This window comes from Lissotriton helveticus, chromosome 4_1, assembly GCF_964261635.1.
Source record: "Lissotriton helveticus chromosome 4_1, aLisHel1.1, whole genome shotgun sequence".
In the NCBI taxonomy this organism is placed as follows: Eukaryota; Metazoa; Chordata; class Amphibia; order Caudata; family Salamandridae; genus Lissotriton; species Lissotriton helveticus.
Window position 1 is genome coordinate 2097249395 of NC_136063.1, and position 72089 is coordinate 2097321483.

The 72089-nt window shown below is 43.3% G+C and overlaps 1 pseudogene; it reads right to left on the reverse strand.

Annotated features, from left to right (window-relative positions):
- Nucleotides 1-37409: 37409 nt before the first annotated feature.
- LOC144828256 (uncharacterized) lies at nucleotides 37410-52837 on the reverse strand (annotated as a pseudogene).
- Between the last annotated feature and the right edge of the window lie 19252 nt (nucleotides 52838-72089).

Below are 72089 nucleotides of genomic sequence, written 5' to 3' on the forward strand. Positions count from 1 at the left end.
ACAGAAATTCAGCAGTTATAGTTACCTACGCAAACTATTACTTATGTCCCTGCAATACACTGCTTATGACCTCACATATTACATCAACCATGACATGGTCAGTGACATCGCTGATGACCTCATCAAGTGAGTGTGCAGGCCCTGCTTCCAACTTCCCACAGGCAGTCACCTGGAGGCAGCCAACCCAATGCATGTATGGCCTTTGGTCGTGCATGTCATGGGGTTAGCCTCAGGGTACCTGTCTTGCAGCCAGGCCCTGCTTCCAACTCCTTGCTGACAGACAACACCATGCTGCACACAGCCTTTGGCCGTGTGCAATGAGGTGTTGGCCATAGGGTTTCATCTGCCACTAGGCCATGTGGACAAACCCTCAGGAAGGCTGCTAAACCCACACAGTGCACAGCCTTTGGTATCCACAGCTTAGGGTTCCCCTTTTGGCCCCATCTCCCCTATCCCCTAAGCAAAACACATATATTAAGGGGGGGGAGTGTAGCCCCCTTCCCCGAACCTTAATTGGCACATAAACCCTATCCCCAGTGCTAGTTCCAATAGAAAGAGGAGGGGACCATGTGGCCTCCCTCCCCAAGCCTTAAAAGGTCCCAAGGACCTTATTTCCTGAGGCCAAATACGATTATACAAAGGAGGAGGGGCAAAATATAAGGGGATGAAGGCATGCAGGCCTGTTCCCTAAACCCTAACAGTCCCTGCGAACACTAGCACCAAATATAATAAAAAAGGGGAGGGGGACCACACACCCTTCCCTGAACCTCATTTGTCCCCCTCGTCCCTATCATCTGGGACTATCCATTTTGGGGGGCCATGATACACACTGCCTGTAGCCTTGCCCATCTGACTTTTACCTTCTCAGAACTTTTCTTCAAAATTTCTTCTAAACCTGAAAGTAAGCGTTGACCGGCCCAATCCACATCTTGTATTCGACCCATTGCTCCATCACAGTCAGCCACATCTTTTTACTTCGGCCCTGTATTCCATGATCGGATGTTCGCAGTTGGGGCTTTGGTTGTTTACGTGCTAGTTTTTATTAAAAACTTTAAACATTCATGACTCTGAGTCTACTGATTGGACCTTTCTTGTTTTGGTGTCAAATAATTCATTAAAATGTACTCTATTTTTCTAAATTGGTGTCTGGTTTTCCTTGTGTTGTGTTTTCACTTTATTATTACTTTTGTGCTGCTTACAAATTCTTTACACATTGTCTCTAAGCTAAGCCTGCTTTTTGTGACTAGCTACCAAGGGCTAAGCAATGTTTAATTTAGAGACTTTGGTGGTACACCCCAACAGGGATTATGGCTGTTGCTTGACTAGTAATGGTCAGTGGTCTATGCACACCTATTTAGAACTAATCTGACCTTATTATTCTAGCCTATTTGATCAGTGTGCTGTGTCCGAAAGTGTGTGCCTAATCACACCTGCTATAAACTCTAATTGGTGGCCAGCTGGCAATATTATCACCCAGTCCCAGGCACGCACTTCTATAAATGATTTAAAAACAGTAATACAATATTTAAACCGACAATTCGAAAACAATGCTTTTCAAACAATTCTTTGCAAGATTTAATGAAAATGTTTTCTTTTTTCACAAAAAACAATACGTTTTCAACAAGAGCACCGTTCAACAAAAAAACAATACAACAACTTTGTCTTAGACGAATTCCTAATAAATTAACATAAATCAATATTTCATGTTGACTTTGATGATTTGGTGGTTAAACAATGTCGATGTTAGTAGCCCAATGCATTTCGGGACTTTTAGTGTCCCTTCATCAGGGGAAACACTGTAAATAAAAATAAATAAATAAATGACAATCAGTAATTATTATACTGTGGCATCTATAAGTACCAATTTGTTATCTGTAATATCACATGACTATTATAAGGAATAGGTGATTAACCATATGTCACAAACATAATAGTGCTTAATTTGTGAATGTGAACACAGTAGAAAAAGCCATCACCAAAAAGTGACAAAACACTCTCCTTACTCCTTTGTTGAGCCACTCCGCTCGTCCTAAGCAGTAAGTCGTATCGTCAACCACTTTCTGTTAAAGCGACAAGCGCTCTATGGAATAAGATGATGTGTGCTTAAACTCTTACACACAAAAGAACTGTGCATGGAACATTTCAGGGTGATCCATCAAGCAGGGGCTCAGAAAAAAATAGGGGTCCCAAACAGAAAATCCCCATGCATTTTCTGTAGCTTTCTTTAGGCAGCGCTACCGCAAAAAATGCCAAACGAAATGACACCCCATTTAGCAGGAAGCTAGATCTTCATCCATAGATTGTACTTTTGTGATTACCTGTGAAATTTTTCTGTAGTTTTTGAAAAATTAAGGTTAAAATATATTTGCATATCGATAGGGTTGGGTTCAAGGAGTTTCTTAAATAGTCCATTGAACCCAATTTTAAAAAGTAGAGTAGTCTGATTGGCCATGGGAGCATTTTTACCTTAAGCCAATCTGCTTCCGCCAGAGCAAGGCTCCTGCTTTAGCGAGGCTCTGATTGGCTCCCAGCAACATGAGAAAAATTTTGTTGGCAGCCATTGTAGGGTCAAAATAAAAATCATATATCATAAGGGCAGGGTATCCTTAGGCCCTATGAATGAACACAGAGGGACCCTGGAGTCCCTTTGAAAGAGGGACCCCTGGGACCCTTCCTCCTCGAGCCTTTGTAGATCCCTGGGACCCAATCCCATGAGAATTATTTGTTTTTAAGAAAGAGACTGCCGCACAGTCCCCACTTGAGCCTATTATGTTATGAGCCCCAATGTACCCCAATATAGGCCTAGGTAGTTGCACGACCTTTTACCTATATTTGTCCTACCTTGCTTTACATAAAGGTTCTGGCGCTGACCTTTTACTTACTTATGTGCTGAATAAATGCTGTGTGCTTTTTTTCAGAAACTAGCCTCATTTATTATGCATGACGATTCTTAGTATCACACAGCAGGATTACCATTTTCTATATAATAACTATATACAAAAGTCACTGATATCGTCATCCTTGAACGACAGGCCCACTGTCCCCTTCTAGGTAGACCCCTGAGGGTACCTTTGGGGTATATAAGCACCACATCTTCACTGGGCAAACCATAGGAGAACCTTCCATGCTAACACAGATGCTGGAGTCCCTAAACGAAAAAACTCCAGCAAGCAGTAGTCTGACATCCCTTGCAGGGTGTCCAACTCGAAACCAAGACAAGGGGGTATATTACCAACAACTAGCGATAATTTTTGTCTCTAACTTGTTTAGAGACAAAAATTATCGCCGCACATCGGCGATTTTTATCGCAGATAAACCTTGCTATTAGCAAGGTTTATCGCAAATGCGATAAAAAACGGCCGCAATGCATGAATATCGCTGAAAAGTCAGCGATATTCATGCATTATCGAGCAAATGCTCTTAGCCATGTTATCCACCTCCCATTGGATAACATGGTGAAGAACTGCTCAGGGCAGGTATTAGCTTTTGGAGATATTCGCGCTTAGCGCGAATATCTCCAAAAGTTGGTAATAGGAGATAGCGATGTTAGCGACTGTTTCCAGTCGCTAACATCTTGGCACGCCCACTTTGCATGTCATTAGTGATAAATATCACTGACATGCAAAGCGGGGCCCAAGATGGTCGCTATCTCCTATTAGCTGTCACTAACTGGTGTTAGTGACAGCTTGGTAATAGGGAGATAATTTTATCTCCGCTTTCTTGGCTTTTAAAGCCAAAAAAGCGGAGATAAACCCCTTGATAATATACCCCAAGGTCCTTCATTCTTTCCCATCAGGTAATGGGTTTGGCTCTTTCCTATGGGGATTCTTGGCTTCACACCTACCTACCTGCTAGGTACACTTAGATACACTTAGCTATGGTTCGCATCTTAGGAGTAAGCTTGATTATTGCTATGTATCCATATGCCTGCATACATTCACTGTTTTAACCCCATGGTAGGATTCCACCTTTTATTTACTCTGTGGGTGCCTATAATAGTATATATCTGTTTCTGTTTAATGGTTGTCGCAGCACACATATTCTATACTAGAATGATGCTGGTTCAATAAAATGCTTATTGAAAACGCCCCATTGTTTATTCTGTTTATCTCTCTGAGAAGAAGTGAGCATGAGTGACTGAGGGAAAAGTACTGTACTGTTTTCCTCAATCCCTGAAGGATCAAGGGTTGTCATGTTTGATAGTTGCCGGAAACTATTCACTCCTTGGTAAGGTTAGGGGGGCTTGTAGTGGCACTGTGCGCTAGCTGTTTTAAAGGCTTACATATCCTTTGGGTGTGTCCGGAATCAGTCTGGAGACCAATCCCTCAATTTGTATTATCCAGAACTATATGACATGGCGCCGCCAACGTTGGTTTGGCTCTTATTTAACGGTCAAATCTGAGTAGTTCAGTTATGCTTTCTCAGGGACCCTTAGTCACATTAAACAAGAGAAGTATGGATTGGGAAGGGAAAATCTGCTGCAGCTGAGTAGGTATATCCTATGTATTAGCTGTAGGTTTATTCAAGCTTGAAGGACTATAGTTCCCTACTTTGTGCATAAACCTTATCTCTTTTTCATAAAATACTTCCTCTCATAATGTCTCAGACTGGAGATGCTGGTACAGATGGTACTAGTGGTAATAGTGCAGAGGAAGCTGAGTTTGAAGGAGCTCTTAACATTTCATAATATTGCAGAAATGCACTTTCTATAAAATTAGCAGAATATGGGGTCTCATCACTGAGTGGGGCCATAACCTTCATGATTGAGGCACACATGGCATACAGGACAGAGGTGTTCTATTTTGGGGCTAAATTCCCTCCTGCAGATGCACACACACATACGTTTCATTCTTATACTTTGGATGAAATACCAGATGAATACTCCCCAAATGCGGAAATAGAAGTCCTGTTAACTTACCAAGAGCATATAAATTGGTTTAAAGGTACCCTCCTCCATACCACTGATAGAGTGAGACGCTGTCTGCCCAACAGAGATGGAGCGACTTGGCCGGTCTTAACTGTTTACACTTCGCATCCAGATATTGATACATTACTAGCATCAGACTTCCGTCCACTTCACAAGGATAATAATAAAACTATACATAAATCTTACAACATTTGTGATGCGAACATTCACACTACAACATACAAGGGTCAATAATGCAGGTCAAATACTAGGGACCACAACAGAAATCACCCCACAAACGCTAAACACGATTATGGGAAGAATGTCACTAAATGTGAGCAAATGCCATTCTGGCTAGCACAGAAAATAGCACAGCTTGAGACGATTTTACTACACACTGGCCTGCAAAAAAATCACAGAATACCTACAATTTGCTTGGCAATGGGGATAGCACCCCCGATAGAGGACAGTACCACCTGGGGTACAGTTTTTGCTGCTGTTTATACCAGAACGCATAGTACCCCCTCAATAGTAGTGATATTTGAAGTATTACTTCAAATTCAGAATGAGTACGGGGCAGAGCCTGCCATGGATTTAGGAATGAAAATGATAGGCAATTATTCCCAGGTATCAACAATTATGTTGGCTTACATAAAAGGGGAGGCAGCAGCGGTGGCTATACCCCAACGCCTGAGGGAATGCTCTCCTGCACAACAGGAGTGAGAATTACCCCAAATTATCGAATATGCCTATGCGTCATTGGGTAGGTATAATTTGGGAGCTAGACCAGTCAAACCTCAATTGATGAGTAATCCTGAAAGGGAAAACTCAAAGCAGGTACCCGATTCTTTTTAAAAGAAATGGGACAATAAACAAACAAAAAGCAAGCAAAATGTAACACAATCATGGGGTGGGTCTTCTCAACAGGAGCCTTCTGACAGGAAATATAACCTTAGAAACCGTGACAAATTTATGAAACCTGACAGGTATCAGGATACTGATACACATTCCTCTATGTCCCTTCAGGATTTATAAAAAAAACTCAGAGAGGGAAGGCCGGTCAGAACACAGATCAGAAGAGCGAGCAAAGCCAAGAGACACACATCGCACTTCAGACTACTTTATCAAAAAAGAAGTTAAACCAAAAAGTAAACATCAATTTAAAAAGAAGGCAGTAGCTGGCCTTAAAATAAGAAAAGAACAGGCTACTGAGGACTGAACTATTGAACAGGGTGTGGGCTCCAACGATGCTAGACAGTACAGCAGAAGTAACAATATCTCACTAGAACCTGATGGAATTTCTGGTGACAGCAGCGTTGAATAAACATATCACGGTGGAAACACCAGATACAAGGGTAAGTGTCCCACATCAGTTACATGACAAAACACTCTAAATGGAGGGGGACATACTTAGAAAAGTGAAAGGTCTCTTTCGGAAGAACCTGACTTTTGGTTACGATATCCTTTTGGCTGAAAGAGATTGGCCACCTGAATTCATCATGGATTGCCCAATAGGGGAAGAGGTAATATTACGAGTTTTCTCAGACCTCATTCCATGAAATCCCAGTGAAAACTACTCCTACACTTCAGTGACAGTACCCAATAAAACAAGATGCAAAGAAACAAGTCAGGGAGATCTTAGATCAATTTGAATAACAAGGTGGTATTGAGAATTGCAACTCCCCTATAAATAATCCTTTTTTCCCATAATAAAACCAGCCAATTCATACGTCTAGTTTTAGACTATAGGCATTTGAACACATACACAAAAACATTTGCAGTGCATTAATGAATAACATTGTGCAGAAGAAATACAAAACATTGGATATCTCAAATGGATGCTTTTACCAAAATGTGGCACCTGAAAGCCGATATTTTAAAGCCTTTTCAGCGCTCAGCTTTCAGCGCAAATTCTGTAGACTGACCCAAGGATGTAATAACAGCGCTGGGTTGTTATCAGCAAGAGTAACAGAGCTACTGACAAAATATAATGATGAAGCATTGTCCTATTTAGATGATATTTATCTGACGGACGATGAATTATTCGATCACTTGCACAATATAATTTGGGGTTTGCCTCTGAAGGCCACAAATTAAACTTTCAAAAATCAAACATTTCCCTCCTCAAACTCCTATTTTTAGGATATGAGCTCTCGAGTGAAGGATAAAGCCTAGCAGCTAATTATTTTAGTAAAATGCATGCTGCTCCTACTTTGAAAGACTCTGAAAAACTTACAATCCATTTTAGGATTTCCAAATGTTGGTACAACATACATTTTGGAATATCCAGAAAAAGTAAAACCTTTCTATGACTTAATCAGACCTGATTTTTCAGTTTGACATAGGACACAGAAAAACACAGAAATGCTACATTCTTTACAAGCTAACATGATAGCTTCCGAACACTCACATACATACAAATGTGGTGATCCGTGCAGTTGCAGGTACACCTAACTCACCTTCAATGAAGGCTAAACTGTACTAATTGCATACAAATCTCATTTGTACACAAACGCTGAAATGCATTTTGCATCCACAGAAAAAAGACTGACAGCAGTACAGACTGCTGTAGTCTGAGAAAGAGCACTTTCCAAAACTATGGTCATCATTTCCTGCAGAAAGCAAATATCCCACATAATATTTTCTCTTACCATGAATGGGAAAATTTTATGACACCACCTAAAGGTAGTTCACAAAAGTTTGCACAAAAGTTTGCTTATTTTTCTGGGTTTAACACTTCATATCTGAGATCTTATTATTATACACCTGCACCTGCAAAAAAGAATATGCTAACTAACACAAAACAGATATATTCTGCTTCCTTTATTTCAAGACCTGGCTCTTCGATCAGTAGCAGGCCCCCGCTTCCACCCCCCAGCGCCTTGAGACCCTACGGGTATGTAGCACGCTTTACAAATGAATTGATTGATTGATTTCTCAACTGTCTTTACAGGGTTTCAACTATTGGAGGGACACCATAGAGACAAAATCTGTCTGGGAGACTAAAGATTGGCAAGTTCAGGGAACTAAGACCTTATTTAGAGCATGCCTCATTGCACAACAAATTATCTTCCTGAACAACACAGTGCAACATACTTTCTGCCTTAGACTAGCCAAGAGGAAGGACCTGAACACACGTCAGATTCCCTCACTCACACACTTCGAGGCGTGGTGAAATTATGCCAAACATAGTGAGGTTACGCTAGATGACATTATACATGATGGTTCATACAATTCATCAAACCCCAATTCTTTTATAGCGAACTAGACCCAAGACATCGGGTATCAGAGCACCCTTTCATGAGCACTAGTTTCATTACAGATGGACACATTAATTTTTGTTAGGCACAGGGAAATTAGGTGATTTGCCCACAGGAAGTTAAGTGTCATTGCTGAGACTTGAACCCGGTCCCCCTGCTTCGAGGTTGACTGCTCTAGCCGTAAGGCTACATCCTCTCCCCAATTGGAAGAGATGGCTGCTTTGGCTTAAAGACACAAATAGGTGTCAGTCCAGAGTCCCACCGAAGGGTTTAGAATCCATACACCTGATCTACGCTATGTACAAATGGAACACTCAGGTGGTGACATCTTACAGTATTGGGAAGTTAAGCCTAGAGTGGATAGAAACATCAACACTGTCCCAGGTGAAACAACACTTGTACTTACTCTCCAATGACATTGATCTTAGGAATGTTTTGCTAGGTCCCCAGAAGCCACATCAGAAGCACTTCCTTTATGCTTTTTACAATGAGATTTGGAAAAATATCCCAGCAGAAGGCTGCTCAGAGACTACGTGAACTTGATAGGGTTAAACTAAAAAAAACTTTGGCAGTGGTCCACAATGGTATGACCACTCTGACATCCAGGATTTATTCCCTGGGCAACATCGTGTCTTCTGCATTAGATATAATAGAACAGGATTTGTCTATTCTTCAAAATGGACAATCACAATTGTGACCCATTCTACAATTGAGCTGGAAGCTGCAATCACTGCATTCTGGTCATGTGCCTTGGCAGTATATAAGCAGTACGTCTCTGTGTTTCTGTTAGATTGTATGCCCAAAACAGACAACAATGGCACAGAGGGATGCAAAACATGCTATGCTGCACATTAAAAAATTGGACGATTTTTACAGTGGCTGAGTCACCCCCCACAGAATGGTTAATACATGGCCAAATTACATTGTCAGTCACGACATTCCAGTTTCAGTACTGTCTACAGTATCACCAGGTAGGAAGGTATGAAGCGTTGGGGGATAGGTAAACACATATATCTTGGGAATTACTGTGCAGATTTAGATGCAAGATGAGGACATTGAAGTTTTTCTCAGTGGTTCAGACTGTGAGAGTTCTTTAACCCCTCCCATGCTCATGACAAGCTCAGTTCGTCATGAGCCACGGTGGTTGTGTGCTCATGACAAGCTCAGCTCGTCATAACGTTGAGAACGCTCGCACGCGGGGCTAATTCCCCCGCTGTGCTGAACGTTCTGAAGAAACGGGTGTGGCCGTGACGAGCTCAGCTCGTCATGAGCACACGGCCACCGTGGCTTATGATGAACTGAGCTCGTCATGAGCACCGGGGTGCTGTGCGTGCCCCCCGCCCCCCAGCACAGCGGGGGGAATTAGCCCCGCAGGCCATGGGTTAAGTGGGTCTCTAATTTGTCAGGATATTATGTTTCACAGAGCATGTAATGCTTCAGTTGCAAATCTATCAAGTCACTTAAAAGGGTCCTTAGCTGCCATTATTCGTCCAATGTTCAAACTGCTCTCAATTGGGAGGTTTTTTTATGTTCATTGATCAAGGTTGTTGTGGGATGCTGCCAGGCATCGCATATTTGTTCACAGTAAGTTCCAGGGTTACTTGTTGTATGCAAGTATTATTTCCACCAACCCACACACTCAGGGAGGCACCACTATGGTCTTCATTGAATGTTTCCCCTATACAGTTTGATTCTCTGAGCAGACTGAAAGCCATGCTTTTTCCGAAGGATGTGGAGACTTTTTATCTCCAGGTTACAAGGTCATCAGCTGAGATGCAGGCATTAGTCTGAACAAACTTCCCGCTATATTTCAGAGAAATGGTACATCGTATCTTTAACACGTCTGATACGAGTGAGATAGTGCACCTATTTGACAGCATAGGTTCTGGACTATTGAGCACCTTTCGGACGATTTTTAGAGTAATTCCATCATTTATACATTCCGCATTGGGAAGCGATTTTGGAGGGCTTCCGCTAGTCCTACTACTGGTAGTAGATATCCTGGTTTTAATTTTCCTGCTGCACAATGGATGCAGTGGTGGCTCCTCCACTAAGGCGTAGGAGCGTTGCCTCACTGCTTTCTTGCAGTGCGAGAAGCAGAAACATAAAATGGTAATAACTGTCCGGTATTAACATTTTATGTTTAGTTGCAGGTGGGCAGGTGGGTGGGTGGGCGGGGCTGCTCTGCGAGCTGGGGTGGAGTGGTGTGCTCACTTCTGAGGGCGCAATGACTGTTCGGTCGGCCCTCTGGGGCTTTCCAAAGCAGTCTTTCGCACTCTGCACTTTCCTCCATGCAGGCTGAAATGCAGCTGCAGTCTGCATGGAGAACATGGCCTCCCCGTAAGCCTCTGGCTGGGTGTCGTCCCCACCAATCACAACGCTGCCAATGCAAAGTTGTGATTGGCTTAGGGTAGGAGAGAGAGGCTGCCTGCTTCCTGTTCCTGCACGAGACAGGAGAGCAAGAACTGCAGCCGAGAAGTCGCAGGACACGGCCGGCGGACAGGTTATTGATATATTTATTATTAAATTAAATTAAATATTATTATTAAAACCCTCCCCACGCGAACGCCCACCCCCGCGATTACTGACAGCTGTGACTAAATGGATGTCCAACTTTCCAAAAAGATGGAAAAAGCCCTCCTGGTGCAACAATGCCGTGAACGCATGGTACTCCATCTGGGCACCCCTTGGCTTTGAGAGAAAAGCGAGCATTGGTTCCTATAGTTCAGATCAGTTGTGGTTGAATGCATCTTGCCTGTGCTCCGCTGCCTATTCTGTGGATATGAACGCATGTTGGACATATGTCTAACACTTCCAGCAGTTGCGCCTCCGGACGTAGACGTACTACTGGACCCCTTAAATGCCCACGTATTAGTGTCCTCAGTGTATTCCCATGTTAATGTCGCCATTCTTAGAGCCACCACAGGATGCTTCAGCTCCTGTCGAAATGGACACCGGCTCTGCAACAGACTCACAGATGTCGAGTGCTTCCTCAGTGGCTAATGCAGGAACTGAAGAAGATCACCTTTGCTCCATTGACCTGATCCAAGAGGTGTTACAGGGACAGTCGTCTGCTAAGGCAAGCAACAATGATGTTGTGTCTCCCACACAGGACACATAAACATTTGGCTCTCTGTGTGGTAGAAACAATTCGACATTTTTTTCAAAACAAGCAAAATTGGAATGGAAAACATCATTTTGGTTTATTTCTTTTTCTTGCTCTCATTGGGCACCATGGCTTTCGATTTGCTCAGTTGGTCTAAACAGTATATTGACTTTCTAGAGGACTTCTAGAACTTTTTTAACATTTTTTTCTCATCATTTTACATATACCATGTTTTTAGATGTTTTTTACATTTATTTTTTTATGCTTCTTAGACAGGCTTCTTTTATCATTAATTTATCTTATCGTCTTTCGGATGAGGAGTGGGTGTTACGAGCCGCAATGTACACCAATATAGGCCTAGGTAGATGTACAACCTTTTACCTACATTTGACCTACTGTGCTCTACATAACGGTTCTGTTGCTGACCTTTTATCTAGTTAAGTGCTGAATAAATGTTGTGTGGTTTTCTTAGAAACTAGCATTGTTTATTATGCATGATGATTCTTACTATCACACAGCAGGATTACCATCTTCTGTATAATAACTCTGTACAAAAGTCACCGCTATTGTCATTCTTGAAAGACAGGCTCACGGTAAGATTCTAGGTAGTTACCCTTAAGGGTACCTTTTGGGTATATATGCACCACATCTTCGCTGGGCAAACCAGAGGAGAAACTTCCATGCTAACACGAGACACTGGGGGCCCTACACGCAGAACCTCCAGCATGCAGAGGTCTAACTAGTGTGTCCTCATGTAACGTAACTGGTGCTATGTAAAGCGCTCTGATAACTGATTCGGTTAGGTTCTAGTTCGCGCTATATAAAACTCTGCAAAAAAAAAAAAATAACATCCCTTGCGAGGTGTCCAACTCGAGACCAAGAGGGGCCCATCATTCTTTCCCACCAGGTAGTGGGAATGGCTCTTTCCTAGGGGGATTTTTTGCTTCTCACCTGCATACATGCTAGGTTCACTTAGGCACACTTAGCTAGGGTTCGCATCTTAGTTGTACTCTTGAGTAGTAAACCTGGGTGCAGTATGCGTAGTAGCGCTACGCGTAGCTACGCGAAATGCACTTCGCACTACGCAAGCTACGTGAACTGCAATAGGGAAAATTCTGTTTGCACTAATTGCACAGTGCTGGATGCTTGTCCGCACTGTGCAATTTTTGTAAACCACACCTTGCACAGTGCAAGCAGTCATTTTCTGCCGCTCGAGTAGATTTGTACTCAAGCGGCAACTTTCTCAACGCATACTGGTAGTTTCTCATCGTGAGCGGTCACGAGCATACGCGACCACTCGCAATGAGAAACCTGACCTCCCTGCAATGAGAATCTCGCTGGGAGGTTTATTTTCCACGCTCGCGATCGGCAACTTGATGTTGCTGATCGCGAACGAGGAAAATGTCTCGCCGGGAATAATATTTTGCTCACTCATGGTCGCCAACTTGACGTTGAGGACCGTGAGCAAGCAAAAAATGGACTCTACGCCTTTTTTGCACTGTGCTTCGTGCAATTTGCATAGCGCGTAGTTGCGCAAAGTCTGCATGCTCCGCGAGCGTAGCGTAGTCCTACGCCCAGGGTTACTGAGTATTGCTATGCATCCATATGCCTGCATATATTCACTGTTTTAGCACCATAGTAGAATTCTACCTTTTATTTACTCTTTCGATGCTTATAATCGTATATATCTGTTTCTGCCTAATGGTTGTCGCAGCACACACATTTTATACTAGAATGACACTGGTTCAATAAAATGCTTATTGAAAACGTCTCCATAGTTTATTCTGTATATCTCTCGGAGAATAAGTATGCATGAGTGACTGAGAAAAAAGTACTGTGCTGTTTCCACAATCCCTTAAGGATCAAGGGTTGTCATGTTCTATAGTTGCCAAAAACTATTCACTCCTTGTTAAGGTTAGGGGGGCTTATAGTGGCACTGTGAGCTAGATGGTTTAAAGGCTAACATATCCTTTGGGGGTGTATGGACTCTGTATGGACACTAATCCCTTAGTTTGTTATATAAATGTGCAGATCCTATATATTAGGGTTGGCCACAAAGGCCGCCTCCATGAGCCTTTGTAGGCCACGGAGACCCCATCCCCTGGGACCAAAATGAGTTTTAAAGGGAGGGGGGACGTGTGGCCTCTTCCCTGAGCCTTAAAAGTCCCTGAGAACTCCATGCCCCTGGGTCGGTTCTATTACTCAGTCCCGGGAGCCACCCAAGGACAGAGTAGTTTCCTGGCCTGCACTAGCATGGACATGAAAACATATGTTTGCTCCCACTTGGCAGGAGCATTTTTAAAACTCTCCCCAGGAGAAAGTAAACATGCCTTCCCTGCTTAGGGCAGGGAAGATATGTCTGCTTCAAGCCGGTGGGAGATTTATACCAGCTCCCATCAGAACAGATATTGCTCCTGTCCAGAGGATCCAAGCATAAATAGCTGCTACCTTCAGATGGGAGCAATGTCGTCTTCCAGCACCATTATGGGGTCTCTGCTGCCTATTAAGGCTTTGGGAGGGGTACCACACACCTCCCTACAATTAAAATACTGCCTTGAAGATGGGTCCACAGACCTCTAAAGCCTCAGGGAGGGGAGAATGTACGGCCTCCTTCCCAATAATTATAATATGGCACTGGTGGCTTGGGTTCTCAGGCCCATTTGGGCTTGGGAGGGGAGAGCCATGTCCCCTTCCTTAATGTAAAAGTATTTGGCCCTAGGGGATGGGGACCCCAGAGTCTCTTAAGGCTTGGGGAGGTGAGCCACATATTTCCATCTCCATTAATATATTTTTGGGGGGGGGGGGCAGAGCACACTCCTCCCCTTTTTTAAAACAAGGGGTCACTGAGGCCAGTAGTGGCTTGGGGGAGGGGAGCAGCGCAACCTCCTCCTCTGGTGGTGGGTTGGGTGCTTGCAGGGTGTTGGAAACAGACCATCCCTCGTAACTGACCCCCCATTGCACACAGCCAAAAGCCATGTGTGGCTGGGGTTGGCTTAACGTATAATAATAAAATATTCCTTTACGTTAAAAAAAATAACCTAGAAATTCCCTGAAAAAAACAAAGGTTAAAGTGACGTTATAGTTAGGTGAATACGTCAGTGTCACCCTTAACGTATGTATGTATACAGCTGTTCAGAGAAACCCAAGCTCCTGCAGACACTCAACTTCTGTTACATAATTAATGTCCTACTATAGAAAGCTTTTACCTGTATCAAACTCTTCACCGTGTACCAAACCTACAGTGAGAAACGAAGTGGATATGAGTAGAAACATGGGTATTGTAAGCATGTTTACTGTATGGCGAGAGTTTACTCTGTGCCATACTGTTTACAATCAATCAAACATTTATAATGTGCAGCAAATCACTCGTGAGGGTCTCGAGGTGCTGCGTCTGCAGACAGTGGAACTCCCATAAGAACTACAGCACAGAGTATTAAAACGTATCTACTAAAACAGTGTTCACTCTATGCAAATGTTGTCCAAAGAGGGACTATTAACTTAAAATACCCAGCGTCTGAATGTGCTAGAGGTCAAACTGCAGCCTTCATACCGTGGGAAAAACGTTACAGATAGCCCATCTTCTGAAGCTAATCAAGCACATGTACAACATGGATTAGTACCTGGTGCGCACAGTCTTCTATCTTGTGTAGAAATTGTCATTTTGAGAATATTCTGCCTAAACATTCAAGGCTACTTAGAATCTTTGCCCTGTAGGAAACATTTTCTGCAGAACCAAATAACTTGTGTCGAACATATTGGACACAAGTCCAACTGTAACCTGTTCACAGAGTACAAAGATTTATGTGTTCAATACTTCTACAAACCTACGATTCATTAGGAGTACATACGTTTTGTAAACACTTACACTCATTAGCTGGACACAGGCGGAAATAGATAGATAGATAGATAGATAGATAGATAGATAGATAGATAGATAGATAGATAGATAGATAGATAGATAGATAGATAGATAGATAGATAGATAGATAGATAGATAGATAGATAGATAGATAGATAGATAGCCTTGTCAATATTATTTTGTCAACATTTTCACAGCAATATTTTGGTACCAAAAATAACAACTCTAACTGAAGATTCCATTGCAATGAAATTAACATAATTGTGTTGTACTGTGATGAGTTTCAAACTTCACACCTCTTTCTTTCAAGCCACCTTGCTGTCTCAGACAAAGGCAGAGTATCCTGGCCAGTAGGAAACACATGCATCTCTCCTTTCACATTACTAGGTGGGCTGTAAACCCAGCACGCCTGGGGAAAGCCACCCATCTATATTTATGAGAAAGTAAAGTGTCTGACAGTGGATCTTGATGGGGACCTACATAAATGTTGCCTATAAATTCATAGGTACAAATATGTTATGATTGTTTGCATGGTCATCTGTTAAAGTTACCTGTGAGTACATGGGTCCTTCCAAAAGTAGTGTTTGGGTGTGAATGTGTGTTGTCTCTCCATTAAAACAGGTATGTATGTCTTCTATCAAAATACTGCTGCCTGCAATATACAAGCTAACCCTACAGCCTTTGTCCATGCTTATTTTAAGCTATGTGTACTGTCTAAAAACAATGAGCTACCCCAAAGCACAAGCAGTCTGAATACTTCTCTGTGTTTTTAAGAGATCACATATAGAAAAGTGTGGTTGTTAGCACGATCCTGAACTGGAAAACCATTTTTTTGTAAATTCGGATTGACACATCATTCACTGTTCAATGAAAGAAACGTATCCCTTTCTTTGCTTTCACTTAATAAATTGGTGCATTTCGGAACTAACCGTTTTTAGGTTTAGCCTGCAAAGCGCTTGCGCTGTACTTGTGAAATCTATTGTAATCAATATACATCTTAAAAGGGGCTTTGCTTTTCATTGGTTCCTGTGCTTGCCACTTACTTTTACTCTGTTTCTATTGACTGTAGCATACTATTTCCTGTTGTTCATCTTGTTTTGCTCTTATCAGTGTCCCGAGGCCTAAGAGCTGTTTTTATCCGATTTTGTATGACTTTTCAAAGCTTTTACCTGCATAGCACTTGTTTGAATTGGGTTATTTTTTCATAGAAGGAAAAGTCACTTGTACTTAGCGAATTTATGTTATGCTCCGGACTACCCATTTCTGCTGTCCAGCTTGGGACATATTTGCCAATTTACATTTCCCATAGTGGCATAGTAGGTCCCTATAAGCTCCCATTGTGATAACAAGAGTTGAAGATATTAACCCCCCGGAGATTGGGTACCCGCAAGAGTCGCCAACCGAGTCTTCCGCCTGTTCAAACATGGCTGTCGAAACTAAACACTTAATGCATGCAGCCACCCAATATAAATATTGGCGAGATAACACATTCAGATTTGAATGGTTCTGTAAATCATTCACTTTTCAGCTCCTCTTTTTCCATACAGGTTAATGTGAGTTAGTCTCCACATAATAATTATATTCTCTTCTAGATACTAAGAATGGAAGGCGGGAACTCAAAGATGGCTACAGTAACAACAGTAAACCACTAGATGGTCACTAATTAAGAGCTGGTTCACCTCTGCAGATAAAACGCATGCTTCCTGGCATCCCCCGGCAGCACGAATCTTACGGACATTATGGCCTGGACTCGCGCATCCCATGAGTAGCATGGATCACAAAGGTAGGAGGATTCCTCTTGCCATAATTTTCAGATCACTTCTTTCTGTCATGGGTATAGTGAGTGACAGTCAGGCAGTTGTTTTTACCAGCTGCGGCCGGTGCAGGTAAGAACGGTAGGGTGGGGTGAGGGGAAGTCGACAGTCGATGAAATAGGGAAAATAAAATAAATCCATACTAATATTACAAAGAGAGAGCCCAAACCTTTGAGGCGGGTAATCTCAGTAACCACAGCACCTATCACAACACCCAATACAGGGTTGGAAAGGGCAGTTGCAGCAGAAGGACATAGGCTATGCAGACAGCCACCATATTTTTTTTCTTTTTTGCAGAATTTTATATAGCTCGAACTTGACCCGAACTGAATCAGGTATCAGAGCGCTTTACACAGCACCAGTTACGTTACATGAGGACACACATTAATTTTTGTTAGGCACAGGGAGATTAAGTGATTTGCCCAGAATCACCGGATGTTTGGTGTCGTTACCAAGACTCGAACCCAGATCCACAGGTCCGAGGTCGAGCGCCTTAGCCGTTAGGCCAACTCCTCTATACTTTTGAAAGGTAAAAGACCCGTGCCAGCAAAGTAGTCCCTTGTGGGTGTGTCTGCGTTGTGCTGTGGGCGTTGGCTGGGGGCGTAACTAACACTGGGGGCGTGTGGTATGGCCATCACATCGTGGGCTGTGGGCGTGTGCTGGGGGCGGAACAAATGCTGGGGGCATGTGTCCGCCCTTCATGCCATGTGAGTCGTACATACAAGTGTCAATTACATTGCTGCGCAGCATCAAGGGGCACGCTGGGGGCATGAGAAACGCTGGGGGCGTGTGTCCAGCCTTCATGCCATGTGAACGCAAATGCGCCGCATCAAGGGGCATGCTGGGGGCGTGAGAAACGCTAGGGGAGTGTGCTACGTTCCGCCCTTCATGCCATGTGGGTCGTACATTAATCAGAGGATCGTCTGCTGTGGACGTGTTCTGGGGGCGTGACAAAGGCGTTCACCTGGAGGCCTGGTAAGTAACGTTACTGCAGCCTCTCCTGCGTGCTGTTACTGAACCCTCTCATTCAACTAAATTACATGCGCCTGTTACCATCAACCAGGCTCTAGCCGGGCTCAGGCGGCGGATCAGTACACTAATTACACACGCCTGATAACATCAACCAGGGCTGCAGCTGGGCCTCAAGCGGGAGAACACGCGCCTGCTAACATCAAACAGGCCTGCATCTGGGCCTCAAGCAGGGGAACACGCAAATGAGCGTGTCTGTGGGGACAATTACATCAGCCTCTCCTACTCGCTGTCACTCAACTCTCTCATTAAACGGATTTACCCGCGGCTGATAACTCTGTCATTCAACGACATTGCACGCGCCTGCTAACATCAACCAGAGCTGTTGCCGGGCTCAGGCGGCGGATCACTGCACCAATTACATGTGCCTGCTAACATCAACCAGGGCTGCAGCTGGGCCTTCTCTGTCCCTATTCTAATGAAACAAAAAATGTTGTCTACCGCAAGATTTTAAAATAAATTGCCCTTGCCAAATACACACATTCTATTTCATACCCGGACAACGTAGGGACGGGCTGCTAGTAAATAAATAAAACCACTCACCTTTGCTAGCAGCATTGCCGATTCGAAGATGCAGCGAGCACAAGGTAAGTGGTTTTGTTTTGTATTTTATTTTATTTTCCCTATTCCATCAACTGTTGACTCCCCCCCGCCCTACTGCTCTTACCTGCAAAGGCCACGGCTGGTTGTTACCCTGAAATTATTGACCGAGTTAGCCTGATAATCAGCACTGAGGCCATTCTACACAGCATTTTAATTTGTAGTTTTATTTAGATTAAGTCCTTGATCTTGCAATATAAGCGTACCTCACACTCTTTCAGTATTGACGTGGTGCTAATGGAAAGACGAGCTGCCTGCAGGAATTATTTTTAAAGGTCTTTTTCTGAGGGGTCACATTTGAGTTTGAGCCCATGGATCAAACATTACATTGAGCCACAGGTCTGACCCACATATTAGGGAAGCGAGAATGATCACATTTGTAGCATTTCAATACAAAGATAAGCAGCATTTTGGCATTATCTCTACTGCCAACACTATCGTTAATGTCCCTTTAAGGTTAACATCTTGGTTCAAGCGCATGGGTGTATTGAATAAGGAGCCACATGCTCGGCCCATGTTGGTGCATAATTACAGGTAAAGCAAGCATTTGTGAAATGTAATTCTATCGCTTTTACAACTGGTTTTCAGTAATCCTCAGGAACTTGACAATCTGTCAGCTGTAAGTTTTAGTAATTGCCGGTACCAACCGTATGGCTGGTTGGCACCATTGCTGTTCTACCCAACAAATGGCAGTGTTATGTAATGCCAGATTGTTGAAGGAAGTAGGCAGTGCCATCATTGCATAGTGACCCCTTATGAGCCATAAATGGGCCATTTGGGAGCTTTTTGTGCTCTTCGGGCAGTCACTATGATGGGCAACTGAACTTATATTAAGTTGTAGGGTCGTTTATGCTTTCAGGTTTGTGCCAGGCCAAAACTGTGATATTTATTAGTTCTTGGCTTATATGTACAGTGAATGTGTCTATTAAGCCTTTAAAACGAAATCTTCAAGAAAGTCTTGGAATTGGCATTCTCCAGGGGTGTGACAAAAACCTTGGCACACACTTTGATGCAGGGTGGAGAGTAGGAAACTGTTATCAAGATGTTGAAGTATTTGAACTAACGTTTATTGGCTGTATGGAACTGGACATTCAAGCATTCTACTGAACATTCTATACAACTTAACAGCAGTAGCAGTACCTACTGCAGGCTTGTGTTGAACAAGCTTTGGCAAAGCTAATGGGTCTAACGTTGGTTGCCAGCATTTTGGCTTTTTTCAATGTCTCTAAATATTGATTCAGCAGTCTTCAATAACACTCTGATCTTCTCACACACCTCTTCTCTTGGGCAAAAAGCACTGGTGAGGCAAGCTGGCTGCCTGGGTTTTGTTCTTTGTCCTCCATCCTTTACCTAAACTCCCCTAATTATATTACCACCAGTTACTGCACAATATATGGGCTATCTCAAAACACAAGTCATAACAAGTTTATGGAGTTTCATTAAATTATATTACACAACTGCTCACCAAGACAAAATGTACAACAAAAAGAATTATTATTAAACACATAGGCGAAACGTATTGCCTTTACCAATGCTTGTTGTTTGCTGCAATTGAACCAAATAAACAGCCATTCTGATAACAATTTCTGGTTTAGGGAAAGCCCATGAGTGAATACCTGCTTTCCTCCTACCATAAACGGATACATTCGCCAACTTTTTACAAACTCACTTTTATTTCTGGGTTTTAGAAATCAATGCTTTCACTAGATATGTAGTACTGAATAGCAAGCCCTCATGCTCCCATTTTAAACAAATTCTGATGTGAGGCCAAGATTAAAGCAATTTTTAATGATACCCATTTCTTCTGGGTGTTGTTTTTTATGTCAAACAAATGAAGACAGAGGGCTGGTAAGAAAACATTTGAACTAAACCTTTAAATTATTAGCATGTGCCGACTGAGAAAATGTCGATTGACATAAAGATAAGAAACATGCAAATCCTATCAATAAAAGGTTTTCAAAAGTTGCTGAGTTAGCTGTGAAATCATAATGTTGTATAAACTTGTCAGTGCTTCACTTTGACTGACAGCCAATTAAAAATTTACAAGACAAAATTTCTCCAAGTCTCCAAATTTCATCAATGTTATTACCCAGGCAAAGGGGGGGGCTAAATGTGCAGCGTTTAGAAAGTATGAAGTGATCATTTATTTAAGGGCCGGGATGTATATTTCACTCAATTTCCAAACGCGCATTGCTTGAGATTGCGACCTGTGGGTTTCTAATCTGCATACAAAATCAGGATTCACAAACCTGTGCCCAGCAATATGCATATATAATCCTCTTTTCGCTAAGGCGTCTCTTGCAGTACATCTCCTTGAGCCACTTTACATTTGTGAAAACGCAGGGAAGATACATTTGCATCATTTTACAACATGTATAAAATGAGGAACGGGGCACATAGAGCTAGATTCATCATTGTTAAATCGGCTCGCAAAGGGCCAGATTCTGAGAATCTGGCCCTTTGCGAGTGCAATTTTTGCATTTGGGATTCATCATCCCAAATGCAAAAATCACTAATTGCGAAATCGCATAATTGCGAGGAATTGCATTTAAGGAATCTCTATTTGAGATTCCTTAAATGCAATTCATTAACCATTTTTTATTTGCGAATTCGCTATTTCTGGCCGCTATTTACCACGAAGTCTGACTTCGTGGTAAATAGCGAAAACTTAGAAAAATGCACTTTAGTGCATTTTTCTAATTGGTATGTTACACACACACATGTCCTTCGGACATGTGTGTGCGCAACATCTGGCTACATTTCCATTTCAGGGGTGCTACAGGGTGTCCTTTGGACACCCCTGGCACCCTTGAAATCGCATCCTTATTTGCGATTAGCCCATAGGAATGAATGGGGAGTCATTCCTTATTTGCGATTAGCAATTTGCTAATCGCAAATAAGGAAGCTGGAGAAATCGCAATTGAAACTGCGATTTCTACATGAATCCCGTTTTGCAAGTCCTTAATAGCGATTCCTTAATAATCGCTATTAAGGACTCGCAAAACGGGACAATGATAAATCTAGCTGATCGTCTTTGCTTCAATCCATAATCCAGAAAACAAAGTAAATACATTGTGAGCCAAGGCCCATATTACAGAAACGTGGCACTGATGCAAATAGAAATACCAAGTTCACACCACAGCTTTGCTGTTTGTGTAACTTTAGATGATGAAGACAACAAATATTTGTTTTTTCAAGTTTTTTATTGAATTCATTTTTAAAAACTGCGCTTACCCGTAGACTATCTAAATTGCTTAACTGGTCGTGATCAAACTGTAAATGGAGTGTCGTCAGTCATCTGGGAGGTAGGAAGCGAAGGTAACAATCCGGTCTTTTTCTATTTTCTCCTAAATAAAGTGGTCGTCTTGGCCTCATCGTTATACTGGAGCTTGTCCCATAGTCGGTCTGTTTTCAGTGTGAACTTGGCGCTGCATCCGGCGTGATGTTTTTAAACCAGCCGAGTAACAAGTAGTTAACCCACTGGTTCAGTACACATATGGAAAATACTATTTTGTATCACTCCAAAAATTGAGAGAATAATTGTTTAGCCATTGCAGGATGTATACACCACATACATTGCATAGAAAGAATTATACACATTATAACCCTATTTTTGCATAGAAATGTAGGCCCAGGAATAGTATTTGTTAAATAGAGTAAATATGCATTATGTCTTATGAATAATCTTACTGCTATCTTTCACTTTTCATAGTAGATAAACAGGTTTTCCGTCCCCTTATTAAACAACGTAAAAGACTGTGATTCCATTTTCAACAATACTATCCCGGTGCAAATGCCGTTTCCTCTGCTGCTCTGTGCAAACAGCAAAGTGATGCAAAGGGATTCGCACTGGTTTGTTTGGTTTGCACCAACAAGATCGTTCTTCAATATGGCCTACATGCAACATATGTATTGCTTATAAATAATGTTAAATGAGTTTTAGAAGTGCAAAAGAAACAAGCAATAGTATTTGAAAACTATAGCAAAATGGCAAATTATGCAATTGTAAATAGACCAAAGTGATTTCGTGTTAAATATGGCCGGGGGGGGTAAACAACCAGTGTTAGCATGTAGATGGTTTGCTTTACGAAAACAATATCTGTAGCCTTGCTCCATTTAACCGAGACGAATATTTATATTTGACTCCTCTAACAATGTGCAATCTGCATTTCTTTCCGCCACATATACCTCTGCTGATCTGGCTGACTTGCGTCTGGTAATTTGCAAAGAGGCACCAACCACACAAAACATCAATTTTGTTTATTATAAAACACGGCCACAGGATCATATCTCTTACCGGGTCTGACGTGCACAGGAAATTATTTCTCAGAAAGCTCACGGAGTCACTAAACTGACTCTATCCCCCATACAATCTCTCCAATTAGTTTCACATTTCAGCGTGCTTTGCAATTACAGGAAGCCTCGTCGCCATTATTGCATATTTATGCTCGGGTTAAAAGATGCTCAAAGCAGAGGGAACCGCGCGCAGGGCTTTGCTTCCCGACTTCGAATCTCTCAATCTTTACGTGTGTGTATGCGCATATATTGCAGTTTATACATATTATTACTAGTTACCTTAACTGATGTGATAGCGTTGACTACTGCAAAAGACTGATGTTTGAGAAATGGCGGAATGTGGTTTTAAAAAGTAAATATATAAAAAGACAGATGTTATGGATATCAGCACAATGATAAAGTACCCAAAAACAATCACCCGAGAACATAAATTAATGCCGATAAATACAAAAAGAAGATTGAGTTATAAAACTTCCCCAATAGCACGTCAATGATGTGTATGTCAAATGTAAATGTCAAAGGTTATTATATAGCGCCTTCTCACCGCAAGGCCTCAAGGTGCTTGCTTTGGGAACCCGTCCTGGCTTTTTCCCTCTGAGATAACCTGTACTGGGCATCCCCAAGGTGAAAGCCAGGCATCCCGCCGCGGGGGCCGTAGTGGAGATTAAGCAAGCTATTGCCCAGAGTTGCAGAGTGTGAACCCGTGATTCCAGTAGGCACCGAAGCGAGAATTATCGAGTCCGTGGTCATTGGGCTCAAGACCCTGCCGCATCGGGTCTGACCTCTGCTTCACGGTCTGCCTCCTCTAACCAGTGAGCCACACTTCTCCATTATGTATGGATGCAAAGTTTCTAAACTGATATAATTAAATTATTAACATTCCTCAAGCTGCAAATTGCCGAAAATCTTATGAAATCTTAAACTGAGAGCTGAGAAACAGAATCCAAGCCTTCTACTTAATAAATATGTTCTATTTCAGATTGCATTTACTTGCCTGGGAGCTCAGCCCAACAACCTGACGATATATGGAACAGCTCAAATTACAAATCACGCGTGCAATGTTATCTAGTGTGTCTGTAGAATGGTGCTCTTGGGAGGCTGGTCCCACATCTGAAGAAAGGCCAAGTTCGCGGAGGCTGCAAACACATCCTCTTCTGATTGGACAGGAGAAGGTCTATGGATATGCTTTAGGTTGTGCACGACGAAGAATGACCAGGAATAGATGGGACAAACACAGCTTTGGGTCAAGCAGATGAAAGTGAGGTGTTGCAAATGTGAAGTCATCACCGGACTTGGACAGCTGCTTCAACTTAGAGGTCCACTCTCAACAGGAGATCTCCACTCAAACCAGTTACACCTGCTGGCTTCGTGCACATTAAAGAGCTGTGATCAGTAATTCTATCCATCATAGTAGAGGGCAGGAGAGCGGCGGTTTTAGCTATGCGTGGGTCAAAGTTAAATTATAGGAACTATCTAGCACTATTAAAACTCTTGAAAGATTCCAAAATGTGTCCACCATAATCTTCTTGAACACCTCTAAGTTCTGTCATGCCCCTCTTTTTATGTGGTTTACCATTCCCAAACCCATGAAGATCTGGCTTTCCACCAGGCCTCTCTTTCACTAGCGAGTTAAGTTAGAACCAGTTCTCCAGAAAAGGAAAAGAACATCAGACCAGGTTGAAGGACGTTTAACAGGTGAAACAAGGAAAGAGTCAAATCTGTTGGGCCTTCGTGAAATTCAACTAATGTGAATTTAGGCAAAATTATTACGAACAGAGATACAAAAAATGAAGCTGTTATCATTGGACAGCTTGCCTTTTGAGATCAGCGATGCATGCCTTCAGGGGGAGTAGGCAGTGATCCACCGAATGTGAACAGAATTTCTTTTTAAGTAGCACCATTAACATTCAGGAACACAACCTGGTTTAAAAACATGTTTACAGTTTGGGAATGAAACAAAGGGATGGTGGTCTGCTGTTCCTTGGTAGCCACCATCTCTGTGTTTGGAGTCAACCTCAGGTCGTTCAGTGACCCCCTGTGCCTGGAGAATTAGCCATGAAACCTGTTATTACGTAGGATCCAAAATTAAAGACTGGCCACAAAAAGTTGATTAGCAATTTGAGACCACTTTATGCAACTAGTTCTTTACTACATCAGTCCTTAAACTGTTCGAAGCATGTTGGAGTGTGGTCAGGTCCCTTGTGGGTGCACGTACTAGTTAGGATGTGATGACTCAAAGTTTTACTTATACAGTGCTAACTAAATATCCTTCTTGAACACCACAACGTATTTTGGGATTTCAGCTAGGTACTGAGTGAGTTGAGTCTAAAGTTGTGACCCTTGAACTTTAATGTTGTTGTCACCCTGTTTGATCCAATTATATTGGAGCAGTCTAACATAGCAGCAGAGTATGGATATAAAGTTTCTCGATGCTGTGCAGTGTGGCACAAAGATCTCCACAACATTCACCCACTATACTTAGTTAGGGTGATCAGCAGGCATGGGTGCAAATTCATGACAGTGAGAATAAAAATTCAGGACAAAGGGTCAACATTCAGGACAAGAATTGAGGACAGGAGGTCAAAATTCAGGACAAAAAGTAAGTTTTACAGACACGTCAGAGGTAGTCCGCAATAGTATAAAAGTAAGTAAATAGGCAACCACTTAAGTACAAGTCAAAATAGGTTTATATTAGGTTGAGATAATCGTGCACTTCACGGTTTTTCAGTATGCCTGCAGCTTGCTACCTTAGACGATTCAAAACTCGCATCTCATTCCAGCAGGTATTAGTCACCAGACAATGGTGAATCTCACCTGAATACAAGTGGGGCCGCTTTTATGATTGATTGAAAACTACTGGATATACAAGGAACTTTCCAGTGTCAGCTCTCAGTAACAAAACTGCCCCCCCCCCACTTTCCTACCTCCCAGGGAAACACCCGATGCCCGTTCCAGCCATTCCCAGCCTTGCTACCACCCTCCAATGGTGCCCCTCATCTTCAAATAGACAGTCTCTCATGTGTATTTAATTTCTTTTATAGTGCTACTCATCCCAAGTATGTAGGGCAGGGTGTCACAGTGTGTTACTACTACACACACATCATATAGAGACTTATATAAACATGAAAGTCAATGTAAAGGAAATGGTACTTAAGATAATGGGTGATACAAGGTGTAATCATTCTTTTATCTATCATTCAGTCTTTCACCATTCATTCTGTCCTTGCATCCGTGAGCCCATCTATATCTAAACATATGTAACCATTCGCAAGCCTATCCACCATGTCTCCTTCCTTTCACTCATCCATCCCTCCATACACCCTTTCACTCATCCATCCATTTTTCATCCATCCACCCTTTCAGCCCATCCATCTGTATACTCATCCATCCACTCTTCCACCCATCCATCTATTCACTCATCCATCCAGCCATTTACCCTTTCACTCATCCAGCCATCCTTTCACTTACTCATCCATCCACCCAGTCCATTATCCTTCCACCCATTCACCCTTTCAGCCATTCATCCTCCCTTTCTCTTTCCATCCCCCTTTCACTTTTACATCCATCCTTCCACCCACCCACCCACCCACCCATCTACCCATCCATTCAGGAATCCATCCATTGACCCCATTACTCATCCATCCTTGCACTCATCCATCCAACCGTTCTCTCATCCATCCACATTTTCACTTCTTCACTCATCTATCCATCCTTTTGTCCATCTACCCCTTTCACTCACTCATCACTCCTTACATCCACCCTTTACTCATCCATCCATTCACCCTTTCACTTATCAATTCATCAATCCATCAATCCATCCATCCTTTCACTCATTCATCCACCAATTCACTCGCCCATCATCTACTCTTTCACTCACCCATCCATCCTTTCACTCACCCATCCACCCTTTTACCCATCCATCTACCCATCCACCCATACATACATCTATTTACCCTTTATCTCATCCATCCTTCCACTCACTCACTCATCCAACATTTCTTTCATTATCTATCCATTCACCCTTTCATTCAAATGTAGCTTTATTCGAATGTAAAATTGTGCAAGCATAAAAGCAGTACATACAATGTAATCAAAATGACAATATAAAAGTAATGTAGCTCCATTAGTATCAGTCATACATGAAAAGTTAAAAAGACATAGATCTAATCGGGAATAACAGAATTAAAATCCATAGGTAATTAAAACACTAAGCTCTTCCTGTACCAACCGCCCTTTTCAAAAACATCACAACTTTCCAGATCATATCCGCATTGTCCAGGGTTTGCAATGCAATATACGCAGGTCGGCAAGTCCTAAGTCCGATCATTTTTAACATTGGTCGGATCCACACTTTCCTTATATCAGAATAAAAACCACAAACAAAGATAACATGAATAGTGGATTGACATGAGCAATCATCACAAGGACAGGCTGTCAAAGAGCGACTCCAGTTATTCATCCATTCATCCTTTCACTAATCCATCCAGCCATTCACACATTCCTTCACTTATTTACTCACCCTCCTTTTCACATTATGAGCTGAGTCTTTGTCTGCAGAGTTGCAGACAGAAGAGGCTCATCAAGAACTTCAACTCACTGTAGTTCCTAAAACAATGGGTGGGATGGGATGGGGTGGGGTGGGGGAGGGTTCACTATGCCCCTGCACATAGGCAATCTGAAGACTTAGAAGTCATGAGTCATGCATGATGCACAGTGCCAGGATGTGAGGTGACTGTGTTGTTTCCAGGGCCTTAAGTGGGGTAAAAAAAACTGGGGGCTCTCTTCAAAGAGGGTTTTTGATGTAATTAAGGGCGTGGCTTAAACATCTAGGCTAGAAATATGTGCTTAGCGTAGTGTTCCGCCTGACTGTTATTATATTGTTTCTATCATTGTATCCAGATATATATCACAGCAAGTATCCTTACACGAACAACAAGCCAGGAGTATTGGCTTTGTCAATGGTTGTTAGTTGCTTAAAATAAAATAAACCAGCATCCATGGCTTTGTTGAATATAATATTGAAAATGTGTCAGTTCTAAAATGATGAGACAGTGAAAGAACTATAACCCGTTCTTTTTTACTTGTTTCACAGGCTTATTTATATAAACTGTATTCTCACGTTGCAGCATTGGTGTTTTACCTTTTAGCCATCTAACAGTATGCTCTGCTGTACACTGAGGTAGGAGGGGGCCACCACATGCTTTAACAGCCCAGACTGGCCCATTGTCATTCTGTATCTGGCAATCAGCCTCGTGCTCTTGTGCTCATGGAGGAGTGCGAGGTGGCCCCATCACGAGGCTAAGGCTCCTCGCAGGGAGCAGTGCTGCTCCCTGTAAGGGTCATAATTATGGACAAAAGGCATCCGTAAAAGGGATCCACACGGGTAAAGGACGTGAGGTTTAAATTATGGACAGTTCGTGAAATTTACAGACGGTTGGTCACCCTATACTTAGTGCATGATGCACATGTGTTTGAACAGATGTTATACTTGAATCAAAGTCAGTGTAATGTATTCACGATAAGGTTATATTGTCAAATGTCTTCAAGACAAAAGAAAGACCCAGATTTACAAAATAAAAACACAAGCAGCCAAAAATGTTGTGATGCGCTGCTCTGCATTGCGTGAGAGAGTGGGAAAAGAGAGCGCTATATCTACAGACATGGCTCTCTCCTCCACTCTCTCTAGCGCAGGCACTGATTTTAGCTGCTATGTGCCAGGCACCCACCTTAGTGCTATAGTGCTATGGTTCGTGCCTGATCTACCATGGGTTTTGTACTGGAAAGCTATCATTCTAGTACAAAATACTATACGTAGGCATACTTTAAAGCTTTTCCTACTTTGCATGTGTGCTGCACAGTGCAGCACAGATGCAAAGTCAGAAAAGAAAGAAGAAATAACACTCTTAACACCTCATTTTAAATGGCGTTAACTTTTGGCGCTAAACCCTGTCTACTATTGTTTGGAGAAAGGGTTCTGCGTCAAAAGACATGGATGCTGGCATGGAACACCCATGTACCACCCATGTCACGCCCCCTTGGCACTAAGTAACACAAAACAGTGCTTTGCGCTGCTTTGCTTTACTTTCAGGGTACTTTCCAGTGCAAACTTAAAGTAAAAAAACATTTTTGTGCTGGTTAGCGTCACTTTATGCTAAATATGGGATTCCATATAGTTTTAATGAGGTTTGTGTCGGAAAGATTGCAAGAATGGGACACGAACAGAACCATTACTCTGGTAAATTGTATTCGGCATACTGCCTTCAATTGCCGCAGCACACTTAACACACTGTTTATCTGGAAACATCCACCCTGGACAATGACATTTACCCATCTGCCTAATAAAAAGTATGAATTTGAGGATGTTTACATATTCTAACCCTAACGTTGCCTGTCCCCCTTTCATTCTTGTATTGTGCCAGACAAAAATATTTGCTATTAAAAACAGTCACAGAATAAATTAAAGTATTTGATTGTTGTAATGATGCTCGATTACTCTAGGAATTCAGGAGTACTACCAAAGTAAGATACACATACTCATAAATAAATCTTTGGAAATCTGGGTCAGTGTCTCCCGCACAGGTGGGATCAGACAGAACATTGTCAAGCCCTCTGCTAAACACCTCTTGATTGTTTCTAAAGAATTTTTAAAAAAAATTAGTTTATTATGATAATTACACTGTCCTTGGGATTCTGTTGTTTTGACCTGCACAATGCCAACCACCATCCATAGTTTGTCTTCACACCACTTTAGGCATCAGGCGGGCTTTCTGCTTGCTTTGGCCGGCTCTTATCACCCTCATTGTTTTCTCCCTAACCACTGTTACCAATTGATTAAGACCCAAATAGGAAGTTGCTTATTTTATACTTTGCTGAACTCGTTTAAGGGACTGAAAATTTGAACTGAAAGAGGGGTGGTGCAAAATGCCCACACCATGTCTTGGAGGGCTAATTTACAAGAGTTACTATTAGCAGATGCCATCCACAAACTTAATTGCTCTGGTGTAAAAAGGCAGTCTTATGATGCTGAATGGACGGTTCCTAAAGGAATTTCTTCTTGAAATCAGAAGTGAACTGCACTCCATTATCTGTTAAGAGCACTTCAGGCCTGTCTTTATTATGGAAGCCGCTTCTTAGAAATTCCACAAAGACTTGTGTTGAAGTATTACATACAGACTCACAATGACCAATTAGGAATGTCGTTAGACTTGTCAGACCTGGGGTGGTCTTGCCCCAAATGTTTTGCCTGCTTGCCTCCATTTTTCTGAATTATTTTTGTTGGCCTTTGGACACTGTGCACTTTACCACTTTTAACCTGTACTAAAGTGCTTCTGTTCACTCCCCTAAACATGGTTTGATTGACTTATTCACAATTGGCAAATTTTATTTACCTATAAGTCCTTTGTAGAGGGTAGAACATGTGTCCAGGGCCTGTAAATTAAATGCTACTAGTGGACCTGTGGAACTGATTGTGCCACCCACTCACGTAGCTCTTTAAACATGTATGAGAACTGCCACTGCAGAGCCTGTGTGTGGAGTTTACACTGCCATGTCGACTCGGCATTAGAAAAACCCCATGCCAAACCTTCAATTTTCCTTTTCTTACACATGAGTCACCCTTAAGGTAGGCTCTTGGTAGTTCATAGGGCAGGGTGTTAGGTATTCAAAAGGTAGGGCATGTACTTTTAAGGTTTGCATGTTCTGGTAGTGAAAAATTCCCAAATTCGTTTTTCACTAATGTGAGGCCTAGGCCTGTCATAGGATAACATTGGGGATTCCTTATTACACTCAATAATCAGCCATTCCTGATTGAGAGAGTGTATATATATCATGTTTAATACGCATGTATTTGTAATGATAAATCCTCTTTAATGGTAAAGTTGAATTTATCAATTCAATTTTAAAAAGGCCACTTTTAGAAAGATAGCATTGTTCTGCTCATAGCCCTGTTTGCCTGCAGCCAGTCTCCAATACACATCTGGGGTGGTTGACAGCTAGGCTTTGTGCATTCCGTCTAATCAGTCACATACAATGGGAGCTCAGGAGTGACTTGATGGGCCCTTATTGCTCAACCTGCCAGAATGAGAGGGAGGAGCTGGGCACAACCTCACATTTACATCTTAATAGGTTGTGTCCTGTCTCCACACAAAGGGCTGCATACCCCTGTTGCGAGTCTGGAACCAGGCCAGGAAGGGAGGACGTCTGTTCACTTCAAAGCCCTTATTTTAAGTCTCCCCCACTCAAAGGTACCACTGGGTTTAAGAACTAGACTTCTGACCTTACCATTTCAGTACACATTTGAACCTGAGAATACCCTGCCAAGAAGAAGGTCTGTTATGATGCTGAAGGGCTTCCACTCTGCGGGACTGCTGCTCTGGAAGAAGTGCTTTCGTACAGTGCTGACCTGCTGCCCTCTTTTCCTGCGTGAGAAGGAGTGGACCTACCTCACTTGTCCCCTGTACCCAGAGTGACTCAAAGGGCTAGTTAGCCAGTCTCCTCATCTGAAGTCGCAGGAACATAAAAGACTACCAACCACCCTGCTCCCACACCTTAACCATTGAAAGTGGGCTGTATGTGTTTTGCTTCAGCACCAATGCATCCTCTGCGGCAAGAGCATAAACGACGCATCGCGTTCACAGTGTGGACTGTCAACGATGCATTGCCTCGTCTACATCCCCATCTCATCGTTGTCAATGCATCAAGGTACTTTAGCACCAGGCCAAACCTGGTCTCTGTTTCATAGGTGCTTATTGCTTCAAATCACTATTTTCACATTTAGTCTTTCAAAATACATAACTCAAATTCTACTCATTGGATTTTTGTCATTTTTGTCTTGTTTTCTTTATAAAATTGAGGTCTATTTTTCTCACCTGCTGTGGAGTCTTTTTGTGTTCTCATTGTGTTAATGTTTGAAGTGTTTCACAAACACATTGCCTCTTAAGTTAAGTCTGACTGCTCTATGCCAAGCTACCAGAGAGCAAGCACAAGTTAAGTTACGGTGTGTTGTTGACTTTCCCTGACTATGATTGTTGTTCCTTCTTGGACAGGGTGCATACCTCTGCCAACCAGAAACCCTGTTTCAAACAAATGGTAGTTTGCTAAAGCTAAAAGGAACCTCCTTTCAATGCTCAACCCCTTCACAGGTCTAATAATATCTAATGCAAGTTTGTATCTCAGCATATTAGAAATTTCAACTTGGCATAAAGGAGTTTTGTGGGTGATCTTAACATTGAGGCTGGATGTGCAAAGGGCACACTCACGTATATGATCAACCATGGAGTCTAACCCTGGCCAGAAATTAATGAAGGAATGAAGTGATAACTAAAGTGCACAGTTACTCCAAGGAGTGTCCATGTGCTAGCAGAACAAGGAATTAGGTGCAGTAAGACAGGCTAGCAAGATGAAAACAGACACGTTTTTAAATTTTCTAAAATACAACTCGTTTCCAGTATGACAGAGTGCCAGTAGGAGATTTGGTCCAAGCCTTAGCCGCCATGAAAGAAAAAAAAACACCCTCCCCTTCTAGAAGTCTGACCCTAGGAATCTGAAACAAATGAGCATCTGAGCATCTCAAAGTTCTAGATGGAATGTAAGGTTGGAGTTGGTCAGACTGCTAACTAGGATCAGAACTGTAGAGCACTCTTTGAATGAAAAGCAGAGTTTTAAAACGAATCCTCCGAAGGACTGGCAGACGGTGGAGCTGTTTGATATGATGATACTGGTTCCGAGAAAGACAACTTAAGAATCAAATGGACAGCAGCATTTTACAACGAATCAAAAAGATATGTAAGCCAAGGTCGACTATATTACTATAGTCTAGTGCTATTGGAATAGGTTAAGACACTTGCAATACCAAACTTCCCATACTGAAGCATGAACTATTCTGTAGGTTGACTATTAATTGGTAGCACGCAGAGTTGGAGTTGATGGAGTACTCTCCACCGCATGACATGAAACCTAGAGAAATATTTTGAAACTGGATACAAATTAATAAGATTTGGAATATGGCCGAGGCTTGGATTTTGAAGACGATTCTCCAGATTATATTTTATGTTGGCCACGATACATATCAGGGATAGATGGTATATCGTTGCATACTGGATTACCAGTTTGGATTATTTTATTAGGCCCTGATGAAGTCATCGGTAAAGAAATTACTGTGAGACAAAAAACGTGTTGGCTACAATCTCATGGCTATGAGTTTGTAACATGATTTTGCTGAGCCCACATGAAGATTGAAATTAAAATAAAGAGAAATCAAGAATTACAACATTACATGGACTACTAAGTGATTGAATATTTACTTGGTGCTCACTATGTATTTTGTGGATTGACTATTAACTGCTTTTTCCAGCATTTCAATGGCAGCTGGAAGAAGCAATATAGGCCTAAAATTTGATTGCATAGAAGGATCCACTGAAGGCTTCTTATGTATGGGCACACCATCGCCTGCTTCTAAGAGCGGGGAACCAAAGATGTTTTGGGAATATATATAGGGATGACAAGCTCAAGAGCCCTATCAAGAACAGCCGGTGGACAAGTGTTAGAAATGGGGGTCTCTATTTGGTAGGTTTGTACCTTGTCCAAGTAGGGACCCTTCCTTCTAGTCAGGATAAGGAAGTTACACTAAAATAACCCCTACTCACCTACTTGGTAGCATGGTATGAGCAGTCCGGCTTATCGCAGAGGCAACGTTTAAAGCTTTTACACATAACACACAGCAATTCAGTGAAAACTCTACAAATTAACACCACACCAGTTTTATAATAACATATCCAATATTTATCTATGTAAAACAAGATCAAAACTAAAAGAATCCTACATATAGTTACAAAGATATGAATATTGCAAGACTCTACTTAAAAGACAAATCCTTGAAGATGATAGCCTTGTCCAGGGCTATCACGGCATTGTGAACAAACAAATCCAACAGTTCTGGCAAATTGCGAGGGCGTGGGCAAGCTACGATTTCGGGAACATCCACAAACAGTACCTTGGAACTGCAGGGTGTCCTAGACCTTGCAATGAGCTCCAAAGGGGTGGCATTGCTGGCATCGGCAGGCATTGGTTTCGGAGGTAGGTGCAGGAGTCATTGGGTCCTTGAAGTCACAGATGTTACAAATGGAACTCCATGAAGTTGAGGTCAGGATAGCTGGTGTTGATGACGCTGGGGCTGCGATCCAAAGTGGGACGATGCGTTGTGCTGTGCTCACAGGTCACAGTGCAGGCAGCAGATTGGTTATGGCTTTGTTAGTGAGACCAGAGCTGCGGTGAGAAGTGAGGAGATGCGGAATGTGGTGTCCACAGGTCATGATGCAGGCAGCGGTGTAATCACCGCTGAAGCGTTGTCGTTGGTAGACACAAAGTTGCGATGAAAAGTGGGGCGATGCCTCGTGCAGTGGCCATAGGTAGCGGTGCAAGCAGTGGCATTGGTTGATGATGCTGGAGATGACGCCGCCGACTTCAGTGGACCATTGCAGCGGTGTGGGATGTTGCGATGCTTCGTGTACTTCACAAACAGTGTCCACAGGCCACAGTCCAGGCAGCGGCATCAATGTCGGTGTTTGAGCATCGTCGTCAGTGAGACCAGGGTGGCGATGTGCGGTGAGGCGAGGCGTTATGCCCACAGGTCATGGTGCAAGCAGCGACGTCAGTGATGGCACTGGGTGGTGGCATCAGTGAGACCAGGTAGCGTTCTGAAGTGGGGCGAAGCTCTGGGCGGTACCTTCAGGTCACAGAGTCAGCAGCGGCGTAGTTGATGGCATCAACGCTGTTTTTCTTCTGTAGTAGCACAAAGCACACAGTTCCCAGTGCTGTGGGCAGATGAACTTGAGGTCTTTGATGTTCCTGAGAATTCTAACAGAAGGCAATCTCTACTTCAAGCCCTTGGAGAAACTCAGGAAATAAGGTGCAGAAAGTTCGGTCCAGTCCGTTCACTGCCCAAGAGAGAAGCGGCAAGCAGTAGGCTAACACAGCAAAGTGGAAATCCCTCCTGACAGTTTCTCCAGCTCTTCTTCTTGGCAGGTGCCTAAGTCCAAAATAATTCTAAGGTTCTGTGGTCAGGGCCCCAATACTTATACTAGTTTTAGTCTTTGAAGTTGGCAAACTTCAAAGAAAGTCTCTCTTGCCGAATAGAACCAGTTCTGTCCTCCCTGGTCCAGCCACATTACTGGGGGTGGAGATAGCATTGTGAAAAGCAGACACAGCCCTATTCAGGTGTCAGTGACAACTCCTCCCACCACTCTTGGCTCAGGAAGACCCATCAGGATAACAGGGCACACCTCAGCTCCCTTTGTGCAAGTGTCTGGAGTGAATGCACAAACAGCCCCTATCAGTCTAAACCAGAAGTGGATTCCACAGGCGGGCACCAAATGGTTAAGCAAGAAAACTCCCATTTTCTAAAAGTGGCATTTTCAAACATGCAATTTAAAAACCATCTTTAAAAACTGTGTACTTGTAAATTGTGAATTCAGACATCCCAAACTCCAACTTTCTATCATTTTCCAATCAGACTCTGCACTGGGATGGTGTTTCCAGCCAGACCACATGTTAACCTATGAAAGAGATAGCCTTTCATTAGTGAAAAACAAAATACACATTATTTCTCTACAGGGACATGCAAAAACACACCACTACATGTCCTACCTTTCAAGTACACTGCATCCTGCCCCTGGGATTGCCTTGGGCCTACATTAGGTGCGGCATATATGTAATAAAAGGGAAGGTTTGGACCTGGCAAGTGGGTGCATTTGCCAGGTCGACATGGCCATTTAAAACTGCGCGTGAGACACCACAGTGCAGGTGTGATGCACATTGGAAGAGCTACTCATGTGGGTGGCACAACTAGCGATGCAGGCCCACTAGTAGCATTTGATTCAGAGGCCCTGGGTACACTGGTTCCCAATACTAGGTACTTATTAGTAAATCAAATAAGCCAATCATGGATGCACCAATCAGTAAATGGAGAGCTTATGCACCTTAGCACTGAATAGCAGTGGTAAAGTGCCCAGAGTCCTAAAGCCAACGGAAAATATTTAACGAATAGAAGGCCAAAAAGCATAAGGTCTAGGGGTAAACCAGCTAAAAAATGGCAGGTGCAACAAGGATCACACGGAGAACCCAATTTACAGTTGCAATGAGCTTGTACGGATTCTTCTAAAGTAATAGGTTTAAACTCTGAGAAGGAGCAATCCATTCTCGTGGTCAGTGCTTAACAAAAGTCCTCATTCCAAGTTTCCTCACTTGTAGGCAATAATTCAGCATGGAGTTTTTCGATTTTATCTGTGAAATAAATGGAAAGTTTTTCACAGAGCTTTGGCAAAGGAGGAAGTTTCTGACTACAGGGTTTAGGATGAAGAAAATATTTAGGAACAAGAAAAATTCCACGAGGCTTATTTGTGGCTGACTTAGTTTTATGAGTATGAAAAGCAGACTGAACAGCTTTAACTGATTGGTGATAGCATTTCAAGGCAGCTTTATATACTTCCTTATCTTCAAGTTTCTAAACCTGCTCTTGCTCAGGTTCCTTCCCAAATGGCCCCAAGGGCTAATCCTACATTCTTCTCCCTGAGCCCTGTGAGGTTACAATTTTCAACCCTCTAACTAGCCTTCCCCCCTGGACACTCAACTCAACCTTTATTTATTTATTTATTTATTTATTTGTTTGTTTTATTTGCAGAGTTTTATAGCACTGGCTAGACCCGGAGGTATCAGAGCACTATACATGAGGATCAGCGAGTTACAGGTTACAAAATTACATTGGTTACAGGGGCCAAGAGTAAACATAGGAGATAAACAAAAATGGAAGGTAGAGGGGGAATGGTAAAAGGGGTAAATAATGCAGATAGCATCAGGCAGACCGGCAATGGGGAACAAAGCAGTCAAAGTGAGAGACAGACAAACAAACCGGCTGGGGACCAACGATCCAAAACACGTGGGGCTGGCAAAGGGGAAATGGACACAGGATCACGTAGGGAGGAGTAAGGGGAGAGAAAGGAAACACAATGGGGAGATGAGGAAAAAACTATGTCCAATGTCTGGCTGGGTAGGTGATGGCTGAGGGGGTGAACCAGAGCCAAACTCCTCTATAGCTGCCGGGAACAGCTTCACCAGGCAACGGCCATATTGCTCAGTCTTCGCTGTAAGTACAACATTGATGGTTTCCGCCCGGGGGGCATCGTCATAGTTCCATGGGCAGCATCAATCCCGGTGTTACTGGGAAACGATGAGTGAAGTACAAACATCAGGGCAGTGCTTGTTCCGTGGCGCTTGTCCCGCTGGTTTCCCAGACCGTGCTGCAGCGCGTTCCCTGCCTCCCTCAATAGTTCCTGAGCTCCAGTGTGGTCCGTCAATGAGGTAGGGAGATGTTTGGCAGGCTTCTACACTATCAGATCAGAGGTGCGTGGCTGCGGAGTGTTCCCCAAAATTGCTGCTTCATTGGCTGGAGGCCTCCTGGCTAATTCAGGCATTCCCTTGTGCAACGGGGCAGCCCACCTCTGGGAAACTCGTCTGGTGTCTGTCTGGTTGCCCCTGTGTGTTCCCATCACCCCACACACCCGGGGGTCACATACTGAAAGAAGGGGGCATAGGTAGGCTGTCCGTAAGGCAGAGCATTGTACAAGGGGGCCGCAGCGTAGGGGTCCGGCTGCATGTCCTGTAACTGCTGCTTCAGCTTCATCCAGCGGTACTGGAACCAGGTCTTGAGTTGAACTTCGGAGAGCCGTAGTTTGGTCGCCAGCCGGCACCTCTCCTGGGCGCTAGGGTATTTTTGGTGTTTGAATGTTTTCTCCAGGCTGTTGATTTGTTCCCTGCTGAACGGCCAACCTGATCCGGCGGCACTGCCTGCTGTCCCCCTCCTTTGCGTCAGCAGAGTCCTGGGTGTGCGGGGGCTGCCGCCATCTTTGGGGCAGACATTGCTGTCCTCCTTGTGGCTGTTACTGTCCTTGGGGTAAAAACTGCGGTCCTCCTCCTTGTGCTGGGGAGCGCAGTCTGCCGGGTACAAAGCACGATGACAGCGCCAGCTCGCTTTGTGGGAGGGGAGACCCAGTCAAAGCGGCCGGCTTCGTTCTAATATCCGGAATCAACACCCCCTGATGTGAAAGATGTGGGTGCCATCTGGGCCTGTTGGTGTTGCTCCAGGGGTGCATGCATGGGGTCTATAGAGCGCAGATAATCCTTGGGTTTGATAGGCAGGGTGTGCTCAGAAAGCCGGGGGCTCGGTTGTGGTCGGAGGGCAGCGGCTGTCTGTGAGAGCTACTCGAAGAATTCCACTGGATAAGTTGTTGTGGAAAATGCTTCCTCTATTTCGACGATTGCATCGTCCTGGGGGCACACAGAAAAACTATAGCTTTCAAATCCTCAGGGTGGAGGAGGTTTACAGGGGGCAATGTCCAGGAAAATTGCCAAAAAGGCGATCCCTTGCCCAGGAGCTCCCGACCGGAGCCCCTACCCGTCGGCCATCTTGGATGTTGGCCTTGCTTTCTCAGGATGCTTTAAGATGCTTACTTAAGCTTTGCTTACTAGGTTACCCAACATGTACATACTGTCTGAGGCGCTTCAGTGTGCCATCATATTCCTACAAATCCACGAGATTGAAGACAGCGTGCAGATGGAATGAAAGGAACTTCAAGGACTATTGAAGGCACACATTGAAAGCAGGAAGGCTAAAGGCAAAGGCAGATAAACAGTACTTATTAATCTAAAGAAATTCGCTTTCCCACAATTAACCTCTGTGGCGATAATTGACAATGGAGGATTGCATTCTGACCGGACTAGAGATATGACCTAGTCCAGGTAGTGATGAGAACTCCTGAAGTAATTAGGGGCTTGAAACACGTTGACCCATGCCTTTGGGAAAGAACAGTCGCATCATCAGTGTCTAAGAGGGATCTAGAATTGTAGTTACTCTCTCCTTCACAACATTAATTATTAGTGACCTCAGGGAAATACACATTGGCAGGACACACTATACATAACATAAAGTGAACAATCCGCCTAGTGTTAATGTGTTAATTAAGGACAGGTCAAAGAAATATTTGATGTTGTTTATGTATATGAATATGTCAGTAGGTCATTATATGTTGTTTGGTAACTCATGTATATCAATTGTGTACTGTTTGTTTGTATTTTGGGTTTTCAAAAGTAAGTGAAATAAACTACAAGGGCTAATGAAATCAGAACAGTGGTGCCCTTATTTTTGAATAAAACAATAAATATGGCAACTAGATACCTTGTTAGTTTACATAATATTCCTCCAGGCAATGCTATTAATCTTGTTCAATACATCTCCAGGGAAACCATCAACAGAATTTCTTTATCGCTTCTTCAGGTAAATCCTCATTCCACTCCATATCTAAGGGAAACCAGAATGCACAGTCAGCTGGCTAGACTCATTAACCCGGTGAGATACTGCACAATGAATTTGTACCTTTTAAACCCAGCAAGCATCTAGCTATCCAGGAGGAGATACACATAGAACCTATGGTAGTAAAAGCCTGAATTAGGGAATTGTTGACAACAAAGGGTAAATCCCACAGGTAAAGCCTGAAATGTTTGATAGGTCAGTACCAAGCCAAAGCTTCTCTTTCAACTGGAGAGTAGTTTTTTCTGGGTCTTTTAAATATCAAGCAATAATGTTTACGTTGTTATCAATGATCTGAGATAATGCTGCTCCTAATCCATAAGTGCCAGCACAAGTGGTTAGGATAGTTATCCTTTTCACTTTAAAACACCTCAGTGGGGTGCTCTAGTAATCTCATCTTCTAACCTTGCAGAGGCCTCTTGATAATTATAGTTTCATATGTATTGGTTTATTTCTTTCTCAAATCAATCAGGTGAACAATGGTGACCTTGATCCACTCCAATTTGAAATTTGTCCTTTCTCATAGTAAGTCCAGTGACTCTTCATCTGTGTAAAACAGTTCTCAAATTTTCGTTCTGTTCACTGACATCAGTTCAGTATATTAGCACATCGTCCTGAAGATAGTCTACTCCTTGAATGCCCTCCAGAAATTTTTCCATAATCCACTGAATAAACACAGCTTCAGAAGCACGGTCAAAAGGCATGCGTCAGAATCTGAATGCACCCAAAGGAATAATAAAGAAGTAAGGTATTTAGAATCAGGATGATTTGGTAGTAACAGATCACGCTGAAACATGAAGCCTCACCTGTGATGTATTCCTATAGGTTCTGTATCGATCCCCCTATTCCTAACCCTATTCTGGTTAACGAGTTAACTAGCAGCCATCCCATGATGCAGAAACCGTTATCTGATTACGCCAGACCACGGCACAGGAGCGCGTTATCTGATTAGGTCATAACGCTTGCCATCTAATTAGGCAAGCAATATTCCTCCAGCCCCTGATAAGGCATACGGAGTTCTCAAAACAAATCAAACCTATGACAACCTGGGAAAAACCCTGCGGCCATTGTTTTGATTTCACCGAGAACTTCAGTAAAAGAATGCGCTAACGACCAGCTCGTATGACATCCTTATTGACGTATCTATGTCCATCCTTACGTCAATCTCGGCACCTTACAGGTATAAATATTACCGATATTGCCTTAAGCAAACACACGTGGTGGTGACGAGATCGGAGCAGCGAGACTTCCCGAAGCCCAGCAGAGAGCGAAGCCCACTAGCTGCCCCGCCTTCCTGACGCGCTGAGAACGAGACGCTGCCTTTCTCCTGCCGAGAAATCCAGCTCCGGCGCTTCCGAGCAGCCCTTGCAGGCAGCCTGGAATATCGAGACCAAAGATGAGATACCATCCCTCAATCATCCTAGATTCAAGGTACGGAACTGAATAACCCCTTGCAGAGAATTCTTGAATCAGTCACTTGGCAAAACAAACTTAACTTAAACTACTACTTTCTATCCCCGCCCACGTATTAGGCTTAGGTCAGGTACACTGGGATAGGCGTAGTTAGAAGCACCAGTTGAGTACGATTAGTCAAATGTTTATATGTATGTATCTATTTTATCCATTTTAAACCACCATATGGCTTAGAAACCATATAAATGTTTTTACAGTATTATTTTATACTTCTGCTTTTATTGTATGCACTTTACTTAACCATAAGTATTGCAATAGTATCGATTCATTTCTCTTGTACGAGAAAAGAGACTGATCAATAAATAACATCTTTTATTGAACACGCCCGTCTCTTCCTTTTCTCTACAATCTGGTGAAACTAAGAATGCACGTACTGACTGAGTAAAATAAGTTGTCTTTTGTTTTCACACGACTCTAGAGATACACTCTTGATTAGGGGAGAGCAAAGTTGTCATGTTCTATGGTTGTCAGAAACTAAATCCCTTCTTGTATATCCAGGGAGGTTCAACTCCTCCTTGTTTATTCGAGAAAGTTTCTAGTGAACTCTGAGCTAGCTGGCAAACCCAAAACTTTAAGTCTAATATCGACAGTAGAAGACCTAGTTAACGTCTGGTCTAGGTCTATACTATTGGAGGTATTATTCCAATGCGCAGAGCCTATTGGGATAATAGGAACTACACTACATGGCGCCCAACGTGTTTGTATAGGCGATAAAACTAACGCAAGACTTTAGTGTAACTCAGTCGTGCTTTTTCACTCAGACCCTTTTTTCCCATAATACTCCAAAGACGTCTGGAGTGGGTAAAAGGTAATATCCGCCAAACCTCGCAGGAGGGAACTCCTATGTATGTTTCTTGGTTCAATCAACGTTGAAGGATACACTGTTCCAAAATATTGTGCATCTCATCTTTGTTTCCACAAGAAACCTGATCTGCAAACAAACAGAATAACCATCCTGACAGTAAAATGCCAGACAGTGATGATGAAAGAGAGAGAGCTAGAGTAGCAGCTGAAGTAATAACAGCTGATAATACTATGCAAGAAGCAGACCCGGATATAATACTCATCCCGGTCAACATAAGAAGATCTATAACTTTAAAACTTATAGAAAATGGACTGACACCAAGAGGTGGCACAGTCATATTCGTAATTGAGGCACACGAATATCGGCAGACAGAGGTATTCTATTCATGGATAAACTTTCCAGCAGCAAATGCTGTAACAAAGGAGTTCCACTGTTATAAAATAGAGGAACCTCCGGATACCTACACTCCTTTCGAGGAAGTGGAAGTACCACTCAAATTCCAAGAGCATCTGCTCTTGTTTAATGGCGCCCTAAAACATAATAATCACATCACCAGGCTCGGTCCACTAGGTAGACCAGGAGCAACGTGGCCGGTCCTAGCCGGATACACACCACATCCAGACATCGAAAGAATGTCTGCAGCAGATGTTTTAGTACAACTAAAACAATTAATTAAAATATATAGACAACTAGTCCAATATGTAATGCGGACTTCAACCATCCAACCTGTAGTTAAAATCCCACAGCTGACCCCTCATCAGGGGAACACAAATAAAATTACACCACAGAACATACAGTCCTGCCTAGGTAAAGTACCAGCTAAACGGGAACAAATACCATTCTGGTTAGCACAAAAAATCACCCAAATAGAGGCGGTGTTTCCAGACACCACCCCTGTGGATAAACACAGGATTCTGACTATCTGTCTTCCAATGGGAATCGCACCACACGTGGAGGACTGTGACACTTGGGGTACAGTCTTTGCTTCCATTTACACAAAAACACATGGAGTTCCATCCATGTCAGTAATACCAGATGTGCTAAAACAAATTCAAGACGAATACGGTCCAGAACCCGCTTTAACTCTTGGTATGAAATTACTAAAAGACTTCAAGCAGGTCTCGGCAATATTACTAGCCAACATAAAAGGAGAAGCAGCGAATGTGGCGATCCACCAGAGATTAAAAGAGACAGATATAGCAGACCAACCAGCTGAAATTGCCAGAATTATAGAAAAATCCTATGAAGAACTAGGTAGAGATAGTTTGGGTGGAATACCAGTGAAGCCCCAACTAATTGAAAGTCCTGAAAAAGTATTTATTAAAAATAATCTAAACAGTCAAAAGAAGAACTGGGATGGAAACAAACAATCCAAAAGAAAAAAGATTCCAGTCCAGAGGAAGGTCTCCTCGGCGGAGAGAAAGATCTCCGGACCAAGGACCCAAGTCTCCCCAAAGGGAGCCCTCTGTGAAAAAATACAACCTTAGAAATAGGGATAACATAAAGAAACCTGATAGATATCAAGACTTTGATACACGTCCCTCTCAATCTTTTCAGACTTCCTCGCAGAAATCAGAAAGAAGAGGACGATCGGAACCCAGGGAAGGGCACGTCAAGTCCAAAGACAAGGAACCTGCTCATCCAAATAAAAAATTACAGTTTCCAAAAAAGAAGGTAGCCAGTATTAAAGTATTCAACAATGCCGAGAATACTGAGGACACAGCTGAAAAACGGAGAGTGGGCTCAGACAATGCTAGACAGCGCAGCAGAAGTGAGCATAGCACGTAAAGTCCTTATGAATCATCTGGAGACAGTGGACACGAATGAATACATTCAGGTGGAAACTGCAGACACCAGAGTTAGCAAACCTCACAAAATATATGAAATAACTTTACGTATAGAAGGGGATAAGACTAGAAAAATTAGGGGCCTTTTTTGGGATAATCTCTCCAAGGGCTATGACATCCTTCTAGCTGAAAAAGATTGGCCACCAGAGTTCGTCAGGGAGTGCCCACATGGCGAAGAAATAATGATGCCTGCCTTCTCAAATCATATTCCAATTCATAAAAAATATACACTTGCAAGAAAGTGGGCAGTAGCTCAAGCTCCTGCTTTATATAAAAATCATGTAGGATGGGATGAGGACTCTCCTCCTCACAAAATCCAGTTAAAATCACAACCTACTGCACAAAGGCAGTATCCAATCAAGCAAGAAGCTAAAAAACAGGTAAAAGAAATTCTAGATCAACTAGAATACCAGGGGGTGATTGAAACTTGCACCTCACAAATGAACAACCCTTTGTTTCCTGTCTCCAAACCAGACAATTCATATCGTCTAGTTTTGGATTTCAGACACCTTAACTCATGTTGCAAAACTTTTGCAGTACAAAACTCGCATAGTGCTGCACTAATGAATAACATAGTGCGCAAAAAATATAAAACAACATTAGACATCTCTAATGGATTCTTTTGTCAAAATATAGCACCAGAGAGCAGATACTTATCAGCATTCTCAATAAATGGCGCTCAAAAAGAATTCTGTCGGTTACCCCAGGGGTACAAGAACAGCCCAGGATTATTCTCAGCGAGAGTAACAGAGTTACTACAAACATATGATGACGAAGCATTATCGTATGTCGACGACATATACCTAACAGACGATGACTTGGATACTCACTTGAAGAGAGTGAACACCATAATACTTGGGTTCGCAGCAGAGGGTTACAAATTCAACTTTAAAAAATCTAGAATTGCCCATCTAACAGTCCTGTTCTTAGGATATGAATTATCAAGTGAAGGCAAAAGCCTGGCTGACAATTTCCTAGAGAAATGTGCCGTACTCCAAGCACCTAGAACACTAAAAAACCTACAGTCAATTCTAGGCTTCCTAAATTTCGGAAGAACATACATTGCAAATTACGCAGAAAGGGTCAAACCCCTTTATGATCTAATAAAACCAGATTTAAAAAAATCTAATTGGACTCAAAAACACGCAGAAATTCTGAGATCCTTACAAACAGATATGTTAATTAAAACAAAATTAGAAACACGTGATAACACACGCAACCTTGTGATTCGAGTCATCCCAGGAAGATGCGGATTCACATACCTGACCTCTAATGAGGGAGAAAAGGTACCAATTGCATTCAAATCACACTTGTACGCAGAAGCTGAAAAGAAATTCAGCATTAAAGAAAACATTGTTCATGCAGTTCAAACCGCAATAGCTAGAGAAAAAGATAAAGCTGACGGTAGACACATCACAGTCAGAACAGCAGAATCAGCCTTTGAGGCATTAACAACACCGTGTAATTTACCAACAACAGCATTGAATCCGGAATGGATACAATGGGAGAATTCCATTACAATGGACAAAGTAAAATACTACTTTGATCCAGAACTAAAGGAACTAAAATATCTAGAATATGAAAGAATATTCCCTCTGCCAATCGACATTCTGCCATTACGACAGTACGCTTGTGTAATCTATACAGACGGACAGGCTCAACCATCCGTTTGGGGGGAACAAGCATACAACCCCACATGTGAGATTACAAAAGAAGTGTGGCGTGGAGGTATACTAAGACCTCTATTAACAAAAACAAACTCAGTAAAAACTAATTCAGAACAACAGACTGAAATAATAGCATTGAAAATGGCGCTAGATAATGCAGATCGTGAATTCCCGACACTCATAGTGTCCGATTCGTATTACTGCGTCAAATCATATAACAGCGACTTACAGAAATGGATTCAAAACGGTTACAAAGATGACACAGGTGCAACAATAAAACAAAAACTGCTTTGGGAACAAATAGTTCTGTTAAAAAACGAACTACCAAAGACTCACGTGATACACTCACTGAGTCATCAGCGTGATGGCGTTCACGTTGCAGGGAATTCATTGGCTGAGAAAGCCACAGCGGTAGCAACTGAATCGGCTTCCGTAGCTAGAAAAAAGCGTGCAGTAAAATACATTGACGGTGAAACAATGCTGGCGGTGAAAACGTCATCAAAAGGCGACTGCTCAGCGTTACCGATCAGTTACCCACTCAAATATACATACATAATCGATGCGAACTCCGTTCCTTTTGCTCGAATCCCTGGAGTGGGGGATAGAGTAATTCCAAACAAGGACAGGAGAACTTTGTTAATAGCAGACGCACATATGGGCGAGGGTCTCAGACACCTCAAACTAAAAGATTCTCTGGAAGAACTACAATCAGTGTACTGGTGGCCAGGCATGAGCCTGCATCATCACATCTTTGTAAAAAAATGCCCGGGCTGCAACAGAGATCGCAGCGGCGAGAGGAACGGGGTAATACCATGGCGTTTCACTCAATAAGGGCTAAACAATAATCAGTGAAACAAGTGTAAATAATGCGTCCCATTAACAAATAAAGACTAGTTTCCACTTATAAATGTAGACCCCAGCACTCGGCTGACGTCGGGACTGTTATACAAAGATTTGCGAGTCTAAAAGGCATATACGCTAGGAGCATGCTACGTTTGACCAATGTTTTCACTATAGCCCTCAAGCTTGTGGGAAAGCACGGCCAAATGAGCATAGCGAAGCGGGATTCTTCTCACTTCCTTCCTGAGGGATACGGGACGGTGTAAAGAAAAAACCAAGGCATAAAGCAATCTATAACAGCAAAGGTATTAGGTTCGGGAGCTGGGTGGGTCAAACATCTAATAAGTTTCCAATGTAGTCTAAACAACTTGCCAAGAAATTCTCTGAGGGGATTCAGTCCGTACGAATTACTGTTTGGAACTAGGATGCTAGTCTTAGATCTTGACAGTCAGACTTCAGTGGTAAAAGAAAAAAGCTTTGATATCAAAGATCGTTTGGCTATTTTACAGGACTTAAACGAAACAAGAAAAGACCTGAGCAACATAAAGTTGAAACAGCAGCCAACAACCACTGAAGAACCACCACCTGTCCCAGCAAGACCTGTCTGGATTCCAAAAATCGGGGATCTAGTCAGAGAAAAGATCGCGGTAAAGAAGGAATTTGGGCCTTCTTACAGAAAAGCAGTTCCTGTCTTGTCCATCAACGGGACAAGATCAGTTGTACTACCGCCGCTTGCTGGTAAAAAGGAGAACCGAGTTGTATCCATCGACCTGGTAAAACCACAATCATGTGGCCGATAACAAACAGTAGGCCAAGTGGACTCCCGATAAGTAGTAGAACACCGAGGTTTGCTACAAGTACAGAGGTGCTAACTAAAAGGCTAATCACATTCGAAACGCCTACAGAACAACAACAAGGACTATGCAACAATGCAATGGAACTCACACCTCTGAAAACCCAAATAAAAACATTTAGTAGAGACACACCAACCTACAATGAAGTAACGAATGAATATGCTGAAGCTGCAAGAAACAGTAATCCTGAAGCAATTGGAACAATAGACAGAACGGCATCCGGCTACTTCATCAACTTTGAAGATTCTTCTGAAGATCTAAGTGAATCAAAGACACAGCCATCAACAAAAACTTTTAAAGATAAAGCTAAGGAAATATGGAAACAGCTGAAAGAAACCTATCTGATTTCTCCATGGATTGAATTTTGGGTGTCCTTTGGTGTATTTATCCTGATACTTTGGCTCATCATGATACTATGTTTGGGACGCTTCATTGAGGGAAAATATGCTAAAATGGACACAGCAAGTCAGAAAATCAACTTGATCCTCAAGCCACACACGTCTTCACACGTAAAGAAAAGAGAACTTTCTTCAGTCAATTTCACAGCCAATCCAATACCGGGTGGGGTAGCATGGGACAATACTGACTATGAAATTTATGGTCCGGTCGAAATCCTCAAATATCCACACCAAATCAAGATCTCGTTGAGTGACTTTGTAAAACCAAACTCATTTGCTGATGATTGGGACTTTGAAAGTATTAATTACATGATGTCTGATCTAGTGATGTCTGCTAAATTTACCAAACATGATTATTTGCAGGGTTCATCTAATTATGATAGTATGTACTGCTACAACCACTATGGTAACCATTTTTTACATAAATCAGCACAACCTAGAAATGTTTTAAATTATAATCAATGGGAACACTGTGCAACCCCTCCAAAAGGAAGCTCAAGAACCTTTTATGACAAATATTCATACTTTTCAGGGTTCAACACAAGTAATGCTGAAACATTTTATTTCAAATTGTCAAATAAGACAGGAACAAAAACCATGCTTACTAACACAAAATTGATAAATTCGGACTCATTTTTGGAACAAATGAATACATTTGGTTTTGATTATTGGGACAAAAATGTTGAAGTGAAAAGTGTTTGGGGTACAAAAGAATGGCAAGTACAAGGTATAGAATCATTGTTTAGAGCCTGCATGATTCCAGAACAAATTATATTCTTGAATGAAACTATTCAACAAACTACCTGTCTTGGATTAGCCAAAATCAAAGACTTAAATAAACCGTCTATTCCAAAACCAACAATGAACAGCAATAACTCTGCAGATGAAGAGATAGATGTAAACTATGTATTAAACCAAAACAGAACAAATCCTGATTGAAACAATGGTTGATCTGGCCCACAGATACTAATAACTGTCAAGACAGATTCCTGAACAAAACACAGGGGTTCAAATTGACCAGGCCAGACCCCAGATATTCCCAAAGACAACACCCAGGGATAATCACCACCTACAGTGTGGGCAAACTCTGTCTTCATTGGCTAAAAACTTCCACACTGACAGAAATTAAGCAACACCTAACTTTACTTACTGATGGTGCTGACTTGCGTGATTTCATTATGGGACCACGCAAACAGCGTCAAAAACGCTTCATAGCAGCCTCTAAATATGCAGCTTACAACGAGGCCTGGAAGATAACTCAAATTGAGACAGCAGAAAGTATACGGGAAATTGACCGTATTAATTTGGAAAAATCGCTTTCTGTAGTGGACAATGGGTTAATGACTCTGTCCTCCAGAATCTTTTCATTGGACAGCATTGTGTCATCAGCAATCGACATAATATCGCAAGACTTACTGTTGTTACAACACGGTCAGTCTCAATTGCGTTCTATTGTACAGCTTGGCTGGACGTTACAAAGTCTGCGTTCAGGCTATGTGCCTTGGCGTTTAATCAACACAACGTCACTATTCCATATCTTTAACCTTACTAATAAACAGATCAGTATGGCACAGAAGGGTGCTGATTATACAATCCTGAGCATTGAGAAACTCGAGAGATTACCATTGACAATGTCAGAACGACCTGTCATTGAATGGATAATACATGGGATAATTAATATTCCGATATCTACTTTCAGGTTTCAATACTGCCAAAAATATATACAGGCTGGCATGTACGAAAAATTGGGAAAAGGGTACATTAAGACAACATGGAACTTGCCCTATTCACATGCATGTGTCAGTAATAAAGGACAGAAAGTGTTTCTTAGTGGCAATAATTGTGCGATGTCACTAAGCGGTACACTTCTGTGTAATGGAATTAGTTTGCATGGAGCCTGTGAAGGGAACTCAAATAACCTCTTATGTCACCAGCTAGGCACACCTGCAACAGAGATAGAACCATTCTTTAAAAGACTCTATAACGGGAGTTACATTCTAATTGTGGATCGCAGATGTTGTAGTCTACTGCCCGGGGTTCCTTATCTCGTTAGTACGACTGCGATGGTCATGTGCTGTGGACGCTTATTGTTCCCCAGCTCATTTCCAGACAGGGAGGCAAGGGCATGGCCTAACTTGAAAATTACTTCTATTCGAGTTGATACTTTAAGCAGAATGAAAACAGTGCTTCTTCAGACGCCGACCAGGCTCACGTCATCAAAAGAAACGTATGATCTCCTAATCGCAAGGACGACTGCAGAGATTCACTCATTGTTATCAACTAATTCCCCCATACATTTCGCAGAAATCCTGAATGAAATCTTAAATATTTCTGATACCAGTGGAGTCTCAAATGTATTTAAGACAGTATTTTCGATGGCATTAACACCATTCAAAGCCATACTGGGTATTTTTCCAGACTTCGTCCATTCGATTTTTGGAGGAGTTCCCCTCATTTTGGGACTAATTGCAGGAATCCTATTCTTAGTCCTTATATTTCGTTATGGCAAACCATGTCACAGACAAAACACCTGCGACAAGGGAAGAAACAATCCGAGCCATTGGATACCGGGACCGGATATCAAAAATCCTGGGACTAACCCGGCTTAGAGACCTGAACATGACTTGGTTTCTTTCATTTCGGCCGATATGGCAAAGATGTGTTTTACCTGTATTAAGGTGCATGCTGTGCGGAGAAGAATGCGTGTTGGACACCTGTCTGACGCTACAATCGGATGCGCCAATGGATGCAGAAACATTGTTGGGTCCGGTAAAGGCTCATGCATTGTGCTGCCCTCAACGGCTGCCAATCCTGATGAAGGCATTCGTGGAAACTTCACCACTACGATTAAGGGGTAGTGAAGATCAAGATGAAAGCAGCATCGATCAGGTACAACCTTCTGTCAGCAATACTAATCAAAACGTCAATGGAGACAATCATGCACATGAATGCATGGTTACATCCTTTTCCGAGTTAGTGGAACTCTCACAGGAAGCTGTTGACAGCTTTTTCAGCAGTCTCAACGATATGATGTTCTCACCAGAGCAGAAATAATGACTCTTGAACAAGCTATCCCCTTGTTGTAAATATTTTTGTCCACCCTAAGCGTGGAGGGTATACTCAGACATGAGTCCCTTGCTCATTGCACCATCAGGATTCAAGCAAGCCGGGCCGAAGACGGCTGTAATGCCAGAAACCGGTCCCCGGAAGCTTGTTTCCTTCCCAGTGTAAGAATTGGCTTTTGTAGTTTAGTTTGCCCTGTTCCCATCATGCACTGGGACAGGAACAGACTGATTTGCATACAGCCGGGTTCTGAAACTGGGATGGTGCAATGAGCTAAAAAACGGTGTTGGATCTAGCCCTGATCTTTTGACTGGGTGAGAGTATTCTGCTTAATTCAGAGACTCTGTCCCTCACCACCCCTTGTTGTAAATATTCTTGAACAAGCTAGCACACGGTGTTCCCGACACCTTGAATTTGGCCTTCAACTTTAATAATAAAGTAGCAAGATCGACTTTTCCTCCAGTTCACGGACAGCAATTTTTTAGCAGCCCCAAAATATTTTTGTTAAATTTTACGGGACACTTTTCTTCTGCTTAAAGTAAGAACTATTCTTAGAGAACTAATTTCTATTTTTAGAAACTTCATAGACATTAGCTGCCCGCTGGTATGTTTATAAATATTTTTGAACTGTGATGAAGTGGTCTCGAACTTTTCTTCTGTATTAAGAGCCATTTCATGTGTAATTCTAATATTCAATTACTAATAATGTATACATATGCGTGATTATTTTAGCATTATTCTACTGCTTGAGTGCATATAGTACATATGACTATTTTTTTCCCGTATGTTACATAATTTCAAAATGCATTATGTGTATTTTTAGGTGGTAAGGTATACACGATACTCTACAGTATGTTTTACTATGCCTAGATTCGTAAATATGGCCATAGTTAGCGTGGAGTGGGTGTGATGTATTCCTATAGGTTCTGTATCGATCCCCCTATTCCTAACCCTATTCTGGTTAACGAGTTAACTAGCAGCCATCCCATGATGCAGAAACCGTTATCTGATTACGCCAGACCACGGCACAGGAGCGCGTTATCTGATTAGGTCATAACGCTTGCCATCTAATTAGGCAAGCAATATTCCTCCAGCCCCTGATAAGGCATACGGAGTTCTCAAAACAAATCAAACCTATGACAACCTGGTAAAAACCCTGCGGCCATTGTTTTGATTTCACCGAGAACTTCAGTAAAAGAATGCGCTAACGACCAGCTCGTATGACATCCTTATTGACATATCTATGTCCATCCTTACGTCAATCTCGGCACCTTACAGGTATAAATATTACCGATATTGCCTTAAGCAAACACACGCGGTGGTGACGAGATCGGAGCAGCGAGACTTCCCGAAGCCCAGCAGAGAGCGAAGCCCACTAGCTGCCCCGCCTTCCTGACGCGCTGAGAACGAGACGCTGCCTTTCTCCTGCCGAGAAATCCAGCTCCGGCGCTTCCGAGCAGCCCTTGCAGGCAGCCTGGAATATCGAGACCAAAGATGAGAGATACCATCCCTCAATCATCCTAGATTCAAGGTACGGAACTGAATAACCCCTTGCAGAGAATTCTTGAATCAGTCACTTGGCAAAACAAACTTAACTTAAACTACTACTTTCTATCCCCGCCCACGTATTAGGCTTAGGTCAGGTACACTGGGATAGGCGTAGTTAGAAGCACCAGTTGAGTACGATTAGTCAAATGTTTATATGTATGTATCTATTTTATCCATTTTAAACCACCATATGGCTTAGAAACTATATAAATGTTTTTACAGTATTATTTTATACTTCTGCTTTTATTGTATGCACTTTACTTAACCATAAGTATTGCAATAATATCGATTCATTTCTCTTGTACGAGAAAAGAGACTGATCAATAAATAACATCTTTTATTGAACACGCCCGTCTCTTCCTTTTCTCTACAATCTGGTGAAACTAAGAATGCACGTACTGACTGAGTAAAATAAGTTGTCTTTTGTTTTCACACGACTCTAGAGATACACTCTCGATTAGGGGAGAGCAAAGTTGTCATGTTCTATGGTTGTCAGAAACTAAATCCCTTCTTGTATATCCAGGGAGGTTCAACTCCTCCTTGTCTATTCGAGAAAGTTTCTAGTGAACTCTGAGCTAGCTGGCAAACCCAAAACTTTAAGTCTAATATCGACAGTCGAAGACCTAGTTAACGTCTGGTCTAGGTCTATACTATTGGAGGTATTATTCCAATGCCCAGAGCCTATTGGGATAATAGGAACTACACTACACACCCACAAAGCTTAAGATGTCCCCTATATTAGGTAGTGGGTGTTGACTCATCCAACTTGCATAACTCAGGTCCCATAGGCTGACGCATAGAAGAAAACCATTACTGACAGCCTTCAGAGCTAACACAATGGGGCCAACCACTCTGATGTCTCAATGGGCTTGACAACCTCATTGCTTAATTTATTAAAATCATTTTCCAGCGGTTACTTTATTAGATAAGGGATGGAAGTGCATTTTTCATGATAGACGAAGCCCCATCCTTTTATTTTATACAATTATGAAAATTATTTAAATGTCCCAAATTTCCAGAGAATATCTCAGGAATTACTTACTGGTATCCATGTCACTTAAAGATATTTCAATAAGCAGATTGTGATGCCAAGTTTCTTTCAATGTCTCCACCATAACAGATTTGACCCTTCCTTTGAGTGGTACAGTTTACCAATGCTAGTGCAATTTTTAAAGGATAGCCTTATCGTTTTCATACCTACACCAAGAATGGAGCAATTTTCATAATCCCCTGGACTCATATTTAGTTCATTAAAAATGTTTTGGCCATTTCATCTCTCAAAGCAACGGGAAAACATGTGTCATCCAAAACGCTAACCCTGTGATTATCTAGCGATATTTTGAATGATGGGAGTGGGATAGTGGTATACGTATCATCCATATGTAATGCAAACTTCTTCATATTTTCTCCTAATTCTTCCACATTGTTGACTCACTTGCTATGAGATTCCTTCAAACCATAATGTCCTTTTCTTTTACCTTTCCTAGAAATGCTGTTCCTAGAAGGATAACCATTATGGTTTGCTAGGTAGTTGGTGCTGCCACAATGGAAGCATGTTTTAATGAGAGTTGTTTTATTAATTGTTTGTGCCACTCCCACGTCTTTTACTTTGTAGACTTCAGTTTTTTCCCTTTTTCTTCCTGAATCAATGGCTCTGGTGGACTTTCATAATTTTTAGATGTAAGCTAGTAAGATCCGGTTGCAGAACGCAAATTAAGCCGTTGGCTCCGTCGAACATTCAGCTCCAGTGCTGAACGTTCGAAAAACGGGTGGGGCAGCGTCAGCCAACAGACGTGCGCAGCGCTTCCAAGGTAGTGCACGCGACGACCGTTGGCGGATGGCAGCAGCCAACGGGTTAATGCAGCACCCTGCAGAATGTAATAAGGGGCCTATTAGTCTCTCATATCTCACAGATGTAAATTGGCCTTGGCTTTCATTGGCTGGCGTTTGGGGACCCTTGAAGTGTTGGGGGCTTGCCTGCACCATAGATTCTGCAGAGAACTGTATTCAGTATTTTCTATATTATTTGCAATATCTAATGCTTTCTTTAGGTCAGGGCTTCTATCTACATGACTTGTTTTGTATTTTTGGGTTACTAGTGCATCTGATTAGCTATTCACAAATAAGGAAATCACACTGGTCAACAAATCCTCTCAGGACAGCAACATAGTTAACAATTTTCTCAGTTTGACCTTGAACACAACCAAAACATGTTTCTCAATAACAGCTTGTATTTTTAGTACCAAGGGCCTGATTACAAGTAAGTCGGTTAATTCCAACACATGCATAAACCCCTTTTATGTATGAGTTGTGTTAGAACTGGGGGTCGCTAGTTGGCAGAGGTAGGTACCACTGTCTAAATAGGGACCCTTGCTTCTAGTCAGGGCAAGGAGATAACCCTCTGAGATAACCCCTGCTCACCCTCTAGGTAGCTTGGCACGAGCAGTCTAGGCTAACCAGAGGCAATGCGTAAAGTATTTGTACCAACACTCACAGTAACACAGTGAAAACACCACAAACTGACTCCACAACAGTTTAGAAAAATAAAGGTATTTAATCTAAACTATACAAGACCAAAACGACAAAAATCCAACATACACAGTTCAAGAACATGGTGTCAAAAGAGTTCTTAAGGTTGCGTTAAAATTCCTTAGGTTGCGATAGAATTCTCTAAGTTGCGATAAAATTCTCTACAGATGCGTGAAAAGTTCACAGTTGCGTCACGTTTACTCACAGTACCTTTTAGTTGCAACAAAGTTGCAGAAGCTGGTGCGGTGGAAAACAAGCGATGCGTTGCTCCTGAGACCCTGGGCAGGCGATGCGACAGCCCTGCTGCAGAAGCGGGCGTGTTGCGACGAATCCGGTCTGTATGGGGAGGAAGGCCACTTGTATGGATTCCGGTGCGTAGGTTCCGTAGGAAGTCTGTTCTCGCAAAGGCACGATACGACGATCTCGTAGGGGCTGCGACGAACTCCGGGGCGACGATGCGCGGTCCAGCGGTGATCCTCTCTCTCGCAGCTCCTCGATGCGACGGTTCTGCGATGATGCTCGCAGCGACGTGATGCGGTCCGCAAGCAAGTGGTGCGGCGATCTCACCCAGCGACGACAGGCTCTGCGATGACACTCGCAGCGATGTTCGACTTTCCCGCACCGGTCTGGTGCGTCCCGCAAACGAAGGATGCGACGGCTCTGGCAGCGGCATCAGGCGCTGCGACGATCTCGACCTTCGTAGCGGCGGGGAAACTTCTCGCACTGTCGGGGATGCGCTCCGCAAGCAAGTGATGCGACACTTTTCAATGGCAAAAGTCTCTCAAGCTTAGTTTCAAGCTTCCCAGCACAGGTACAACTTCCAGAGGCCCCACAACTGGATCAAGCACTCTAGGAAGGACAGAACTCTCTCAGCAGAGTTCAGGAAAGCTGGGGGTGAAGTCCTTTTGTTCCTGGGACTTCAGAACAGGGAGCCAGCTCTTCTCAGGCCCTTGGAGATTCCTTCAAGACAGGGGACACAGCACACTAGCAAAGTCCTTCCCCTCTCCTTGGCAGCAAAGCAACATCAGGTCAGTCCAGCAGAGCAACAGCAGGACAGTCTTCCTTCTTCAGTTTCAGCTTTCTCCTTGGCAGAGGTCCCTTCTTGATTCCAGGATTATCTAATCTTCTGTTGTCAGAGGTCCTGTACTTATACCCCTAAAGTCTTTGTTCTCTCTGTGCATGTGGGCCCTGAGCCCGGTCTGAACCAGTTCTGGGTGTTTCCTGAGTACTTTGTTTTGCTGGCTGCTTCTTTCCTTTCAGAGTGAGGGGCAGGGTCGTCAGACGCCCAGCAGGAGGTGGAGCCAGCATTGTGGAAGGCAGGCACAGCCCTGTTCAGGCCCCGGTGCTAACTCCTCCCACCACTCCAGTTGCAAATGCAGTCATTCAGCCTAGGGCTGACTCATCCAGCCTCCTGGGGATTCCCCAGCCACTGTCACTCTCAAACCAGACAGTCAATACACAAACAGGCCCAGGTACACAGAAGGGTCAGACAAGAGAACAGCAACTTTCTAAAAGTGCTGTTCTCAAACATAGGATTTAAAAACAACCTTTCCTAAAATATGTGTTATTAAATTCTGAGTTCAGGGATACGAGATACTTATGTCCTATCTTGTTCCTATGGGAAGAAATACTGGAAGCCACACCAGCATCCCCCATGTTAATCTATGGAGCAAGATAGCCTTACAATAGTGAAAAACGAAAATGGCTGCCATTCACTACCCGAGCATGTCACCTGCACCAGTACATGCTCTACCTTTCACATACACTGCACCCTGCCCAGGGGGGTACCTTGGGCCTTCCATAGGGGTGACTGATGTGCACAAAAAGGGAAGGGTTAGGCCTGGTCAGTGGGGATACTGACCAGGAGGACATGGCAGTTCTAAACTGCACACAGGCACTGCAGTGTCAGGCCTAAGACATCATTTTCGGGCTACTCCTGTGGGTGGCACAATCAGTGCTGCAGGCCCACTAGTAGCATTTGTCATCACCCGCCCTGGCACACCCAGTGCACTTTACTAGGGACTTCATGGTGATACAAATATGCCAAACATGTATATCCAATCAGAATAACACTTTACATGGGGAGCACTTACACTCTGGCACTGATCAGCAGTGGCAGAGTGTCCAAAGCATCTAAACCAGCAAAAACGAAATCCAGCACAGCATCAAAAATACAGGAGGTAGAGGCAAAAAGGATAGGGGGAAACCACGCCAAAGATGCCAGGTCTAACATGTTGGAATTATGAGTTTGCAGGTTTTTAACGCCAGTGTTGGCTTGTGAACTTTCAAAGTGGTAAGACGTAAATGCCAGCCTTTGAATTTAACAGAGCGGTGAAAGGAAGAAAACCTAGCTTCCTCTCGAAGGATTAGGGAGGAGGGTATGCTACCCCTCCTATTCTTAATAGAATTAAAATGACACTTTGAAATGTTTTCCATATTAAAATGAATAAGTTTCAATAAAAATGACACAATGTAAATTGAATGTTATCATAACGAGTTTCCTTGAATTTCCTTTCTAAGGAGATCGCAGCAACGCGCGATGGGTAAGCTAGTAATATGATAAAGTCTCTTCAAAATTCGAGCAAGTGTATTTCTTTAACCAAGGGAAGCTTTTCACCTTAGTTTTATAGATTTGATCAGTACATTGAGAGGCATTTATTAGAAGAGATAGTTTAAAAAAATATATTCATGCCTCTCTTCCACTCCACCAACGATGATGTCAGTAGTGAACCAAGAAGCAGGTCAGTGGTCATAAGCAGCGTAAATGTGGTGTACATTGTTATTAAAAATGGAACAACACTGTCTTGTAAAGACAGGAAAGGTTTTTGTACAGCACACATGTATTTATTGCATTTTTGGAATAGCGCAGACTTTACCCGAAGGTGTCAGAGCGCTGTACAATAGAACCAGTTACGTTACATGAGAGAAATGTTCAAAATAGAACGTTACAAAAATAAACAGGAAGACTAGAAGAGGTAGGATAAAACCATAGAACGCAAGAGCACAATATAAAACACATCAAGCAAGGGTGGGATGTACAAGAAAATATTACAAATTTACAATGATGAACGAACTTCCTAGAGGGGTCTGAGAATGAAGGTGTTAGTTCTGAAAGTGTCTTTGGAAGAGAAGAGATTTGAGGTCAGCTTTGAAGATCCGGGTAGAGGAGGTGGCACGGAGCAATGGAGGAAGTGAGTTCAAGATTCTCACCGCATTACCTGAGAACGATTGAGCCATCGATCTTTCCCTTTTGAAGACGGGGGGGCCCAAGTAGAAACTTTTCCGCATTCCGAGAAGGTCTCGAGCCTCCACACATTTTCAGTTTATTCACCAGGTAACAAAGGGAGGAAGTGTGCAAGGCAAAGTGGTTAATGCAGGCAGTTTGAAAATAGATGTTGCCTCATGTATTTGAAGATGCACTCACACGTGATAAGGAAGAAAAAGGAGGCATGGCAAAATAAAATAATAGCCTGAGATCAAACAATTTCGTAAAGCGAGGAGCGGGACTAAGAATAGTGTTTCAGGTTTCACAATATGCATTTTGGCCACTTGATTTGCAGCTCTTTCTCTCATCTATTTTACGTCAATGGTTAATGATCTAGCTTTAATTCTGAGGGATGGGGGAACGCATGGGTGGAAAGCAGAAGCCAGACAATGTTTTCAACCTCTTGTCTCCAGAGGTTTTTCGATCTGTCTTTACTTATACAGTTGCATGGCAGTCGGAGGGGTTAACTTGAAGAATGGAAAGTTTCCCTGCAAGTTAAGTTCAACTAAAATGAATCTATAATTAATTTTTCTCTAAAAGGCTTTCATCCAAATAGCAAAATAACTCTTTAACTCCACATTTGCCTCCGAAAGCAGCCTTGAAATTCGCCACATCTACAAATGCGACTCTTTTGTTATGACCACCTTCCATGACGGCATCAGGAAGGGACGTTGAGAGGTTTGTTTATGCTGATGTCATCGCTGAGCTGTTAGGGCCTGCGCCCATGCAACTTCAATTATCCTGGGCTCCGTCCCTCCCAATGTGATGGTGAAGCGAGTGCCCTGACATACACAGATGAAACAGTTTCTTTTGGTAACACTGAAGCAGGATGATTCTTTGGTTTAAAAGATCATCCCCCTGTCTGGGAACAGGAACCAACCCTGGCAGATTGCTGCTCCACTGGCCCTGGGAGCGGAGAAGGGTGGTGGTTGGGGGGGACTATCAAGTATCATTGCTCACGTTTTTGTTACAGGGAGCCGATATTGCAGCAGTGCTGCGAAACCGGCCGGCCCCCAGTGACAAAGCTGGCCCACATGGGCACAAAACCTGCCTCCACCCCGTCGGCCCACCAGGTTAATGCCCGGTGCTCGAATTCTGGGATTTCTTACCCAATTTATCACTATATGTATATACTGGGCACAGACCTGTTTAAAGCCTAAAATAATTGTCCTTAACCCACTGGCTCTTGGGGGTAGCCACTTGACAAGTATGTGCCGAACATGGCATCGCTATCGTCCACAAGAATTCAATCCGCATCTCAACCAGCCCCGACGTCAACCTCGCTAGCGCCGAACACCTTCACTTCCAGATCCACACCGACCCCAAGACCACACTCAGAGGCACCCTCCTCTACAGGCCACCAGGACCCCGTGCACAATTCAGTGAAGACATCTCTGACTTCATCACCCCACATGCCCTCCCCTCCGAGGACTACATTCTATTGGGAGACCTCAATTTTCACCTGGAAAAAAGCATCGACAGCAACACCACCGCCCTTCGGGACAATTTCGCCAACCTCGGACTCAAACAACTTGTTTATACCCCCACTCACTACGCAGGTCACACACTCAACGCTATCTTCACCTCCAGCAAACATATCTCCTTCAGCCACACCACAGCTCTCCCTTGGACGGACCACAGCTGCGTTCACTTCATCTACAATAAGATCGCAACCCACAACCATCCTCAACCTACTCTGCGAAGAAACTGGAACAAAATCACCATCGACCAGATCTCCTCATCGCTTCTTCAAAACCCCCCTGCCCACTCTTCGAACCCCAACCAAGCAGCCATTAACCTCACCCAATGGCTAACCAACAGCGCCGACAACCTAGCACCCCTGAAAAAACGTCAAATCAAACTAGGCAACAAAAACGCCCCCTGGTTCAACGATGATCTTAAGAAATCCAAGAAACTCTGTCGCTCCCTTGAGAAGGCCTGGAAAAAAGACCCAAACACCAGCACCAGGGACGCCTTCAAAAACGCCACCCGTCTACATCACCAACTGATCCGGACTGCCAAGAAAGCCGCATTCAAAGACCGACTAGACAACAATGCCCACAACAGCAAAGAACTATTCAACATCGTCAAAGAGTTTACTAACCCCGCTGCCAACTCCAACGACATCACTCCCTCTCAAACCCTTTGCGACTCCCTAGCTTCGTTCTTCCACGACAAAATCGCAGACATCCACAACAGCTTCGACAACCAACCCGGAGACCAACCCACCCAACCTTCTGCCGCACCTTCACCCCCCTTGAACATCCTTAATGAATGGAACCCAATCTCCACTGAGGACACCATCAGCCTGATGAACTCCATCCACTCAGGATCCCCCACAGACCCATGCCCTCACCACATCTTCAATAAAGCAGATTCCATCATAGCACCACACCTCCGAGACGTCATCAACTGCTCCCTCAACTCCACCACCTTCCCGGAAAGCTGGAAACACGCCGAACTTAGCGCCCTTCTGAAAAAACCCACAGCTGACCCCACCGAACTGAAAAACTACCGCCCCATCTCGCTCCTTCCATTCCCGGCCAAAGTCATCGAGAAAGCTGTCAACAACCAGCTCGCCACCTTCCTCGAAACCAGCAAATCCCTCGACTCCTCACAGTCCGGCTTCCGAGCCAAACACAGCACTGAGACCGCACTCATCGCAGCAACAGACGACATTCGAACTCTACTGGACAATGGAGACACAGTCGCCCTCATCCTCCTCGACCTCTCCGCAGCCTTCGACACAGTCTGTCATAACACCTTGATACAACGCCTCAGAAACATCGGAATACAAGGAAAAGCACTGGAATGGATCACCTCGTTCCTTGCCGGAAGAACTCAGAGAGTCCGCCTCCCACCATTCAAATCAGAGGCCAATGAAGTCATTTGCGGCGTGCCACAAGGATCCTCACTCAGTCCCACCCTCTTCAACGTATACATGAGCCCCCTCGCGGCCATCGCATGCCAACACAACCTCAACATCATCTCCTACGCTGATGACACTCAACTGATCCTCTCACTCACCAAAGACCCTAACACCGCCAAAACCAACCTACATGAAGGAATGAAAGAAGTAGCCGAGTGGATGAAGCACAGTCGTCTGAAACTGAACTCCGACAAAACAGAAGTCCTTATCTTAGGCACCTCCCCCTCTGCCTGGGACGACTCTTGGTGGCCAGAGGCCCTTGGAAAAGCACCCATCCCGACAGACCACGCACGTAACCTGGGCGTCATCCTGGACTCCTCACTCTCGATGACCAGACAAGTCAACGCCGTTTCATCATCTTGCTTCAACATTCTTCGTATGCTCAAAAAAACATTTCGCTGGATCCCCACCGAAACTAGAAAAACGGTCACTCACGCACTGGTTACTAGCCGCCTGGATTACGGAAACACCCTATACGCCGGTACCACCGCAAAACTTCAGAAAAAACTCCAACGCATCCAGAACGCATCAGCCAGACTCATTCTAGACATCCCGCGTAACGACCACATCTCTGGTCACCTGAAATCCCTCCACTGGCTCCCCGTCAATAAGAGGATAACATTCCGTCTACTAACCCACGCACACAAAGCACTTTACGAACTTGGACCCGAATGCCTCAACACACGACTGTCCTTCTACACCGCCCCCCGCCAGCTCCGCTCCTCCAACAAAGCCCTTGCTGCTGTACCTCGCATCAACAAAACCACCATGGGAGAAAGATCCTTCTCCTACCTGGCGGCTAAAACCTGGAACTCACTGCCCATTCACCTTCGCCTCACTCAGAACCACCTAGCATTCAGAAAGCAACTTAAAACCTGGATATTTGACAAGTAATCCCCCACCCTTTTCCAAGCGCCTTGAGACCCTCTGGGTATGTAGCGCGCTATATAAATTTTGAATTGAATTGAATTGAATTGAACATAGAATTGGGTCCGTCTTGAATGCACACGAACCCCAGCATCATCCACCCACCACCTCTGGAAGCAAATCACTCTGCCAATTGCGGGCCTGGCTGAATAGATTGGAGGAAATGATTATGAAACTTGGCCTCTGGAGCAATATCATGGCCCCCATAGAGATCTGCATTCTGTGGCCTCGTGGCAGACAGGACAGAAATTTAGGGGACACATTTGTGGTTCAAAGGGATACCCTTTGCCCCGCCGCCTGAATTCAAAGGCCCACAGCAGTATAACTGCTGGTGCCACCCTTTCAACAAGTGATGAGGTTCGCTTGTGGGATGCAGGACCAGAGACCTGGACTGCATGATGCACACTGCCAGAGGGACTCTGTTGCACATAAGGAGGATTGCTGCCATTGGAAAGGACTGTTTGGCCTTCCTGTATAGATGCTGGCCTGGGCTGACTTCCTGTTGATGTGTGGCACCCTGAAGTGGGCTCTCCCAAGGGCCAGTTGGCTGGTCCCTTGTTCTCTTGGAGGTCTCAGGGACATCAAAGATCTCCTACAATTGACCCACACCATCTACTGGTGACATCTGAAGTGCAAAACTTAGCCTGCTTGATTCCACTGGACAGCGCAATGTGAGCTTGGAACTAGGAATCGTGCCTGGAGACCGAAATGCCTAAAGCGAAACTCTGAATTCGAGCCCAGTTTTCAGGCAAGTGACCCTGTACTGCAGGGACCTCGGTATGTATAAGTGTCTTGTTGTTGATGAGTGGATTCACCGGTTGTAGGATCCAAATTGGCTTACTTAGTCTTTCATGCCACATTTCTCTCGTGCAAAACCAAAACAACAACCAGAAATCCCAATACTGATAACTGTTTCAAATAATTGAATCAAGGTGAGCAAAGATTCTCAAACAATGCAACCTTAGACTCATCAGTAGCCTTTATTTCAATATCAAAAAGATTAGTTTCCTATTTACATGTCGAGTGTGAATCGCACCAATTTCCATTTATTGGGGTACACTGGACTCTGGACACCCGCCAATAAATCAACGGCTGGCAGAGCAAGGGGGGGGCTCCTAGCATTAGTAGATGTATCACTGGGTGGAAACTGGTGTGATTTAAGATGGAACTCGGAAGACCTGCTTGCACTGGAGTTCAGGAATAGGGATCATAATATAACCCTGGTGAATTTTTATAATTCAAAAGGCTTCAGAGTGAGGGAGCTTGATGAGAGGCTCGGTAATCTGAAGCACAAACATAATTCCATGGCACCAACGCTAGTTGTAATGGGGGATTTTAACTGCCATTTGTGCCCAAATTCGTTTCCCATTACAGCAGAATGGAACTCCTGTAATTTGGAGGAAGGGCCACACTTCGAGCACACAGTGGAGGGCAAAGGGCTGAGTAGGTTAATGAGCAAACATACCCTGGATCATACAATTGATCAAGTAATGGTCCCATTAGATAGGCAGGTCACGCCCACCTTTAAAGGTCGGGGTCCCACCCCTTTGCCATAGAAGTAAGCGGCTTTAGTGACCATAATCCCCTGATACTGGCCTTGCAAGTATCAAATGCAAGCAGGATGGGAATTAAAGGGGATGGCCCAAACAGTGTAAAGTTAAAGGATCAGGGAAGGCAGCTGAATTGGGCAAGAATCGACGGGGAAAGCTTCTATAGGTCCCTGGTAAATCTAGGTGGAGTATAGAAGGGCCAGAATTGGTGGCGGCCTTTGAGGAAATGGGCCGCTTAATCGATGTTCTCCTCAGAACAAAAGGACAGGAAAAGCCCAGAAGGGAACACAGATGGTTCGATAGCGCCTGCTCACTTGCACAAAGGAAGCTGAGGGCCGCCCTGAGGTTGAACCCGAGGGATAAATGCAGGGTCACACTATGCAGAACACGCTATAAAAAGGAACTGAGTAGAAGGAAAAAGTCGCTCCTAACACAAGTATGGGTGGACGTAAGAGGCGCTGCAGAAAGGAAGGATTTGGTAGCCTGTTGGAGCATAATTAATAACCCCTGTTTCAAAGAGACCAATAGTCCAGAAATTGGTTCTAACATCTTACCGGAGCAATGAGTAGAACACTTCTCTGGCCTTTACAATAGGAACTATAAGGGGCACCAAATTAGGGGTGAAGGAGAGGGCCATTGAAATGTAGTGTTGGACTTTTCACTGGAGGAGGTCACTGCGGGTATCCGGGGTCTCACAAAAAACAAGGCACCAGGCCCAGACGGGATACCACCGGATTTATTTTTAAGTAAAGTAGAGTTTTGGGCCCCAATTTTAACGCCACAATAGCCACAGGGCTACCCCGGTCATGGTCGTTGGCCACAATTGTGCCAATTTTTAAAAAGGGCAACAAAGATAATCCCCAATGCTATTGTCCGATTTCCCTTGTAGATGTTGTGGCAAAAATTCTGGGTCGAGTAGTTCTTAACCGCCTGATGATCTGGGCAGAAGACCACCACATCATCTCTGACGTCCAGTATTGATTCAGAGCTAATAGATCCACTTCAGACCAGTGCCTGAATCTCTATTTACTGGTGTCTAAGTACACAATTGCAGGCACAGAAACGGTCTACCTGGCTGTCATGGACCTCACGGCAGCGTTCGACTGCGTGAACAGAGATAAGTTGTGGGACCTTCTAGACAGTTTAGGAGCAGACAAGAATCTTATAAACACCTTAAAAGCCCTGCACTGGAGTACTGTTGCCAATGTTAGATATAACATGGAGGGGGATGCACGGAGGCCTTTGCTTGCAGAAGTGGTGTGCGGCAAGGATGTATATTGGCGCCTTTTCTCTTCTCGGTGTATATAAATGGATTGGAGAAAGCGCTATTAGAACTACAGGTGGATTCCCCAAGAATAGGTAAAATAGCAATCCCAGTGTTACTTTATGCGGATGACGCGGTTCTGTTGGCCCGCACTCTGCGGGGCCTTCAAACCCTGATAGATGCCTTTGTGACTTTCATGGGTAACCTAGACCTGTTAGCTAACTTATCCAAATCCTATGTCATGGAAGTGGGGAAAAAACAGAGGGCAAGTTTTATTTACAGCATAGGAGAATCTAGAATCAAGAAGGTGCAATCCTTTTCTTACCTGAGAATATTGTTTGATGGGCGTTTAAATTTTAAAGTCTTAGTAGAGGAGCGTTGCACTAAGTTGTTGTCAAGTACAGGGGCAATAATGAACTTTGGCCGCAGACTGGGTCGGTGGTCACCAGAACAAATGATGACGCTGTACAACTCGATCTGCTACTCTAAAGTGGCGTATGGAGCAGAGCTCTGGGGGTTCTCCGACATGGAAAAGTTGCAGGTTGAGGAGAACAAGTTTATGAGAAGGCTCCTGCGGGTCCCCAAGGGCGTTCCTGCCTATATTGTTCATGAAGAGCTGGGGGCCCCCTTCCTGGAAGATAGGATACAAGTTAGACCACTGTTAGCATGGCTTAAGATTTGGGAAAACCCGGAGGCTGATCTGACCAGGCAAATCATAGTGGATTGTCTTGGGAGGGATAAGGGATTGGACATACCCTGGTTCAAGTCGATCAAGGCAGCCTTTGAGAAAATTGACTGTAAGGACCTCTTCCCAGACCCGGCGAGGGGAATAGTCCGGGATAAGGCTAGCATGAAGAAGAAGTTCCTTAATTACAAGATAGCCATTAGAGAGAAGATGGAATGGGGGAAACAGTCAGTGAGAGCCTATAGTTTGGTCAGGTCTTGTGAAGAAATGGAACCATACTTAGTACTCACACATAACGCTCAGATAGATTTTTAATAACACGTTTTAGACTCAATATTTTACATTATTTATTAGCTGAGCCAGCAGGTTTTATAAATTCTGCAGAGTCAAAGGGGCCCTGCGGCTGCGATCAGCGATCTCCGCAGGACACCCTTCATTTTGTATTACTTTGTCCTTATTATCAATTGCCAAGGCGTTTGTTTTTAAAAAATTGGTTAAAGAAAATGAAATTTAGACATGCTAGGGTTGCCCTTCTATACTTACAATTAGCGCAGGACCCTCTTACCCAACTTGCCATCACTAGTTTTCTTAGGTTAGCACTGAAATTAAGAGAGACAAGAGGCTCATAGGATTACTGAGGGGGGAAGTAAACTGGACTACCCCATTTTAAATGAAATGAACATTGTCGTTGTTGTGTTTTTAAGTCATTGAATGCAACTTTTACTGACTCTGCAATGAATTGTCAAAGTGTTCCCATGTTAAATATATATGTACTTTTTATGGTGTTGTGAATTATGCCAAATAAAGGAATTACTTACTTACTTACTTACTATTTACATGTCAAGTCAGGGAAAAATAACAATACATCCAAAATAACACAAAAAACAATTAAGAAACCAGTATTTCATCACATTACTAATTTTAAAAAAAATCATCACATATATGTCACTCGAACTCTCACACTCACTCCAACTTCATTCACACATCATACTCACTATACAACACAATAGTCCTCTGGGCCAACCCAACTTTTTCTGTGAAATGGCCCTTGCTCCCCCCAAAACAAAGAAATATTCACAACTCTTCTTATGATGCACCTGGCAGATTAATTAACACCACACATTTGAATTGTTAAAGTTGTGTACCAAAATGCATAAAAAAACACAAATTTATAGAAATTGTTTTGGTGGTGGAGAACAGAAAGGTCAGACAACATTTCTCTTGTGCAACGCAGCAACTGCATGCTCATTGCATGTAGAGTCTGATTCACAGTGGGCGACCCTCAGAGGTGGTGTACCCATTGGAGTATCTTATTCTACTTCGTGAGATATTGCTGAACTTGCGCCTGTGTTGTGTGACTAAAATCATCTGCAGCAACCTACATAAACATGTGCTAGACAGAGTGCCTCATTTCTAGGGAGGTACAGAATTTGCAACTCTGTCTGGTGCTACTCATCGTATTGCCCCTAAATACCTGTGCCCGGATTGCCTGGGAACAATCCAAATCAATGTGTACTAGATGAGGTACCTGTTCATACCGAGAGGTTACCCCGTGTTATTTCTAATTCATCACTTGTTTCTTCCTGGTCCCATCATGGTGGACCAATTGCCCTCTCCCCCCCTGGCCATCTTGAGAATGTTTTGGTGACAGGTAGGAGGGAACGTGAGTGATTAGGCTCTAGGAACGCTTCTGATAAAGTTTGGGAGCAGGTCAAGAGACTGCGTGGCCCCCCTGTGCTTCACAGAACTGGGCTGGTGCCGTAAACCGGTCCCAGGATGCTTGATTCCCGTCCAGGGAAGACATGGCTTGGCAGTTCGGGCTGGACTGTTCCCATGAGGCACAGGGTCAGACTGATTTGCATATGGGCATGTCTGAACTGGGGTGGTGGAGTGAGCTAAAGAATGATGATGGATTAAACCCAGATCAGTTGATTGGGGGTGAGTGTTTGATTTGCTCCAACGCTCCATCCATCATCCCCTTTGGTATCGCTTAGAAGGCCCTGATGAGCACCTGTTTGTAACCAGTTGTTGCCCTCCGCCTGCTTCTGCTTCACAACCTGTTGGTGATCTTCTCGAGTGGTGACAAGACTCCCCTTGTTTGCACTTGCCTCTTGTTTATTCTGACTACTTATCCCCACCTGCTTTCAGGGGACCCAGACTTTTGTGACCTTGTCCGCATGCAGCCTAGTGTCTGGAGGGAGGAGCTAGTGATCTTCCATCGGGAATTCTGGCACAGTGGGTGTGAATACGAGAGTGGTGTTAGACTTTGAGCCACAGGGTCTGTAGCGTGTTATCCATTGACCTGTTGGGTATCAGTAGCACCGCATTATGGTGTTGTGTGCTTATGTGTACAAGAGTGTCCTCTATGGACTGCGCAGGTACCTGTTGCACTGTGTAGCAGTGCTGAGTGAGTGTGTGTGTGGGAGTGACAGTCTGTGGAACACCTGTGATTCACAACACTATACCGCAGTGTTGGTTTATATGTTCATATCCTGCCAAAAGAACTTTAGATTTCATATTGATTTTACCTGCACGGCCCCAGCCCGCGTTGCTGCTAAAAAGTGTTATAATTCTTTGTATGTACATATTCCTGATGTCGTTGTAGCCCAGGGTGCACCCCATAACTGTGCGATATTGCAGTATTAGGACTGTGGGGGTGGACCTGGGGCTGACAACGTGTTGCACCACAAGAGGGTGTTGTGTGGTTGTTGTGAGTGGAGAAGTGTGGCTCAATGGTTAGAGCGGCAGACCCTGATGCAGAGGTCTAGCCCGGGACCAGGGTTCAATTCCCCACCTCGACGGGTCTTGGGCTCAAAAATTCCACGGACCTGATAATTCTCGCCTCGGTGCCTATTCCAATCATGGAGTCCCAATCTGCAACTCTGGGCAATAGCTTGCTTAATCTCCACAACGGCCCCCACAACGCTAAGGATGCCTGGCCTCCACCTTGGGGGTGCCTAGGAGTGGACACCTCACAGGGAAAGCCAGGATGGGTTCCACAGCGGTATTCGTACAAGTGCCTTGAGACCCTTGCGGGTGAGTAGTGCGCTATACAAGTATCAATTTACATTTTTACATTTACATAATAGGACTTTTCTCATGTGTGTATATTACTGATATTTTATGAACATGATTGGGCCTAGTACTGCTAGTAATATTTCCAAGTGTGATTTATGCCCAGAAATACATTATATTCATGTTGCCTTGATTAATGTGTTTATTGATTGTAAACAATATTTACCTATGTATGGTATGTAAGTCTCTCTTTCGTGACATGCTGTGTACTTACTGTGGTGGAGTGCTGTGCCTTGGCTTTACACATTGCCTCTGTAATAAGCCTGAATGCTCAGTGCCAAGCTACCCGAGGAAGAACATGGGTTGTACAGTGTGTGTAATCATCTACCCTTGACAGGAACAGTGGATTCTGCCTGATTGGGGCGTCTCTTCAGCCGACCAGAAGGTGCCAGTTCCAATAGGAGGCACAGCCTTTTTGCCCATTATTAATGAGTGGTCGTTTTGTAATGCATCCGATAACTACAGGATGCGTTAAATACTCCAAGCTTCGTTACATTTTGGGAGGTCAACTGTGCCGATATTTAACAGGGAAACCATGTATGTTATTTATGGTAACGTGTATTTTGGTGTGTTAAACACCAAAATCCAAACATTATTCCCCATAAACTCATAATTATTGCTAATTATTGCACCTGATGAATCCCATACCCCATGGTATTATTATTTATCATCTGAGCTAAATAGCACCTATATTTGTAATCAGGGCCAAAGTGTTTTTCTCATTTCCTTAAAGTAGACATCGAGTTGGTCATCCCCTGCTTCCACATTTTGGTAATCAGATAAGTTGTCATGCATTGTCCTGCCTTCTGACACAGAATAATGCTTCACAATATGTTTTTTTCCAAGTGGAGAAAATAATTCCCCACCAATGACGATGAAATAGGATTCAAAAAGCTGTAGCCAAGGCTTCCAAGGCACAGATGGGGTCCCCCACTGTATTCATCATCATCATCAAACCTTGTATTTCAGCTGAAAGCCATAAAAAGTTACAAACATAAAACATAAAATTCTGTATCAGTATAACCATCATACAGACTTCCTTTTAACAATAAGTTAAAAATAAGTTAAAATTAATAATTATTAAATTAAACAGTTCCTATCACTATTATGTGTGGTTTATACTTTTCCTAGAGCCAATTTGATTATCCTTTGCCACAAGTATCCATCATACGAGTAAAAATATAAGACAAGGGAGAACATAAGATGCTGAGTGGACCTTCTATGCCTTTTTCTGTGGACTGGCTATCATAGATGGAACATTATCTATAGCCTTTTCCCTCTGATTTCCGGGTATAGAGCAAATAGTGCGAGACTGTAAAGGCTGGTAATTCCCTGGTGTCGGTCTTAAGAAGCCTTACACTCCAATAGAAGATGCCAAGCATGTGCTCAAAAAAACAAGCACCATCAAGAGCACACAATGTCAGCTGACAGGGCAATTAAAGCAACCAATATTCTAAGGTAAGTGTTGGGATATTCCAATACGAGGAAGGAAGGGGGGAGAAAAAGGAGGGATGGGACAAACAAGAACCATTATCAAAAGGAAGGGATGGATGTAAATGACAGTACTTTACAGCAGAATAATACTTTGAAATACACATTATCTGGTATTTGAACAGAGGCACTTCACATTATCTTTTAGTTTCCATAAATTTCATAAACCAACCCACACACTTTAAACATTCATCTTATAGATTCGCTCCAATAATCATTCATGATAGTACTGGTTAGCAAAGGAATATTTTGTACAACTTAAACTTCACTTCCCAACACACGCTCCTATTCTGACTGCATCTGGAAAGATACCAAGGTTGCACTCATCACAGAAACTCGCTTTCCCAATTTGAGACTAGCACTCTTCCACAGGGGAAGTTCATCATTTCATGCAAAGTTCATGATCTGAAGGTGCCTGCAGCTGTCACTTACAGTGTATCACATAATGTGAGTGGTCACAAGCTTCATATTTTGATTGAACACTCCATTATGTCCACCAAATATCAGGACACACTTTGATGCAATTCACTAAGCTTGTTCTGAAAATGTGAAAACATATACTTGGAGTACGTCTTATTAATTTGTCAAGGCAGGTTGAAATGTGTACCATATCAGTGGAATATTCCGCACTCAAACTGTCAGTCCGAGCAATGGAATGTTCTGCAGTCAAAGGGTTATTGACAAGGTGTAAATATGGGTGTTTCCAAGGGGTTGGACCAAATAGAGTAAGTGTGAGTGGGGTACTGTTAAGGCCATGCAAATCCATTTGACAATCCCACAAAAGTGTAAGTAAGCACGGAGGGAGCCATATTCAGCAAAGGAAATACTCATACCTACTCATGTAGTATAACAAGCAGTGGTGGCTCCTTTATAGGGGCGTTTGGGCGCCGCCCCCCTGTTTTCTTGCTGTGCGAGAAGGAAGAAACAAATGGTAGTTATTACCGTAATAACTACCATTTGTTTCTGCCTTCTCGCACGGCGAGAAAGCAGAAGTTGCTGGTTGGGGGTGGGCGGTCCTGCTCGAGGGCAGGGGGACTGGCTTGTCCACTGTTGTTCATACTGACTGTTTGGGCAGCCTGAGGCCGCCCAAACAGTCAGTATGAACAACAGTGGACAAGCCACTCCCCCTTGCCCTCGAGCAACACCGCCCACTCTCCCTGTTCTCTCTGTATGCTGCAGCATAGAGAGAGAAAATGACCAGGGTTGGGCAGCGGCCTCACCAATCACAGCACTGCCTGCAGCGTTCCTGATGACGTGGACTGCAGGTATTCAAAACCAGGACGGCGAGAGCCGGGAGTCTCCGGGACGGTAAGTTTACATTATTTTATATCCACCCGCCCGTAATGCCTGCCGCGACTGTTTGAGGGACCCATCATCTGTGGAAATGAGATCAAAGGAGACGCTCATTTTACAGTGTCTTTTCTGTTTACTTTCCAACATGGAGACCAGGCACTTGCCAGAAAGTAAAAAAGGCAAGAAATGTCTGATGTGCTAAGAGAAAATTAAAACTCCCAGCACAACGCAGACATAAGTTGCGTTATTTCCAAAGATTGATCATTGCTTTGGGGTTTGTCTTTGACAAGACTATGGCACGAATTTTAAACACAATGTTGAACTGCAGCGCGCCAAAATATTTTAAGGAAATAAAGTGACCTGCGTGGCTGTCCAATTCGGATGTGGGGGCGGGGGGGGTCATTTGAGCCCTTCTCTTCTGAATATTCTATTGTGTGAAAGGGGTGTTCTCAGTCATAACGTTAATAATGGGATGCTCAGAGTAGGTGGCCTGTGCGAAATCAAACAACGTTCACGCCATACCACTTTCAAAAATCACCAGCCGCCACTGATAACAAGCCACACATGCTCCAGGTTACGTTTGACACAGGCCAATCACTGGAGCTGCAAAAACGCAATGAATGCAGAGAATTAAACAATCACAAATGATCATGCAATGGCATACACTCCCTGTGACAAGATCAACTTGGCATGCACACACAACAAAGCATTAATAAGTAAAATAATAATATTATTTGGCTATTAAATGAAAAATAGATTTTGTTGCCAAATTAAAATCATTGATTTAATAGATAATAACAACCCTGACTTTGAAATAAAACAAAAAGGAAAGAAGATAGATGTAAAAGTTGCTAAACACAGCAAAGTGCATATCCTGAAAAGTTACATCCTGGCCTACGTCCATATTCCACGACACATGGAATGACTTGAATCAGATTCCAGCAGGCAGGTTTGTAACTAGACACACGCACAATTCACCCCAAACCACCATCAAAATACCCTCTACCCCTCAGTCTCCATCCTTATTTCAGGACATGAAAAAGAAAAAAACAACTAAAATGCCTACTCTTCAACGCAATATCCATGAACAAATATCGCTTTAACATCTTTGACCTACTCTCAGAAACATCATCAGACCTCACCTTCATTACAGAAACATGCGTCAGTGAAGAGTCTGCATCTAAATGCCATAAAGCCATCTATCTTGCTTTTCACATCAAGAGAAGTTAGAAACTTAGGAGTAACCAGGGATTCAGATTTATCCTTGATACCTCATTCTAACAACTTCACAAAGAGTGCCTTCTACACAATGAAAATACTTTGTTGCATCTTTCCATACCTTGCATACCAACATAAACT